We start from the raw sequence: 51,423 nt of genomic DNA on the forward strand, positions 1-51,423 counted from the left end.
GTGGCCGAGTGGGCTTGAATATCCTTACTCCTTATTGGATGAAACCACAACTTTCTAACAAATAAAATCACTCGTGACTCGTGGCAGCAAAACCACACCTGGGCAGACCAGGCTTGAGTTTCCTTGTTCATGATTGGATGAAACCACAACTTTCAATTACTCGTGATTGGTTCGCAGATCTGTCGCTATTGGTCACCCGCCTCATTTTATTTATATATATTTATACATTCACACACATTTGTGTGAATGTGAGTGTGAATGGTTGTGTGTCTCTGTGTTGCCCTGCGATTGGCTGGCGACCAATCCAGGGTGTACCCTGTCTATCGCCCGAAGTTAGCTGGGATGGACTCCAGCCCCCCCGCGACCCTGTGTGCAGGATAAGCGGTCTGACAATGGATGGATGGATGGATGGATATTTATACATTCATATTATGCTGTATATTCATTTCATGGGTATCCTAGGTAGACTACTACACTATTATTAGGATACCATCCAGGACATCAATGAATTTATAGAGAAAATGAACATTTGCCACATGTTTATGCAAAGAAAGAGCTTTATTAACAACATACAAACAACAACTACATACAAAGTGAGGATCTGCCCGCACTTAAAGGCGGTTTAAAAAACTACAGCTCAGTAAACTGTCCGTTTGCCTCCTCGGGGTTGTAGACCGTCACTGGCGCCGTGTTTTCCGAGGCAGGTCTGTTGTGCAGGTGGGTAGTGCGTGTGGCTCTGTATTTTGGAGTCGCCTCTAACCTGGACTGCACTCAGAAATGGCAGCGACCGTACAATCCACCCCGAGACCCCGCCAACAACTCCATCCTCTCCGTCCGACGTGAGCTCTACGGTGGCGGATTTCCAGAGTTCCACCTCGTCATCAGCCAGCACACTTTGTCTCGATTCCAGCAGCTGTAAAAACAACAATGAATCAGTACTGTGCGATGCGATGCGTATGGACACAACACATCTATCAATGCACCTGAAAAAAAGTCAGCAAATAAACTCTGACCCGCTTTTTCTCGCTCGACTCCGCGCTGAATCCTTCGCAGCTTCCGCCCGCAATGAGTGTTCCGGCTGGGAAAACCTGAAGCTCCTGCGTACCGTCTCAAAATACGTCTTACAGGCGGCTGGAAAACAATTAAATGAGTGTGGTATGAGTAAAAAAAAAATTTACGCAAGTCACAGTAACATTTAACAAGGAAGGATAAACAGTGTCACTTACACACAATGACGTTGTCTAAATCTGGACTTTTCCCTGAGCAAATACGAGGTCACCGCCTCATTATGAGGCAAGATTAGTCTGTGAAAACAAAATGTACAGTTATGATCGGTATCCATACTATGGTATCTATACGTATATATTTCCTTATACCGCAGAATGAAAGCATATTCTCTAAATCTTACCCTTGCTCCAGTTCGTAGCGCCTGTAATTCGTCTCGGAGTTGTGAAGACGGCGCACCGCTTCCTGTAAACAACACGGCAACGAAAACACACTTTAATAAAGCTGTTTCTGCTCACTTGTAAGGCTACTAGGCTACTCTTAGCTTTCGTTTTAGGCTACGCTACTTTTAGCTTAGCTTGCAGTCATCGAACGTATTCTTACCGCTATCTTGGGATTGTGCGCCCGTCTCCTCTTCTTTGAGTCAGTTCCTCCAGAGCCGCCAACCTCTAGTCCAGGGGTCGGGAACCTTTTTGACTAAGAGAGCCATGAAAGCAAAAAATTTGGAAATTTATTTCAGTGAGAGCCATATAATAGCCAATGACGTTCAAATGCACCCAAGAAGACACACCTCAGGAGTTTTCACATGACCAAAGCTGGGAAAGGACTGTTACAATTCTCCTGCAGCCGCTTTGATAAGTCACTTTGGACTTGGTCAGAGAATTCTCTATTTCGCGAAATATTTCACTGTTCGCATTGTATTTCACTTTATAACTGTATTCCTTATCACTTTGTTTCACTGCATGAAAAGTGAGATTTTCGTCCCCGTAAACGTCCGGAAATCTCCCTAATTTCCGACTGTTTCCGACAATTTGCAACCCGCGCACGTCGCGTTTGTCTGTGCCACAAATTGTCGGAAACGAACCATAACGTATGTGGAGAGCTGGTGGAGGTGCGAATGGCCCTAATTAGCATATGAATGCAGCGAAACCGCGGGTGGCCGAGTGGGCTTGAATATCCTTACTCCTTATTGGATGAAACCACAACTTTCTAACAAATAAAATCACTCGTGATTGGCAGCAAAACCACACCTGGGCAGACCAGGCTTGAGTTTCCTTGTTCGTGATTGGATGAAACCACTTTCAATCACTCGTGATTGGTTGGCAGATCTGTCGCTATTGGTCACCCGCCTCATTTTATTTATATATATTTATATATTCATATTATGCTGTATATTCATTTCATGGTTATCCTATGTAGGCTACTACACTATTATTAGGATACCATCCAGGACATCAATGAATTTATAGAGAAAATGAACATTTGCCACATGTTTATGCAAAGAAAGAGCTTTATTAACAACATACAAACAACAACTACATACAAAGTGAGGATCTGCCCACACTTAAAGGCGGTGTAAAAAACTACAGCTCAGTAAACTGTCCGTCCAAATATTACCCAGAATAACCCGGTGCTTCATTACTACGGAAACAGAGTAAGCCCAAAATACACAACATCTCTTCCCCTCTTACAAAGAACATACTTTTGTGAAATAACCATCAACTATATAATATTGCAGATGTCTGACACATCAAACATTAAACAGTTTTGAAATAACGTAAAAATGTATAACACAGGTCAGCATTCTCTACAAAGCTACCTAGGGGTGAGGGTGGACTCCCTCAGTCCCCTGACTGTGCCCATGGGAATTATTCTGTACCCGTAACTTGGGTCAGTCACTAACTAAATCTCAATAAATCCAGGCGGACAGGAGGCCGCCGCTCTCTGGTAGGGTATCTCCTCTCCGAAGACACATTACTCTCATGGTCTTCCAAAGGTGAACTTGATGCAGGTGCTACTGTAAGGGGCGGTCTCTCCGCGTCTGCTACAGCCGCATCCTCCACTGGAACAGTTGGGTCCTGCACTTGTGAGGGTAGATAAACCGGTGTAGTGACAGGCACATCTAGAAAATTCCCCCGTGGTGGCATCGCCAGCACTGACGGAGTCTGCAGGACTTGATCAACGTGTCTTCGCTAAACACCATCAGCTGTCTGGACCGTGTAGGACACTGGACCAGTTTGTGCAATAACAGTGGCGGGAATCCATTTAGGTTCGCCACAGTAGTTTCTTACCAGCACAGGTTCTCCTGCAGTGAAAACTCTTCCTTTGCCCTTCTGTTCCCTGTACCCAACCTGTTTCTCTTGTTGACTTTGGACAACGTCCTTCACTGATGAGGGTTTTAAGAGGTCAAAGGTGGTGCGCAGGTCTCTCTTTAACATTAGGCTAGCAGGAGAAGCCTTGGTGGTTGCATGTGCACTGTTGCTGTAGGTCAGCAGGAAGATATGCAGCCTCTGATGTAGTGTTCCTTGTCCCTGTGATGATTTCAAAGCATGCTTCATGGTTTGGACAAACCGCTCAGCGAGACCATTTGTTGTGGGGTGGTAAGGAGATGACTTAATGTGTTGAACTCCATTAGCTTGTAGAAACCCGGCCACTTCTTGGGAGATAAATTGGGGTCCATTGTCAGAGACGAGCTTTGCAGGTGATCCAAACCGACTAAACATTTCCCCCAACTTCTCAATAGTCTTCCCTGCCGTGGTTGATCTCATGATAGCCACCTCCGGCCATTTGCTGTGTGCATCAACAGCAATAAGAAACATTCTGTCCTCAAATGGTCCCGCAAAATCAATATGCACATGCTGCCATGGTCCTTGTGGAAACTCCAAGGGGTGAAGAGGTGCGGGTGGAGGGTTGTTTCTGACCATTTGGCATGATGAACAGCTTTTGGCAAGCTCCTCAATTTGGTTATCCATCTTAGGCCACCAAAAGTAGCTTCTTGCTATTTCCTTCATGCCACTGTGTCCCGAATGTAGCTGCTGCAGCACTTTTGTGCGAAGTGACAAGGGAATGACGACCCTCCTCCCCCACATCAAACACCCAGACTGGACCGATAGCTCCAACCTCCTTCCGTGGAAGGGTTTTAAGTTTGCGTCATCACCAGCAGGTCGGCCCTTGACAATGATGTCCAGCATAGCAGACAACACTGGGTCATTTCGTGTCTCCTTCTTAACCTGTACAGCAGGTGCTTTTTCTACCTCCCTGAAGTAGAATATGTCCACTGTGTTAGACTCCGGCTTCGTGACAGGTAGCGGAAGCCTAGATAACCCATCCGCATTGCAGTGGGAGTCTGACTTCCATAATTTGATGTCATATGTATGTGCTGACAACAAAGCCCACTGCTGCAGTCGGGAAGCGGCGAGCAATGGGATACCTGTGTGTGGACCGAGGATGGTTGTGAGGGGTCTGTGGTCAGTTAGGAGTGTAAACCGTCTCCCATATAAGTACTGATGAAACTTCCGTACTCCAAACACAATGCTCAGTGCCTCCCGTTCTAGCTGAGCATAGTTAGACTCTGCCTTGTTAAATGTTCTTGATGCAAAAGCAATTGGCTTTTCCTCACCACTTGGTAAAATATGAGAAGAACAGCCCACAACACTGAATATGAGACATTTGCGCAGAGACGGACAGAAGAACAGCAGCAGATTATGTCAGGTGCTCAGGCAAGGCGTCTCTGGCGGAGTCCTTCAGTGCTGCAGGCAGACATTATCCAGGCATAGGGAGAGAAAACGCGGATCTCTAAGCTTCGCGAAGCACAGTTGCTGTTGGAGTTGTAATAAATATGGTTATGAGATATGTAACAAAAATGAATGCATGCTTCAACAAATAGCTGCATGAGTTCAGCTTGGAGTAATAACCTAATATGTGTATCACTGAGATAATCTCAACTAGACAAGGTTGCTGCAGTAGTGACAGACAATGGTGCAAACATGGTTGCTGCAGTGCACAAGGCTGGATGGAGGCACCACCCATGTTTTGCGCATACACTGAATTTGATTGTAAAGGACAGTTTAAAACTGTCCCGGAAGTGGTAAAAGTGCTGGAAAAATGCAGTGCGATCATGTCCGTTTTTCACCACAGCACACAAGCCGCCGAGAAGCACTGGGCTATTGTTAAGGGTTCGGAAAGCCCTCGAAAAAGGCCTGACTTCTTTGTTCTCGTCCCGGGCCGGAAACGATGAACACAAAGAGTCAACTTGCTCAAATTCAAAAATCAAAAAGTATTTAATAACTAAACTAAAGTGGGATTTTCGGCATTATGCGGCACTGTAGATTGTCGTGGAATTTCAGGTTTACGGCTGTTCACGGCAATTTGTGGGCAACGCCGAAAACTGCCGTAAATTGTCAAAAATTGATGTGGGCCTCCCTTGGCAGTTGTCCCCCCATGACCCCCCTCCTCCTAATTCTAGGGGAGGCTTTGACATGTAAATGAAAATGCTGTGAGCTATACAAATGCAAATCAGGGTCGCAGAGGGAGTTTTAGCCCAGGTGACATTTTTTTAAAAGGTAAGAAAATCTCTGGTACAAATAGATCAGGCTCAGTAGCCTAATTATAGTCTTACATTTTAGCTTGAATTGATTCATTTTATTCAAATATGCTAGATTCTAGATTACTGTGTACGCCATTAGCAATGGCGAATGTTATGTAAAAAAGATACACAAAATAACTTCTTTAAAAAATGAGTTTTAATCAAGGTAAAATGAGCATTCCATGCAAACAACATTTGAATCAGAATGAGGGGTCTGCAGAGATCACAGTCTCCTAGACCTCAACTACAGTGCATAGTGGCAGGAGTACAGTGACCTTTTCTTTGGTCTTACTTAAATGCACAGAGGATGTATTAACCACACATCTTATAGCAATGCGCTCAACTGGCAGAAATGATGCTGGGTATGACATATCGGTTCCCTGCCAGCCCCAAACTTCTATTGGCTTTCCATAAAAATGTCTGTCCGGGTGGGGATGAAGCCAGGAAACTTGTGCAAGAACATGTTTAAATGCCGTACCCTTTGACACAACATTAACAACTACAAACTGCTTTATAATGGCTGGTCGTAGTTCTGCTAGAGGGTCAAGGACGGGTTCCTCAAAACTGTTAGTGTTTCCACACCACTTAGCATAAACATATGCTGACCTTTATGCTCTGCATCTATCGATTGAGTAAGTTACATTCATATGTTACCCGTTTACATGTCATGGCAAAACGTTCAACCTCAGTGACACAAGGGTACATCTGATGATACTGTTAAGGTTTCGGAAGCTCTCGAGGGAGGACTCAATCCTCTGTTCTCGTCCCGGCCGGAAACGAGGACACGAATGAGTCAATTCGTTTAAATTCAAAAATCAAAAGTTATTTAATAACTGAACAACGTAATAGGGATTACAATTACAAAGTGAAATACTAAGCGAACAGTGGAATATTTCGCGAAATAGAGAATCCTCTGAGCAAGTCTGAAGTGACTTATCAACGCGGCTGCAGGAGAAGTTCTCCCAGTCTTTTCCCCGCCATGGTCCTTTGAAACCTCTTGAGGTGTGTCTTCTTTGGTGCATTTGAATGTCATTGGCCTCTTCTCCAAAGGGTCACCTCCTCCATTGTCCCCTTCACGTCGAGGTGTGAAGCTGCAGCTGTAACCTGAAACCTCTCTGTCCTAGCTGTCCCTCACATTCCAATGCACTCAATGTAGATACAGTTGGCTTTATGCCTCAATGAGTGAATTTAACAAAGCATACATCGTTTAAGTCTTCATCTTATAACTAGTACACTTTAATTACAACAACCCATCACTAATGATCACCGTTCATCACACTTCATCATAAGATCTAAAACAGTTCATGTGGTTCAATTCTCAAGACATTTGCCTCAGTCGGCTGCCTTACATTAAGTTGTTCATTTATTACCTGACAGGAGAAAAAACTCCCAAAAAACCCTTTTTGGGGATAAAATTGGGAGAAATCCATAAAGAACGGCAATTGGCATCCGTCCCCAGGTTTTAACATCACATTGTGACAGAATGTAAATGTGTACAGTGTTTATATGATTTAAATGACTATGAATTGTGTTTGATTGAAATTGCATTCACTTCATCTAACATGTTAATGTAATAACTAATATCTAATAACACACAAAATATAATTCTATCACTAAACATTATTACACGTACTACAAATTCCCTGACTAGGGGTGCACTTCTGGCTTAAATCCCTAACAATTCCCTCCTTGCTCACAGTTCACTGTGAGCATCTCTCAAAGACAGAAAAATTATCATACAGTCACATCCGTCAACAGTGATTGTCCCTCATCATCTACTCGCTACCGATTTCCCTGTATACTAGTCTCACTAAACACAATATCGATCAATCCCTGCAGGAATCCAAGGATGCAGGAGATGCAGCTTCATCCGTAGTGGACTAGATCATGACTGTAACACAAGAAGGGTTAACGCAGACAGGAATGCACTTTTCCGTTGTGCTATAATACTGACAAACCCGTTGGTGAGAGGATTGTCGTCGCCTTAGTTGTCTGCCAGCTGCTGGTTCGAGCTGTCAGTGGGGCTTGTGCTCTGGTCCCCAAGCCACCAGGAGCTGTGTTATTGGGAATGAAAGTACAACAGGCAGATCCAAACATTCTACAGACTCCTCCCTTCTCTGCCAAGATCATGTCCAGTGCCATTCTATTTTGACATGCCATCAAACTAGTCTTATCCAACTGCTCGTGGAGCCCTGTTATGGCATCCCGGGTGAAATTTATGAATCGCTGCTGGTTGTAGTATATGTAATTAATCCAGTCTACAATTTTTTGATTGTCACCCACCAGAAGAAAAGGATTCTATGCCGCTCGCAATTTGATTCCTGGCTTTAAACTCATCAGGCACCCCTCTGGGCACCCCAATGGCATCTAAGTGCACATGACTATCAAATGAGCCCGCAGGACTAGTGGATCTCTTCGCTCTCCTGGCGACGTGAGGATGTGGTGAAATCAAGTCTTGAAATGTGGTCTCCTTCACTGGAAAGACATAGAATGGCATGATAAGCTGCACTAATGCACAAGTACCCGTCCAATTAGCTGGCAGCGTTGGATAAATAACCTTAGTTCCACACCACCACCAGAGGTCGGCTCTGGAAATCGTCTGATTCAACACACTTGAATATCGAGTGACATTAGCAAACTGAACTGTGGTACGGATTACTCATGCAATGTCACCTACTTTTATCCCTCCCGTTATCTCTGTTACTATGCAATCAAATGTACCATCTGGAACCATAAATTGAGGTGGCGTGCTCAAGGTAGCTGGCGGGTAATCCCATTGGAACTCTAAACAAGTATGGTGGACAGGCTGAGTCTGCAGGACAAAGAGCTCCAGTATACATTTGAATATAGGGCTTATTGGTCTGAATCTGGAACGTACAGGAGTGGGCATAGGCCTAGGTTGAGAACACACTATACAATCTGTACTGTGCATGTTTGTGGCAGTATACTGTACCCATTGGAGCCATAGATTAGACTCCGAGAATCCAGTTTCCCGTCTTACCACACCCTCCCAAGAAGTGTCAGCTTCAGCTCCAACCTGATCAGCAGTGGATTCCTGTTTGTTAGCAGAGGGTTTAGCAACAATCTTAAACAACCCTTGTGGGCTTTCAATATCGTATGTCCCTCCTTTCAACACGTATAGTCCACTGTCCCCCAATTCTGGATTTTTCAATGTGATTATTAGTGGATTGCACAACCCTCCCCCACATTTAGCCAAATCTGGATATCGGTTTTTCCGCATCGTTAAACGGGTTTGCAGCCCAGGTTTAGGACCAGTTTTAGATGACTTCCATCTACCAGTGTGTGCGAACTTCCATTCTGCCTCCTCGCAGTCACAGCCGTACTGCTCCACTGGCTTACCAACCCTGACTCCTGGTCCACATCGGTTGGTGGTGGAACACAAGTATTGGTCCGACCTCCAAAACCTGAGGTCTTGGACTCCGCAGGCTGCAATATCACAATAATCAAATTGAACAGATGCAGTTATATTTTCCTTGAATGTCAACGTGAGAGCAATTGCTGCTTGGATGTTAGGTGGTAAGGAAACATCTTGTCGACTGGGATGGGATAGATCACTTACAGACGTCATGTCATCGTCACCTGTGTGAACAGCTGCACCTCCCCGAGCTGAACTTGAACCCCCTACTACCAACTGATACTTACGCTGTGGGCGAGACATTTTCTGCTTCTTTGTCCCCTCCTGTGTCTTTTGGCTCTGAATGAACTTGCCTGGTATTTAATCGGGTCTCCGCAAGGGTCTGGCTTGGTGCCTTAGCAGGTGCACAATGTGTGAGATGATGCCAAGTGGCTCCCGCTTTACCTTTCACCTTTACCGAGTGTGACGTTGCCAATACTACCTCCCAAGGACCGGTCCACCTTGGATCACTCCACTTGCGTTTATGGGCCTTAATCCACACCCAGCTTCCTGGCGGTATGACTGGAACCTGCTTCCCTTGGCTGGCGGCTGTCTCTGCGTTCGTCACCTTCGTCTCCTTCCTAGCTACTTCTGCACAGTCATGACCACCCTCAGTAGGTGGCAATCCAGATGTCATATTCACACCTTCTGATGTGAAAGAGAGATGGGGCTGGGTCAATATACCAGATATCCTAGCCCCTCTCATAGCTGTCAGAGTGAAAGCTTGTGTGTCTAGATAAGCTACAACACCGTGGTCTGTGTGGACCTTCAAAGGATGACACATTACCAAGTATGCAGTCTTCTGTACCGCTCGAGCTATTGCGGCCAAATGTCTGGTGCAGCCTACTTGTCCTAGTTCTATGGGATCTAATTTAGAACTGTGATAAGCCAAAACCGCTCTCCCCTCCTTCTGTCCAAACGTTCCCCCGTGAATGTGTCTAATGCTGCTTAGTTTTATCTTGGTGATGCTTGGTCATTGCAACCGAATAGCCGCTCTGAATTCAAAATCCTCAAGTTCTGTTACTGTAATATCGTTGGCGTATGTTTGCATCCTGAACATTCTTATCATATGTGTTCATCAAGTGTCCCAGCAGTTCCCGTTCCTTCTCTAATCTGGAAATGGTGTGTCACATTAGCTCAGTGTTTGTGGATTCCTTCGTTGTATGTGTGTGCCTATACTTCTCCTCCTTGATGTTCCTCTGCTGGAACATCTGTTGTTGTCAGCGGTTTGGTCAGATGACACGTAGCTGTCATCCTAGACGTGTGATTAAGCTTCACGCTCCCTCCTTGGACCTCGGATCACCTCAGTTCCTGTGAGCAGACTACTCTGCTAACCGGAGGTCCCATTAGGACAAGATTCCCCAATCGGACATTCGTTCCAGGAAGAAAAGTTCAGGTTGGATCTTCCTGCGTTGGCCATCGTCTGCTGTTATCCCAAAAATGCCACTTGAGTAGCTAAACTCTAACATCTAGTGTTTTCCTAAAAACATTCTAATCAATTTGTGAGTTGTTTCATTGATAGAAAGACTGTATGTTCTTCTTAACACCTTAAATCAATGTCATCTACACAACTCCGTTGTTTAGAATCTTATGATGTGTTTTTCACTGCATGCAATAATGTTCCCAAATCGGCAGATACTCTAGTTATATTCTGTTCTCCCCCAGTCCCTCATGTTGAGGTAGGTGTAAAAGCATCCCTTCACATAGCCTTTGGTGATGCTAATCAACCCCAGGCCACCTCCTGGCTTATCTAACAATGTCGTAAAACCCCCACAACGCTGTTTCTACTGGGTGTCGTTGCCGATCTGGACCGTCTCGCATTGGAGTCGCCTGCTCCTACTGAAAAGCAAAACATAGTTAACAATTGCCATGCACATGTATTCGAGGAAAAATGTGTCAGTAAATTTATCATAGTGAAATAATTCCCCCATACCAACCGTGTGTGATTCTTAAACCTGAGATGACATACAACCTGTGGATGGATTTTATGGCTCCGACACTTCCCCAGGATTCCTCCTCTTATCAGTCGTTGGTTTAGGGAGGTCTGCTCACTCCCTCCTCGACCATGAGTCGCCATCCCCTTTCAACCTCTGCATCTCCTCTGAAATCTATCCTCGTCCCCAATTCACTCCCATCTCAGCATCTGCCTATTGTTTCTTTTACTGGGAGCTAAACTCCCAACAAAGTCATCATTTGTCCTGACTCCTGATGTTCACGAATGTTGCTTCCTTAGAAGGAGAAATCTCTTCTTTGTTCTTGCTGTTCTGGTTCTGTTCCCTCTTGTTCAAATTCACTTCCTGCAAGTCACTTTGGATTAGAGCCTCAGCTGAATGAAGAATGTGATGCGTTGACGTAAAGAATGCCTCTGCATATCTTTATCTGCTCCTAGAGTATTTACACATTGTTTTGGAAAATTGCCTTTCTCAAACGGCCTTGTTTCCAACCGATTTGAGGAGCCATTCATTTATAGAAATTTGGAATCTTCGACATAACTGATTATTGACCCCCATAGTCAACTCATGAAAAATTAACACCAACATTGCCTTTGTGTCCCCGTTCAATGATCCCTTTGAGTTTTTGCTTGTAGGTCTCACCCTCATGGTGTATGACTGTTCCATGTCTTCATGAACTAATTGACCAACCAAGTTCTCTTTGTTCAGTCTAACCTCAAAGCAATCTGCTCATACCAAGTTTACACAAAAATGTTACCTCTCATTCTCACCTTCACAGTCAATTTCTTCTCCTTTTACCTTCAGCCTGTTTGCTCTGTCATGATGAGTCATCACCTTTGAAAACCTATGCATTACTGCATAGCTCTTCAACCTGTTTTTCCCATTTTTGCTTACTTCCCCATTAAAATAAACCATTCGACGGCCTCACTGAAGGCCTCCATCATTACAGTCAATTTGCTGACCTTTGTGACCACTTTCACAAGTGGTCGAGCATTTGCAGTATCAGTCTCTAAAACTTCAATCAATGTATCAGAATGTGAACCTCAAACCCCGGTGATATCAACAAAGGTTCTCCAAACCCTTCAGGGTCATAAAACAACAATGAAGATTGTGAGTCCCTTGATCCCAAACAGTACCAGGAGATAATAAATCAACTTAGCATCAGACCCATCTGTTCCAGACCCCCCTCCGGTGTTAATCTCCACTTTTATTGCTCTTCAGCCCAAAAGCAAAGCAGAGGGTGGGAGACGTGTCTGTTACCTGCAAACACAAACTCAGCTCATGCTCAGCTTGATCCAATCCATTCATTCATTTCTGATAGATCACCAACCTCTCATGGTTAGCGTATCCAAATGTAAGGGTGTACTACTTTCTGAACATTACAGGATGACCGTCTGTAACAAATTTCCATATTTCGTGTACTGGTGCTATAAATGTTCCTTTGATCAGACATTTGCTTCAATCATCAAGATACTGTATCAAGTGTATCGTGCACTATACACTCAATAGCAGCACTCAACAATTTACCGCCCATCTCTGAATTCAGGAGAAAACTCAAAAAACTACAAACATTATTCCAAAAAATCGACAATATATACAACAACTCTCCTAATTCCTTATCACCTTCATTCCTCATTTAAATCTTACACAACCTTATCTCTTAATTTTCAATGACTGATTTCCTTTTTTTTTTAATCAATCTTCCCTACGGGTTTAAGTCTAGTTTCAGCTGACACTCTCAGCAGTGTATAATCTCTAGTCTCCTCTTCCTGGAATGTGAGTCGTAAACCGTAGAGACTGAGGGTGCTTATCTGAGCTGTTGGAAAGCAGCGGGGGTCGGTGTGTCACCAGTTAGTTGTTTAGGGCCTCGTCAGAACTCTGTCTCCATCAAAGCAAGTGGCATCTGTTGCTGTGGTCACCACATATGGGGAGGTGGAGGCTGGGGTGTGCCCAACCTCTGGTTCTGCCTGGGCTGCATTTGACGGGAAGACCGTGGAGGAGCTGCACTGAACTGCATGTTCGTTGGACATATTCTTGACCAATGACCCGTCTGTCCGCATAAGTAGCATTCATCTCCTCTTCCCCTATTATTTCCACGTCCTCTGCCTCTGCGCTGAGGTGGTGGTTGCTGGTCAACCATTGAACGGTCTCTGACTGCTGGGGCTGGATATTGGGCCTCTGGAGGAACGGGGTATTGAGGTTGTTCATCTCTCACCGACAGTTGTTTCCTGACTCTCTGTTTTTTCGTTGCTTCTGCATCTGCTGCTGCCAGTTGGATCTTCAGGAGTCGATGCGTCATCGTCCCCAGTTCTTCTTGCCTCCTTGTCTCCGCAGCTCTCTGTATTTTGTAGAAGTGGGTTAGATGGTCTCTCCATGTGCTTTCATCCATGTCGTCCAGTCCCACTACTCCCTCCAATGCTGTTTGAACAGCCTGGGGCAAGCCTTGCTGCACAGTGTGTCGCCAGGTTACTGCAGTAGATTTGTTATTGTTGTGTCTTTCTCCTGTGGACAAATGCCATTCTGTTTCTGCTCTCCTCAGATATTGAGACATGTCTTCCCCTTGTTTCATACTCAGACCCATCAGGATGGACATACTTGGCTTTGTAGGCCAGATGTTTCGCATTGTGGCCCAAAATACTCCTCTGACCTTATCAAATGGAGCCTCATCCTCTTGGTTGGTGGTTCCCGCTCTTGCCTCTTAGGCTCTTAGGTTGACTGTTCCCTCTAGACGGGCTATTAAGGCTCTCATATCTCCAAGACCCAACTTATCTGCCGTCGTGTATTTTTCAAAGAGCAGGATCCATGGGTTAGCTCCTTCTCCCAATGGCGGCAGTGCCTTCTCCAGCGCTTCCATGTCCCGATGACTCCAGGGCACAAACTCGCTCTGACCGTTGGCTTTTCTCAGTAGTGGGCACTGTGGGACAGGGGAGGCTGCAGGTGGCTCATTTCTTATAGGGAGAATGTAGTCTGCATAGTGGTTTGGAGCCTTCTTCACCAGGATACAATGTCTATTGTGATGACATCCTCCATCAGCAACCTCTTCTTCTTTGTCGTTGTTTGGATGGGTCCTCTGCACGTGTATTTTGATAGACAGGAGTCCTGAAGTAATATACAGCTCCTCTGCGGCCTCCTGGTATTCACTTGGTGTTTTACGGCCATGTTCACAGCTACCTGCTTCCTCCTCTCTGGCCCTGACAAGCAGTTCCTGAGTCGTAAGCGCAGCCATCATGCAACCTGGAATACTCTAAACAACCGCTAAGCTGTCCCTTCTGTCCTAGGTGTTACTCTGTCACTAACAGCAGGAAAAACCAAACCAAGTCACCTCCAACAGCTGTCCGAGGAAATGTCAAATTGAACCATCGACTAGAATCGACACAGTAAAAACAAATAACCAAATCTAAAAAGTAAGGAGGGCAATTTACAACATCAAATCAGTCCAATAACTGCCGTGTAATTTACTAAAGTATCTTGTTAGACCACTAGGTTAAATCAACTTATCAGTACCTCTAACCTCAAAATCGAATCAATCACGGAACTGTAAAAATTAGTATAATCAATGATCAATGCCAAAGACTATGATTACAATTAAACAGAGGAAAAAGAGAAAGAATTAACTATATCTCAAATCAAAACTCAATCTTCATTCAAAATTCAAAAGTCTAAAAATTAAACTTCAATAAAGTTAATCTTGATGTCTAAAAATGAATTACTCCAAATGATTAATCAAGGTTACAAAATTAATCAAAGTTATGATGATACAGTCAAACTGCCGGCAATATTAATCAGGAAGTATAGCAGAAGCACTCCCCCACAAATGTCGCCCGAGAATATACCACAATATAAACAATGATCCACCCCCAACCCAGAGACAATGCAATGACAGTCAATCTGGTTTCAGCTAAACATTGGAGATCGAAATCAAACAATTCATAACAGCTTCTCAAAAGCACCACATCAAAATTAAATCAACCTCCAATTCCAATCCAAAATCGATGCAGAACTATAGTACAAACCAAATTCAACGTGACATTACAGCACTTTAATGTTTCAAATAAACGTCAACACCAATCCAGATATCCGTCAAGTTGTCTTATCGATCTTTACACTATCCTAGTTAGTAAAGGCAAATGTGCATCAAAGTCAACGTCCGAACACGGAGCAAGTGAGGAAATTGAACTCCCCCTCTTGTAATTCCCTCTACATCCACCACATGGCACACTCAGGGGCTTCCCCTCACGATGTGCACTTACTCCAACCACATGTGGCGCTGTTCAGCCGATAGCTGAAGATCGAACACAGAACTACCAAAGAGGAAATGCCTCGACGCTTCCGGTCATGGATCGTAAAACGCCGTGTGCCGGCGTAGCAAAGAACAATGGGCTCAAGCTAACTGCTAACCCACAACGTGGTCAAGCTATCAGCACCCCGCAAGCCCCGCTATTACCCCAATGGAATCACCAATGAGACCCCGTTAGCCGCTAGCTAGGCAGCCCACGTGGTCCGGGTTGGACTACTCACCAACACCTTAATATGCTACGGTTTTACAACCCGACGCCGGAGATGATCAGTCTCCAGTTCGGATTCTATACATATATATACACTGTTAAACAATCACATACACGTATTAAAACATAATTTGGAACATCCATACATCAATCAAGCACATGCACCCCGCAACTCCAACACTCACGCACCACGTACTAACACTCACTCACACTCACACCACATGCAGATGTATATACACTATCATTTACACTAAAGCGCATATCCGCCACCCACCCCCTTCTAGACAACCTATATACCTAATTCATAGGATTTCTAGAGGGTGGAAAATGTTAAGCAGATCTTACCAGTCGCCGCTGGATTTCTCCTTTACTATAACCTCCACCAGTCGCCGCTGGATTACCTTAACCAGTCGCCGCTGGATTACCTTAACCAGTCGCCGCTGGATTACCTTTAACCATAAACTCAACCAGTCGCCGCTGGATTTCTCGTAAGCCAATCCCGTAGAGCAAGCTCCCCCCCCCCAATCTATTAAATCCTGCAATACCTAATTGTGAAGGACTTTATGCACAGAGAGGGGAAATGAAGAGAAGAGTCTTCTCTAAAGACGCCGTAATTATTGTGGGAAACCTAGTGGACAACATGCGCATCGTCACACCTCATGCGAACCCCCTAACCAATCCCATACGGGTCTACTTGTATGATTTTATCCTGCTGGTCTTTATGTCTCAGCAGACCAGTTCGCCGCCTGGATTTTTCTAACGCTCTAAGTGTGTACCTGAACGCACCAAACGCGCGTGTTTGGAATTTCTAAAAGCCGGCTCCCATTCGCATTCACTTTGCAAAAGTATGTCCCCACTGTTATTCAATATCAGCGTATTATATTCACCCAAGTCATTAATGTACTAGCCTTTAGTCTTTAGCATCTAAGGCCTTGCCTCATGGCCGACTGCCAGCACCACTCTAAATCTTCCTAAACCTACCTATCACAGAATTCATGAAAAAGTTTGTTTTACCTTGTTTGTACCCGTGGTACTTGCAGTCAAACCTCTCAGCAACGCCTTCCCCCAACGAGAGCCCCACGTTGGGCGCCAACTGTTAAGGTTTCGGAAGCTCTCGAGGGAGGACTCAATCCTCTGTTCTCGTCCCGGCCGGAAACGAGGACACGAATGAGTCAATTCGTTTAAATTCAAAAATCAAAAGTTATTTAATAACTGAACAACGTAATAGGGATTACAATTACAAAGTGAAATACTAAGCGAACAGTGGAATATTTCGCGAAATAGAGAATCCTCTGAGCAAGTCTGAAGTGACTTATCAACGCGGCTGCAGGAGAAGTTCTCCCAGTCTTTTCCCCGCCATGGTCCTTTGAAACCTCTTGAGGTGTGTCTTCTTTGGTGCATTTGAATGTCATTGGCCTCTTCTCCAAAGGGTCACCTCCTCCATTGTCCCCTTCACGTCGAGGTGTGAAGCTGCAGCTGTAACCTGAAACCTCTCTGTCCTAGCTGTCCCTCACATTCCAATGCACTCAATGTAGATACAGTTGGCTTTATGCCTCAATGAGTGAATTTAACAAAGCATACATCGTTTAAGTCTTCATCTTATAACTAGTACACTTTAATTACAACAACCCATCACTAATGATCACCGTTCATCACACTTCATCATAAGATCTAAAACAGTTCATGTGGTTCAATTCTCAAGACATTTGCCTCAGTCGGCTGCCTTACATTAAGTTGTTCATTTATTACCTGACAGGAGAAAAAACTCCCAAAAAACCCTTTTTGGGGATAAAATTGGGAGAAATCCATAAAGAACGGCAATTGGCATCCGTCCCCAGGTTTTAACATCACATTGTGACAGAATGTAAATGTGTACAGTGTTTATATGATTTAAATGACTATGAATTGTGTTTGATTGAAATTGCATTCACTTCATCTAACATGTTAATGTAATAACTAATATCTAATAACACACAAAATATAATTCTATCACTAAACATTATTACACGTACTACAAATTCCCTGACTAGGGGTGCACTTCTGGCTTAAATCCCTAACAATACATTGTCAACATTGCATGTCTGTCAGACTCAAGATTGTCTGGTGGAATGGAGAAAGAGCCACTGTACAGTTTTCTAGGGAAAGTCGTTCTGCTGACACCAAAACACTGCTTTACATAAAGCATATCAGCTGTTTCATGGCTGTCCCAACCATTTGTCTTCCTAAAATACTGGTCCTTCCGTATAACAATAACATCGTATGTGATTGGAGGACCCTTAGACTCCTCGTCCAATCACGTGTGAGGTCATAGGCATGACTCAGACAGCAGTACTTGCAAGACGAGCATACAAACAGACTATATTCAGAAGAACTGTATCTCCAGTTCCTTTGTTTGTTTTTTGCTGGTTCGTGAATAATGGCTGGACAACGTCTCGCGTTCAACTCGCCTTCAACTCCTCTCCGCGGTCAGCAACTTTCGGCCAGTCCGCAGACAGACGAGAAGAAACTGCTGAATGCTCTCAGTGGATTGTCTCGTCAACTCCAACATAAAACTGCCGATATCAACGAGCGGTTCGCTCCACTGGAGCGTTCGGGACTCTCCAGGTTGCTGTCCATAGACTAGAGCAGGGGTCGGGAACCTATGGCTCGCGAGCCAGATGTGGCTCTTTTGATGATTGCATATGGCTCGCAGATAAAACAAAATATTCTCACTTGTTTTAATCCATCGATTTTTCACTGCGCATGTCCTGTTCAGGGCTGCAGGAGCAATTGTCCGTTATTTTAATTGGATGATACTGGCCTACGTTTGCCGTTGCTGGGTAAAACAGGTAAACGCCCCCTTTTGAATCAGTCTGAGACTGCGTCTGCTCGGTCATTAGCTCAAAGCTAACCCTTCGACGAAGAAGATGGCGAAAAGAAAAAAAGACGTCGAGTATCGTACATTTCAGGACGAATGGGCCGAAGAATTTGCCTTTGTGGAGAGAGCGGGTTCTGCGGTCGAATGTAAAGCGGCACTTCGACACGCGCCACGCTACCTTCGCATCAAAATACCCTGCAGGAGACAGCAGAAAGAAAGCGTGCCAAGAGCTTCTGAGCAGGGTGCAAGCTAGCCAGCAGCAACTCCGCGTATGGACCTGGCAAGGTGACTATAATTCGGCTAGCTTTGCTGGTTCTTTAGCAATAGTGAGGAACGGAAAACCATTCACAGATGGCGAGTATGCTAAAACGTTCATGCTGGATGTAGCCAATGAACTTTTTGATGATCTTCCGAACAAAGACAAGATAATCAAACGGATACAAGATATGCCTCTGTCGGCAAGAACTGTTCATGATCGTACCATCGTGATGGCAAACAAAGTGGAGGAAACGCAAGTGAAGGACATAAATGCAGCGCCGTTCTTTTCTCTGGCTTTGGATGAGTCAACAGACGTGAGCCATTTGTCGCAGTTCAGCGTGATTGCAAGATATGCTGTTGTTGACACACTGCGTGAAGAAAGTCTTGCTGTTCTGCCATTAAAAGGGTCCACAAGAGGTGAGGATTTATTCAAGTCTTTCATGGAGTTTGCTCAAGAAAAAAGTCTACCTATGGATAAACTTCTCTCAGTGTGTACTGATGGTGCTCCGTGTATGGTGGGGAAAAACAAAGGATTTGTGGCGCTTCTCCGTGAACATGAAAATAGACCCATCCTAAGTTTCCATTGCATTATACACCAGGAGGCACTTTGTGCTCAGATGTGTGACAGGCAGTTTGGCGAAGTGATGTCGCTGGTCATTCGTGTGATCAACTCTATTGTTGCCCGAGCCTTAAATGATCGCCAGTTTAAAACACAGCTGGATGAAGTTGTAAATAACTATCCTGGTCTGCTTTTGCACAGCAATGTGCGTTGGTTGTCAAGAGGGAAGGTGCTTAGCAGTTTTGCGGCTTGCCTGAACGAAATCCGGACTTTCCTTGAAATGAGGCGTCGGGCATCCTGAGCTAGCCGACACCGAGTGGCTCCTCAAGTTTTACTATCTCGTAGATCTGACTGAACATCTGAACCAGCTCAACGTGAAAATGCAAGGCATTGGAAATACAGTGTTATCCCTTCAACAAGCTGTATTTGCTTTTGAAAACAAGCTGGAGCTTTTCATCACGGATCTTGAAACAGGTCGTTTACTACATTTTGAAAAACTGAGCCAATTTAAAGATGCATGCACAGCAAGTGAGCCCATTCAAAACCTTGATCTCCACCAGCTAGCTGGCTGCACATCCAGTCTCCTACAGTCCTTCAAAGCACGCTTTGGAGAATTTCGTGAGCACACTCGTCTTTTTAAGTTCATCACCCATCCAAACGAGTGTTCACTGAACACAGCCGACCTGAATTACATCCCTGGTGTCTCCGTCAGAGATTTTGAAGCAGAAGTGGCTGACCTGAAGGCCTCAGACATGTGGGTGAATAAGTTCAAGTCACTGAATGAAGATTTGGAAAGAATCACACGACAGAAAGCGGAGTTCGCGAGCAAGCACATGTGGACAGAAATGAAAAAACTCCAACCCGAAGACCAGCTGATTCTCAAAACTTGGAACGCGCTTCCTGTCACATACCACACACTGCAGCGTGTGAGTATTGCTGTATTGACCATGTTTGGATCTACGTATGCATGTGAGCAGTCATTCTCACATCTTAAAAACATCAAGTCCAACCTACGATCACGTTTAACGGATGAAAGCCTCAACGCTTGCATGAAGCTTAACCTCACCAAGTACCAACCCGACTACAAAGACATCAGCAAATCCATGCAGCACCAGAAGTCGCATTAATGGTGAGTGTTATAGCAACATTATTTAAAAGAATAAATTCAGAGGCTTATTATACTGACATTTAGTTGAATTCACTTTTAAAATATATTATATGGCTCTCACTGAAATAAATTTCCAAATTTTTTGCTTTCATGGCTCTCTTAGTCAAAAAGGTTCCCGACCCCTGGACTAGAGGTTGGCGGCTCCGGAGGAACTGACTCAAAGAAGAGGAGACGGGCGCACAATCCCAAGATAGCGGTAAGAATACGTTCGATGACTGCAAGCTAAGCTAAAAGTAGCGTAGCCTAAAACGAAAGCTAAGAGTAGCCTAGTAGCCTTACAAGTGAGCAGAAACAGCTTTATTAAAGTGTATTTTCGTTGCCGTGTCGTTTACAGGAAGCGGTGCGCCGTCTTCACAACTCCGAGACGAATTACAGGCGCTACGAACTGGAGCAAGGGTAAGATTTAGAGAATATGCTTTCATTCTGCGGTATAAGGAAATATATACGTATAGATACCATAGTATGGATACCGATCATAACTGTACATTTTGTTTTCACAGACTAATCTTGCCTCATAATGAGGCGGTGACCTCGTATTTGCTCAGGGAAAAGTCCAGATTTAGACAACGTCATTGTGTGTAAGTGACACTGTTTATCCTTCCTTGTTAAATGTTACTGTGACTTGCGTAATTTTTTTTTTTACTCATACCACACTCATTTAATTGTTTTCCAGCCGCCTGTAAGACGTATTTTGAGACGGTACGCAGGAGCTTCAGGTTTTCCCAGCCGGAACACTCATTGCGGGCGGAAGCTGCGAAGGATTCAGCGCGGAGTCGAGCGAGAAAAAGCGGGTCAGAGTTTATTTGCTGACTTTTTTTCAGGTGCATTGATAGATGTGTTGTGTCCATACGCATCGCATCGCACAGTACTGATTCATTGTTGTTTTTACAGCTGCTGGAATCGAGACAAAGTGTGCTGGCTGATGACGAGGTGGAACTCTGGAAATCCGCCACCGTAGAGCTCACGTCGGACGGAGAGGATGGAGTTGTTGGCGGGGTCTCGGGGTGGATTGTACGGTCGCCGCCATTTCTGAGTGCAGTCCAGGTTAGAGGCGACTCCAAAATACAGAGCCACACGCACTACCCACCTGCACAACAGACCTGCCTCGGAAAACACGGCGCCAGTGACGGTCTACAACCCCGAGGAGGCAAACGGACAGTTTACTGAGCTGTAGTTTTTTAAACCGCCTTTAAGTGCGGGCAGATCCTCACTTTGTATGTAGTTGTTGTTTGTATGTTGTTAATAAAGCTCTTTCTTTGCATAAACATGTGGCAAATGTTCATTTTCTCTATAAATTCATTGATGTCCTGGTTGGTATCCTAATAATAGTGAAGTAGCCTACATAGGATAACCATGAAATGAATATACAGCATAATATGAATATATAAATAAAATGAGGCGGGTGACCAATAGCGACAGATCTGCGAACCAATCACGAGTAATTGAAAGTTGTGGTTTCATCCAATCATGAACAAGGAAACTCAAGCCTGGTCTGCCCAGGTGTGGTTTTGCTGCCACGAGTCACGAGTGATTTTATTTGTTAGAAATTTGTGGTTTCATCCAATAAGGAGTAAGGATATTCAAGCCCACTCGGCCACCCGCGGTTCTGCTGCATTCATATGCTAATTAGGGCCATTCGCACCTCCGCCAGCTCTCCACATACGTCATGGTTCGTTTCCGACAATTTGTGGCACAGACAAACGGGACGTGCGCGGGTTGCAAATTGTCGGAAACTGTCGGAAATTAGGGAGATTTCCGGGCGTTTACGGGGACGAAAATCTCACTTTTCATGCAGTGAAACAAAGTGATAAGGAATACAGTTATAAAGTGAAATACAATGCGAACAGTGAAATATTTCGCAAAATAGAGAATTCTCTGACCAAGTCCAAAGTGACTTATCAAAGCGGCTGCAGGAGAATTGTAACAGTCCTACTTTGGTCATGTGAAAACTCCTGAGGTGTGTCTTCTTGGGTGCATTTGAACGTCATTGGCTTCTCCTTCAAACGTGTCTCCTCATGGATTGTCCCCTTCACATCGAGGTGTAAAGCTGCAGCTGTAACCTGAGCCTATCTGTCTAATTACAACACATCATTAATGACCACAGTTCATCACACTGCATCATAAGATCTGATACAGTTTATGTGGTCCAACACTCAAGACATTTGCCTCTATCGGCTGTCTTCAGTTGCTACTACCTGACAGGAGAAAAAACTCCCCAAAAAAAGAAAGAGTTGTGTATTTTGGGCTTACTCTGTTTCCGTAGTAATGAAGCATCGGGTTATTCTGGGTAATATTCGTGCGGGAACTCTCTCTCTCGTTTGGCTACCTCTGTAACGTAACGTGATGTCTGAATAAACTGTTAAAGCAAAGTCGTTGACTGTGCTATGTGGGTTAGACAAGCACCCGCGATAAAGTAAGGACATAACAAAAAGAAAGAGAAAATTGGGAGAGATCCATAAAGGACGGCAATTAGCATCCGTCCCCAGGTTTTAACATACAGTGTTTATATGATTTACATGACTATACGTTGTCTTTGATTCATACTGCATTCACTTCATCTAACATGCTAATGTAATAACTAATAACACACAAACTACAATTCTAGACTAAACATTATTACACATATTATAAATTCCACCACTAGGGGTGCACTTCTTGCTTAAATCACTACTCAGCAATAGTTGAAAGTGGCAGAGCACAAGCTAATCCAGTCAGTAGCTACTCGCTGGAATTCAGTTTTTACATGCTGGAGAGGCTCTGTGAGCAAAAGCAAGCTGTGACCACAGCTCTCTGCCTTTTAGGGAGGAACACATTGTGCTTAGATGAGGGAGAATTATCCCTCATCAAGCAAACAGATGATGCACTACGGCCATTTGAAGAAGTGACGCGGGAAGTTTCATCTGAAAAGTATGTTTCAGTCTCCAAAGTGATTCCGCTTGTGTCACTTATTCACAGGGCTGTAGCAGCCTGTGAACGTCGAGGCAGCTCCCTTGCCACACAACTGGCACAGCAATGTCAGCGCAGATTCAGGTGTATTGAGAGCATTGACTGTCTAGCTGCCAGTACATTTCTGGATGTTAGGTTTAGACATCTTAGTTTTCGAGACAAAGACAATGTGGCGGTAATGAAAAAGCGTCTTCTTTCTGAAATACAGGAAGTCTGTCAGACAGGACAGGCAGCTCCCAGTTTAGCCCCAAGCTCAACATCTACTGTTGGCTCTACCTCATGGGCTTCTACCACAGAGCCAAACCAGAGTCCTGCCACCTCAGGTTCAGGTGTGTCAAAAGGAGGCATATGGACTGATCTTGACATGCAGGTTTTGTCAGGACAACATCACCGGTCAGCTACCAGTGATGTGCTCATTGAAGTATGTCGGTACTCGAAGAAAAAGTGATCAATGTTGCATGCTTTTGTTGAAGTGTTTTAACATCTTCATATAACGTGAATTAAGATGCAAGCTTTCATTCTCATAGTTCTTATTGTTCTCATATTTATTTTAATGTTTTTATTATTTTACTTATGAACTTTTTTTAGGGATGGAAACACTTTTTCTGTTGTTGTAATAGCTCGATATATTGTGAATGAGGCAGTTACCTCAGTATACTTCTGAGCTTACAATAGCTAAATAAGGGACTCTTTTAAAAGCGGTGACGCTTGGCGCCTCCTTTGCCGTGCGCAGTTTTTCCACATTTAGCATTATCATATTGTAAGAATACGTGTTCAAGATTTGGAGCCTGGTCGGGGTTATCAAAAATTCAGCCGAACGACTTCTCTCGTTCTGGGAAATTTATTTGTCAGATCACAGGTCAAGTATCAGCGCTGCGTTTGCAAAGGCAGGAGCAGTTCAGGCAATACGCAGGCTGGAAGAACAACTAACTAACATCAGCAAGAACATCATGTTTTATAACCCTTTTAAAGACAGAGAAGGAAAGATTTCTATTGGCCCTAAACTGGCGAAGAGGAGGACCTTCCACCTCCCGCATCTAAAGATCCGGTCACATCCAATGTCCAGACTCCTGACTTAACGTAAACATCAGTGAACAGAGTGTGTATGTTGAATAGTGTTGGTGTGTCTCTAACCCCCTTTGGCTGGTAAATCTTCTAGTTGACCCGCAGACCTTGCATTCCTCAGCCAGGACATAAACTGACTCCCCATCCTGTCAGACTCGTGTCTGCCTGCTTGGCAGATCCTGCTTCCCCCCTTACCTAACTCTTAAATCAAGACAAGACAGCGAACCCCCAACTAACCCCATGAAAAGAACTTTTGATTATCAATATGAACAAAAAAGCACGACAATATTCACATGTCACTTTTTCAAACATTTACAGAGAAATTCATGTAAATTCATGCAATAACTTTTCCAAGGATAATGTTTGGCAGTAACAAAGTTGTTAAATAATATAAATGTTAAATCTAAATCTAAATCTAAATGTTAAATGTAAATGTAAATTGACCAGACCCCTTGACAGGACCATCGCCGACGATTTGGCCGCGACGGTGAAGGCAGGGGGGGGGGGGGGGGGGGCACGGGCGCGGATGCTCGCGGTTAACGAGGGGGGGGGGGGGGGGGGGGGCTGCGGTGAAATCCTCGGCGCAACGTTCCGCGCCCGTGAACCCCCCTCTCCCCCCGCATGATTTCAACGTGGACAGTATGTGGCCCCCTTCCTAAAATAAATTTGACACCCCTGCTCTATAACAAGCTAATTCATCCGGAATTGCCAGCTTGTGAATTACCGTAATTATTGTATGTTCAGTCGTCAAGTCTTAAATGTTAAATGTAGAGCTAAATGTAGACTCTACATTTAACATTTACATTTAGATTTAACATTTATATTATTTAACAACTTTGTTACTGCCAAACATTATCCTTGGAAAAGTTATTGCATGAATGTACATGAATTTCTCTCTAAATGTTTGAAAAAGTGACATGTGAATATTGTCGTGCTTTTTTGTTCATATGATAATGCTAAATGTGGAAAAACTGTGCAGGATTTTGGAACGTGCAACATTTTACAAACAGCGCCCCATAGTTCACAGATATTTAAACCCAGCCGGAAGACGTGATAGGAGTCAGAGGCGGAGCTTGATCTTATTCTCATAGCGCCCCCTGCTGAACTAGACCATTAATAATGAACATTCGTTACCTCTGTCATTGTGCCTCAGATACCTAAACATTGTCCAAAGTACAGCAATATAAAAGACAATGATGTTGGGGCTTACAAAGACAAATCAGCAGATATTGTGATGCAATCTGAGGGAGGATGAGACAACCATCTGATGGATATACTGTGTTACACAGGAGTGAAAACTCCAGTTAAACTGTGTCAACCGCCATCTAGCTGCAAGGAAAACCAAAGCAGACAAATAACTTTTATCAATTTCCGCTTTTTCTGAAAAAAATGTTTTATTTAAAAAAATGACTTCTTTTCGCCGCGCACCAGAGGGGGAGCTAAATAAGGGACTCTGATGTCTTTTGTGTCTGTGGAAAAATCCACTGCCAGGCACCTTCCTCCTCATCTTTGCCATTTCTGTGGCTCTGTCTTCCATCCTCCTCCCAAAGGATCCTAGAATTATTTTCTTCATTCGGAGACAAATATCCTCCAGGAGCATCTTATCCTGCCTCAGCACAATCTTTTCTTCCTCCAGAACCACCTTTTCCTGGCACAGGACCATTTATTCTCCCTCCAAAACCCTTTTTCCTGGCCCAGGAGCATCTCTGCCTCATCAAGAACCATGTTTTCTTCCGCTAGAACCCTATTTTTCTGTTCCAGGATCTTCTTATCTTCCTCCAGCTGCTTTGTCTTGGCCTGCTCAGCGTGGAGGGCAATAAGCAGGTTCTTGTGTTCTCCCATGAGAATCTCGTACTCTTCCCTACATTTTGTCTGGTCCTGGAAGAGTTTGGCTGTCTTGCGAAGTGGTCCTCAAGCTCCCTACTAACCAGAAGTGGAATGTTTGCCTCATGATATTTAAACATTTTCTTGAGACTCTCCTTCAGACCAGAGATTTCTGACCCCTGACTCTTGATGGTCTTTTCAGCCATGGCCATCTGCTGCTGCTCAGATATGGCGATTTCTTTCTGTTTATCCATGGCAATATCTTCCTGCAGACAGTGGCGGATTTAAGAAATTTGAGGCCCAAGGCAAAGGCAGGCATGGGGCCCTCTGAAATGAGAAGATAGCCGTGTGTCTCTGGAGTTTCTGCGATAGGTTGCGCCAAGCATCCATGTTTGCAATGTGCTCAGCAGACTTTTCATGCTGTCTCAGGTGGGCTGAAATATTTTTCCAATCATTAAACCCATCCTCACTCAGCTGATTGCTCCTTTCTCTGTTTCCAAATAGACGGCAGCAAAAACAAATAACACGGTCCTTCTTTTCACTGTAGACAAGCCATGATCTGTATCTTAGAGGCAAACACTGTACTATAAACTCCACTACAGTACATTAAATGAAATGGCTGGTTATATATTTCAAACCTTTCCTGCCTCGTGAAAACCATGTACCCTCCAAATTATGATTTAATGCTAATATTTGTGATAAACTGAAAAGAGTCTTCCTTTATGGGGTGACTTTTAAAGCAAAAACTCAGTACATGAATTCATTCAAAAGTAGCTCAATCTTAAATATCTACAGCAGTAAATGATAACACGCATTAAAACTATATTAATATGAAGTTATAACACTGACTGATAGTTTTTAATAACTTACATAGTTTCTTATGTTTTTAATGCATAACTTTACACATTCAGGACTAAATCACCCTTGGACAGTTGATACTCACTTGTTAATTTGCACACGACGGAGCCTCCTCAACAGGTGTCGACGTCGGTTGAGCAGGTGGTGGGTTGCTGCTGCTGGCCCCTGCCGCAGGAGCAGAGAAGAAACTTGTCACTTTCTGCAACTTTGACGTAAATGTTTTGTTTTCTTCCTTCTTCCTCCTCTTTTCAGCGCCGCTGGGGTAGCTTCGATTCATCCATGTGATACTCTCCTCTTACTCTCTTTCGCCATTCCGCGCAGTTAGGTTTTCGGTTTTCCCGTTTCTTGGATCCGTTCTGCACATGCGCAGTAAAGATGGACTGATCCAATGTAGTGGACACAGAAGGGGGGGCCGACACACACATAATACGATACGCATTCTGCTGGCATTTTAGCGAGAGAATTTTAATAAAAAATATAATTAATATGCGCAAATAAGTAATAACTTATTATTAACCATAAGTGTATGAGGATTTTTACGGGGCCCCTCAGGAACTTGGGGCCCTAGGCAACCGCCTAGTTTCGCCTAATGGTAAGTCCGCCCCTGCCTGCAGACTTCTCACCCTTGGCTTGGAAGGTCCTGGCTCAACATCCTTTTTGTCGGAATGAGGCTTCTTCCAAAAACCCATTGCTCTGGAAAATGCTCTCCCAGTAGAAGTCTGGGGCATTTCTATAGTCCTTTTCTCCAGTTTCACCATTGTATTTCAAATTAGTCTTAAGCTGGTTCAGGTCATATCTACAAGACAGGAACTATTTTGTTTCCATTGGTAACTTCGTATCAGAAACAACCGACGTAACGTGTGGAGTCCCCCAAGGTTCGATCTTAGGGCCGACTTTATTCAACATCTACATGCTCCCACTAGGACAAATCATGCAGAAATAAAATTGACCACCATTGCTACGCTGATGACACCCAAATCTATGTAGCGCTATCACCAAACGACTATCGCCCCATAGATCTTCTGTGCCAGTGCATTGAGCAAATCAAAGACTGGATGTGTCAAAATTTCCTACAACTAAATGAAGACAAAACTGGGATCATTGTATTTGGTGCTAAAAAAGAAAGGTTTAAAGTAACCCAACACCTTCACTCTCTGTCCCTGAAAACATCAAATAAAGCCAGAAATCTGGGGGTTATTATGGATTCAGATTTACACTTGGAGAGTCACATCAAATCAGTAACAAAATCGGCCTACTACCACCTCAAAAATGTAGCACGACTTAGAGGGCTCATGTCAGCTCAAGACTTAGAAACACTTGTACATGCCTTTATAACTAGTAGGCTAGACTATTGTAATGGTCTCCTTGAAAGTCTTCCAAAAAAAACTGTCAGGCAGCTCCAGGTTGTTCAGAACGCTGCTGCTAGAGTTCTAACAAAGACCAAAAAATGTGAGCACATTACACCAATTCTTAAATCCTTACATTGGCTCCCAGTATGTCAGAGAATTAATTTCAAAATCCTACTGCTCACATATAAATCACTACATGGTTTAGGGCCAAAGTATATCACTGATATGCTTCCACTACATAAGCCTTCAAGATCACTAAGATCTTCTGACACCAATATGTTAGTGATTCCCAGAGTAAATACAAATCATGGGAAAGCATCATTTAGTTACTACGCAACAAACAGCTGGAATAAACTTCCTGAAGATTTAAGACTTGCCCCAACTCTGACCACGTTTAAAACAAGACTGAAAACTTTTATGTTCAGCTTCGCCTTCTGCTAAATTTTACCTACATTGCACTTTTAACCTCTGCCTTTAATTAAACAATTTAAATAAGATTTTAATTTATAATTTTATTTTCTGTTTTTAATTGTCTTTTAATTCCTGCATTTTATTTCACTTCATTGTATGAAATGTTATAATGTGAAGCAATTTGAGTCTGCCTTGTGTATGAAAAGTGCTATACAAATAAAATTGCCTTGCCTTGCCTTGCCTATGACTATTACAATGCAATAGAGAATAATGCCAAACAGGGGTCAGTTGGCAAATCTACTATATAGTGGACTAGTCAAACATGTTAGGCACAACATATACTTACTCTATACTTGTGTATTAAATGAACACCCAAATGTGTTTAGAACTGTAATCATTACAACAAATCTCTCCAAACCTTGAAGAATTGTAAGCCAAACAATGAGGATACCCTAAACATCACCAATATTTTTGTGTGCATAAATGCGAACAAAATATTTTACGCAGTGTTGTGACCATGAATGTATTTTCATTCATTTATTTGCAATTATTTGAAATAGTTTTGGAAGGATTATGCTATCATGCAGATAGAGTCTTGTAGTCAGATGCTAATAAAACATTGTATTTTGTCATTTATTTTGATGGATTTTTTCATTCCATGAAATGCTTTCACATATGATTACAGGTTGATCTGCAGCTGTATTCAAGTCATATACTTTGGTGGCACGGACGACTCTGCGTCAGCAGTCTTTTTTCTGCGGCTATAGACCGGTGTGGCTTATATATGTACACACAATACAAACTTGTGAAGTTGCTCAGAAAAACAGTAGGTATCTCTCACAAAGTCTACAACAAGACTGTAAGCCACAGCCAAGGTTCATTTATCAGAGAACTGGTAATAAAAAGACCATGGACATAGTCAAAATGTTCTTAAGTCGAGATGACAAAAGTTTCATTACGATTCAAGATTCAAAAAGAAGAAACAAAAGCGGTTTCTCTCTGACACGATGCTGAATCAGAAGTTATTGCTGGAGAGGCCTCATCTCAAGCGGCCCTATTCGCTTTTCTGTAGGACAGAACCTTTTTGCATTGTTGCCCCAAACATCAACAACAGGGAGACATGTTCCTGCAAACTGCATTACAATGCCCAAATGGAAGCAGACAGGTTCAAGCACCTCGACATTATTAACTCACCGAGTTTGAGCAAAGTCGCAGCGGAGTTGTGCTGTGACACTCATGCTAAAGCTTGCATGTACAGGGAAAGTCTCTCATGAAAGAACGTTTCTCACACACACCGCAAGTACTGGTACATCAGGAACAGAAATCACATGGTGGTACCAGTGGCTAAGAAATAAGGCTGGACAAAGAGAGACGATCACAGTAGTTTCAATGTTTCTGGATGAACAGTTATGTTTTCAAAAAAAAAAATCTATTGACCACAAAACATTTTTGTTTGTAATATTCCCAACCGAAGGTATGTTATGAGTTGAGATTAAGTAATAAGGTTGAGGAAATATTATGCAGTCTTGTCTAGTGCTGTCACTACCGAAACACTGGATGTTTTGTAAAAAATAAAGTATATTGAATTATCAATTAATATGGTATCATACTGATTGGTTTGATCTATGTTCACTTTTATCAATCATGAACTCTGTAATCAATATAATTGTAATGAGGGGTCGGAAGCATGTGATCCATTTGCAGACTTATTGGGCAAGAGTCAGGGCAGGCATAAAAGCAGTCGAAGCTCCCGAGAGCGAGATCAAAAAGGCAGGCGGCAGAGAATCAAACGTAGTCTAACAATCCAAGACCATACACGGAAGGGTCACAGAATAGCAGGGCAAACGCTTAGAACTGACGGCCGGGGTAAAATAAGACTTTGCAATGAGTATGAGTATGAGTGTGAGTGTGAATGCTGTTTAAGTAGAGCAGGTAAAGGTAAACACCTGTGCCTGTGATTGGTCTCTGTACGGTGTACATGAGAAATGGAGTCCAGAAAGTTAATACCGGTGGCCATCAGGGAGAGCCACACAGGTCTAGTTCATGACAATAATCAGTATTATGCTTTATACAAACAAATATTGGATTGAGATTCTGAAGAATTGTATAAATTGAAATTAGAAATTTTGTAAAACTTCAAAAATAATTTGTAATAGTAATCTTCACGGAATGGAAGGAAACACAACCTTAACACGTTTACGATAATATCTTTTTACTATAGTTTATTACTATGTTTCAGTAGTGACAATTTTTGAAAGAGGAAAAATATTCCAATACAGTCTGAAAATACAATATAACAATTGATGGTTCATCAAACTTATGGTACAATATATATACGTTTAATACGTTTTTGGAATAAAACATACTGTCACGGTGTAGTTTTATTTCCTGTCTTATTTTGTAGTTTTCTGCTTGTCTCCCTGGGTAACTTCACTTCCTGCCTTGTACTGTCATCGTCTGTGATTGTCTGATTGTTTCCACCTGTCCAATCACCTGCACCTCCCTAGTGTATTTAAGCTGTGTGTGTCTCCGGTCACTGGCCGCGTCATCGTCTATCGTCCTGGATGTCTCTGGTTCCTGCCTGCCTTTTCCCCCCTGGTACTTGTATGCGTTTTTGCCCCTTGGCCTTTTGTTTTGTTGCCTTTTGGACTATTAAAGTCTTTTTGTGTTCGAACTCTGCATTTGAGTCCTGCCTCCCACGCACCCCCTGACAGAATGACGCGACCAAAATAGGACTCCGCAGAGTTTTTTTCCCCGGGACCAGTTCCGGGAACCCGTCTGGTTTCGGAGGGCCACGCAGCATGCAGCTTGCTGCTCGTAATGGTGGGAATGCTCTCCCTGGATTCCCTGCTGGCTTCCTGGGCTTCTCCGCCGAATCTCCCAGATCCCCAGAAGGCGCTCGGGTCGCTGCATTCGCCATCCGCCGCCCACCACGCCGCCTCCAGAGGAGGAGGCCTTCTCGTGGTCAATCGGAGACCGAGCTCACTGGGATCGAGTGATGGACCTCGCGGCCAAGCTCCAGGCCACCTACTCCCTCCACGTTGGGCTGCAGCGCACCGCTTTCCGCGCTGGGTCGCAGCGCTCTCCCGTTCCCGCTGGGCCGCCCATGACACATACAACATTTTAAAATATTTCCAACCTGACTTTGAACCAATTCGGTAAAATGCCCCATACATAACACTAGCTTTATAATTGTGCTTTTATACCCTAACCCAAGAATCAAGACAAAACTGGGATATTAATAAATCATTTTGTCCAGCATGTCTATTTTTTTGCTGTGGAACAGGTAAAGACTACTAAGTGGCATGTGTAGCAATTTTCTTTTAAAGGTAGTATTTTGAGTTTAAATTGCTTATGACCCACTTGTGCCCAATCGCCATTATAGTATATGGTTGTATTAGAATGGTTTATCTTAGCAATACAAAATATTTAGATCCCTTTGATCATTTAAATCTCAGAAAAATAGAAAAAACAATTAATTATTCGAGCGAGTGCTGCTGCCTGCAGTGACGATGGGACCAAAAAGTGGAAGCGGGTGTAGCAATCTCAGAGAATGGCTGGATTTGAATTGTCAAATTTGGTAAGGAAGGAACCCTTACTGTAAGCGAAACACTTCTCCACTTAGCTTCTTTAGCATAGTATCCACTAGACCATCCTTAACGAAAGGTAGGGAGAGAATTCTGTCCACACGACGGCAATTTTTAAATATTGATGTATCATTCGCCCTTTACGAGAATTAACAATCATGACAGAGAAACGTAGAAAGATCATGTGACTAACCGTTAGCATAAACCAGTTACACTGCGGATTAGCGAAGTGGAGTCGGATTCCCTAAATGCAGCTGTTGCCTTTTCCTAACATGAATTCTCCTAATCATCTTTCTTGGCCCCATAACGTTTTCCACAGTGGTCAAGGAATAGTGGTTAGGAATAGACATTAGTATGTAACTTCTTGACGATTCGAATCCAGTCTATTTCTCACATTTCCTTTTTCATAGAACAATTAAAATTAAGAATGTTTACGAGAGAACGGATCAGATTGAAGAGCTTTTGTCGGAAGAGAGGAACCACTTATACAAGCCATCATTGGCGGACTATAAGGACGTGCGGATGGCTTCTGATTCATGAAGGGAGATCTCTGCAAACGTTGGTTTTCCGGTTGAGGGGAACAAAGTTGTGGAGGAAAATACGGGACAAATGTTTCCGCGATGAAAAGCAGCAGTGGCGATGCACGGGGCAATAAAGTCTATGATAAATAAATAAACAAACCAACAACTTCCACACACAAAGACGTGACTCTCTAGGTCGTCTTCAAAAAAACATTACTCCAGCTATTGTTCTGGGGTGAATTGCTCTGCAACACACGCAAGACTTTTAGAACCATGAACTGAAACGAGTGCGTCGATGCAGCGGGTGCCAGCCTTAAGGCATGCGCTTACTCATACAGTGCAAACCCCAGTGGGTTAATTAATGATGCTGTGAAAATGAAAGTTAGAAAGGGAGATTATGCTTTTTAAGAAAATTCAGATTACCATACACTAATCTAATACGACAGAGAATATGAAAATGCAGTTCTTCAGAGAAATAACTACTAACAAATGACTTACAAACAGGTTCAGTTTAATTGTCTGTATTATGGTACCACCTTGTGGTAGCAATGGAAGATGTATCTTTGTCATCGACAGGTTTTATCAGCAGAACTTAGTTGACAAGCACTTGATATGTTATTCATGACATTGTAAGATTGTTGATGATGAAATGTAAGCAGCATCTTTTTAAATTTCTACTGCATGAGTCAAACAGTTAAAGATGTAAAGTATAACTTGACCCTTCAAGCAGCTGGAAAAATGATATGAACATCAAAACATTTCACTGAATCTTTGGTTCTGTAAACTGTGTCCTTCTTTGTCCGTGCTGTATTGTTAGGGATTTAAGCCAGAAGTGCACCCCTAGTCAGGAAATTATAGTACGTGTAATAATGTTTAGTGTTAGAATTATAGTTTGTGTGATGTTAGATATTAGTTATTACATTAACATGTTAGATGAAGTGAATGCAATTTCAATCAAACACAATTCATAGTCATTTAAATCATATAAACACTGTACACATTAACATTCTGTCACGATGTGATGTTAAAACCTGGGGACGGATGCCAATTGCCGTTCTTTATGGATTTCTCCCAATTTTATCCCCAAAGAGGGTTTTTTGGGAGTTTTTTCTCCTGTCAGGTAATAAATGAACAACTTCATGTAAGGCAGCCGACTGAGGCAAATGTCTTGAGAATTGGACCACGTGAACTGTCTTAGATCTTAAGATGAAGTGTGATGAACGGTGATCATTAATGATGGGTTGTTGTAATTAAAGTGTACTAGTTATAAGATGAAGACTTAAACGATGTATGCTTTGTTAAATTCACTCATTGAGGCATAAAGCCACTGTATCTACATTGAGTGCATTGGAATGTGAGGGACAGCTAGGACAGAGAGGTTTCAGGTTACAGCTGCAGATTCACACCTCGACGTGGAAGGGACAATGGAGGAGGAGACCCTTTGGAGAAGAGGCCAATGACATTCAAATGCACCAAAGAAGACACACCTCAAGAGTTTTCAAAGGACCATGGCGGGGGAAAGACTGTTAGAATTTCTCCTGCAGCCGCGTTGATAAGTCATTTTAGACTTGCTCAGAGGATTCTCTATTTCGCGAAATATTCCACTGTTCGCTTAGTATTTCACTTTGTAATTGTAATCCCTATTACGTTGTTCAGTTATTAAATAACTTTTGATTTTTGAATTTAAACGAATTGACTCATTCGTGTCCTCGTTTCCGGCCGGGACGAGAACAAAGGATTGAGTCCTCCCTCGAGAGCCTTCCGAAACCTTAACAGTTCATCTTTCAATTGTATCCAATTACAGCTGTTGTTCTTGAAAAGCATTATTCAAAGCCACTGGAGTTGGTGTCCAACAGGGGAGTTTTATGTATGTGAACTAAACAAAAAGCCTTTAAAACTTCTATAATGTCATTTTGTTGGCATTAAAAAAACATTCCTGTTCAATATGTCACTCAACTTAAGCATCATATACAGCTTTAAAAAAGTGTTGCAACAGGCACGTAGTTTCTATGCAGGACTGTTACGTGCCTCGGCCTGCTTGGGGGAGGGGGTGTGTGTGTGTGTTTTGATTTGTGTTCCCACAGGGGTTCTGACACACCCACCATGCAGTAATCTCCACTGCCCGCTCCCACCTGCAGCCACTAATCACCCTCACCCACAGCCAATCAACTGCAGGATGCCATGACTTAAAAGGAGGTCGGGAGGGAGAGACTGGGGAGGCAGAGCTGGTGGAGAGAGCGGAAGGACTGTTGCGAAAAATAACTTTTTGAAGGAACTATTGTTTTGAGCGGAGCTGGGTTCAAGTGACAGTTCTTGTGTTTTGTTTACATATGTATTTGGGTCATTTGAACTGGTGACGGTTAAGTTATTGTTGTTATTCTGTCTGTGGTTATCACGTTGTTTGTACTATTCATTTTTTGGTTTCTTCAGTTGTCCCAGGGAAAAGGGGACCGCACAATGGGAGTGTGTAGGTAAGAGACCCTGGGGTTTACATACTACCCGTAGATAAACCTCTGTCTATATACACTAGGTAAGACCTGGGCGGACCACCCCCTGTATTTATCAGAGAGTTTAGCAGATTGTGTTTGGACTAGATAGGTTAGGGGTCATTTTCATTGGTTGATTTCTTTGCTTTGGTTCCGCTCAGCCCCTTTTCCCCCAATACCGTATTATAGGTGAAATAAAAAAATACTTGAAAAGAGGATGAGAGGGGTGCCTCAGGAGAGGAGTCTGATGGATCCTCTGATGTAAAAACAGAGGATGGTGTAGAGGAAGAGGTTGCTCGTACTCCTGTTACGTTGCCCCGGTTTGACCCTTTGTCTCCTCCTTCAGGTCATTCTAATGGTGCTGCTAAGCTCAAAATGAGCCTGGCCAGGTTGGAGATGGAGCTAAGGGAAAAAGAGAATATTCGACAAAGAGAGTTCGAGTTAGAAATTCGGAAATTGGAAATAGATAAGGAAATTAGAATTCGACAACTGGAGCTAGAGGCTGGCTCCCGTGTGAGTCCGTCTTCTGCTCCGCCTCAGGCTCACTTTGATGTGAGTAAGCATATTGCTTTAGTACCGCCATTTAGGGAATCAGAAGTTGATTGTTATTTTTCTGCTTTTGAGCGTGTGGCAGCTGCGCTGCACTGGCCACTCGAGGTTTGGTCACTTCTCTTAAAGTGTAAACTGTCCGGGAAGACCCAAGAAGTTGTTGCTGCTCTCTCCCTGGAAGATAGTTTCGAATACAACGTTGTAAAAGCTACCGTTCTTCGCGCGTATGAACTGGTTGCCGAGGCATATAGGCAGAGATTTAGGAACCACAAAAAGGCTTTGAATCAAGCCAGAGACAAAGAGTCTTTGTTTGATCACTGGTGTTCAGCCAGCAAAGTTACAGATTTTGCTGGTATCCGAGAGTTAATTTTGTTGGAAGATTTTAAAAACACTCTACCTGAGCGTCAGGTGGTTCATTTGTGTGAACAAAAGGTGGCAACGTTGGCTCAGGCCGCAGTGTTGGTCGATGTGAGCCAGATGCGGGAAAGATTGCATGACGCATGTGCAGTAGCCCAAGAGACCATGTCTAACTCTCAACAAAGAATGAAACTCCAATATGACCGGAAAGCAGTTAGCCGTGACTGGAAACCAGGGGATCAGGTTTTAGTTCTGTTGGGCGTAACAAGGACACTATGAGTGTGTTCCATTAAAACGCAGAGTATTTACTGCGTGGCCTGAGTTCAGGGCCGGCCTTTTGCTGCGTGTCATCCCGCATCTATCCTAAATATAAGCATTCCGCAACGTTCATCTGCCTGAAAGCCTTTTCCACATATTTTTGTTATGTCACAAGTCTTGCAAAAAAGAAAAGCTGTAACAGTGCATATTTTAACACTAAATGTAGCACAACAGTTTGGCAAATACACTGCAGTGTGAAATGAAAATTGCAAAACCCCATGCACACTACAGCAGATGAACCCATTATCACATTCATAAACATCAGCAAATGTTAGATTGCAGACAATATGTGGGTGTTTTAACCTGCATGCTCTCGTATGTGTCTCGGAGAAGCTCTGGCTCATATGGCTCTGCTGAGGACGTTCAAGTTTGTGTTGCCTGAGGATGCAGCAGAGCTGGATAACAAGCTTATTTTTGGGACGATTTAATATTTTATTTTGAAATACGGTCAAGATTTAATCCAAACTCCATTCCTGATTCAGTATTGATTCCTCATTCATTAGGCCTACGTTGGGGGGCTAATAAAGGCAGTGGGGCCAAATATAATATTATGGGAGTTTTCCCTAATTATGTCAATAATGTTAACAAAGAAAAGGCTGAAAAGTTAACATTGATTTATTTTAAAACTGCTTAAATATTATAGTATTTTATTTAATAAAAATGATGCCTGTTGTATTACTACGACTAGCAGACTTTTCATTCCCATTTCAAATATTTATTGTACACAAAATAACACTGTTGAACTGGTATGGTTAAATCATGAACATTGTGTCCAAGCATTATGTCCATGGCGACATGTTATAATTGTAAAATTAGAAGAAATAAAAGTAGATTTTTAAAGATGACTATTTACATCAATGAATAAGTTAATCTGCCGCTTAGATTTTGGAAAATTAACTTGTGTACAAGGACATTTGAACCGGTGGGTAGCAGGAGAGGTGACACACTGCAAGTCAACAGAATATAAACCTGAACTACAACGTGGGTGGCTTCCTGAAGAGTGCAGAGCTGTGATCAAGTGACTGCACAGACCTCAGCTTTTATCAAGTGGATCACTTCTCAGCAGTGAGGATGTGGACAGACGTCCCGTCATGTCGGTCACAGTGGGACATTTGATCAACTTGATTCATTATTTTCAAGCCTACTTTGCTATGGAGGAGAAATCTGCACACCTGGATCGGAGCAGTTGCTGGGGCTGCTTTATGAATATGTGTAGGGGACGCTATCAAGCCAAAATGCTCTTTGGAAGCATTGACATCATATGAAGTAACTACATCTGTTGAGTTGGGTTACTCGCATTCTTGCAGCTAACGTTGCATTCGGAGGAAAAGAGCGGACGATTCAGATGAGCCATCTTTAGCCGTCTTCGGCATATTTATTTTACGAGCTGCCGCTGACACATCAGTCTCACGGTCAGACAGCCTTCATTACTTCTTATAAAAAACGGCAAAACATTTGGGACAAACAAAACAGCAATGCAAATGAGTGCCCCCTTGTGGCTCATGCACAACACAGATTAGCACTGTACTACACCATCATCACAACTGAGGACATAATGAACATATCCCAACAACATCTTTAACTGTGAAGATGGCATTGAGCCAATAGTGATTCCCTAAAACTTGCATGAGAATTGGATCCAGCATCTGGGAGGAATTCGCAAAAAGTTTTTTTTTTTACAAAATTCAAAATGGCGGAATATCTAGTTGGGTGCATTTGTATACCATGATTGACTTTTTTTGTAGTTAATTGGTGAAACTAGGCAAAAATCTCCTCAGAGGGAGCACTTCCAGGGGGCATTAGAGAGACATTTTTTCATACCCATATGCACAACCCCCAAAAATATATAGATATACATTTTTTGCACTTAAGGCGCACATGATACGCATGCCAAAATTCAAGAGTTTTGGAAACACAATAGGGCTTAGGCCCTGATTAAACTACCCCTCATCGACGGGCAAAATAACACCTAAAGTGGGCTGGTACATTTGCTCTGCTGCACAAGCCTCACAGTAGGATATATTGAGTTCACAACAAGGCGAAGACATTGTGAATGAATGACAGAAATGATAAGGGAGGCATTCTGGTATAAAGGTGCTCTGAATCCTACACTATTCAGTAGCCTTCTGATGATTGGACAGTGGTGTATTTTTGGAGCTTTTGTGTGGATGCTGTATTGTTTTGCTAGGTGGTCTCTTGGTTGTCAGCGGGAGGCCCGGGGGTAACTATGGGGGGCATGAATGGTTTGTGTATGTGTGTGTGCTGACATGGACCTTCCATGATGACCTTATGTCAGATGACTGGGGTGCCAGGGAGAACCGAGAAAGAGAGCGGCAGGATTAAATGAGAACATATTGAACAGTAAAAGAGAAATTGAAAACAAAAAGACAAGGTGAGTTTGTGTTGACAAGGACAGCTAAAGAGACGGTTTGACCAAATGAAATGGAATCAAAGAGACTGAGACAAACTTGGGATTATCAGTAATGGATCATCAGAAGTGGAGTTCCTCAAGCATGGACTAGCTTGGGTGTCTGCGTACACACACATACTCTTTCTACAAACACACACTTTGGTTTCCTGTTGTTAGCCGTCTCGGTGGTGGACAGGACAGTATGCAGGAGTCTCCAGGTGCCGTGGGTGTAGATGGCAGCTACGCCAGCAACGTTCCAGCCTTTCTCACCAAGCTGTGGACCCTAGTGGAGGATCCAGATACCAACCTCCTCATCTGCTGGAGCGCTGTGAGTCCATCTGCACACCACATCACATCATAGTTACTCTGTGAGGAATTTCATTTCTGTTCACAAACCATCTCCTCGTAATCAACCATTTTATAATATTCCCATTTGAATATAGCAATAAAATATAATGTAAATCAACATAAGTCACAAAAGGCGTGACTCAGCGGCTGCTTGGTGGTCTCATGCTGCCTTCTAGACAAATATGAGTTTTCCCAGAGGAAATTTCCATCTTCCAAACTTTAACTCTTCCAGGTGCACAGCGCCAAACAGAAACAAAAAGCATGGGCGACTGTGAACATGAACCAATGTTTCTTTGTCAAGCATACACATAATTGAGCTCTAAGCAGTGTAGCCCCCTTTGCATTATTAATGTTTTCCCATAGAACCTTTGTGCAGAGAAGATATATTTCTGTTGTTCTCTACGGTAACCAGCTACCCAACAATATTGCAGCATATTTAAATTATCTACTAGCATGCAAAAAAGTTTTTGCTATTTAATATTGTCATTAAATGCAGGCAAATTAACTTTACACCATATTGTTTACTTCCAAATGTATATAAAGTGAAGTAACTATAGAAATCTGACACATCATTTTGTCATGTCATTGTCACAGATGCATTCAATTGTACTGTTATTGTGGAGCTAGGTGAGTTACTTTATGTTCAGTAGTATGGTCCCAAACAATTATTTTAAATAAAACCATTTTAGCAACTTGGATGGTACATCACTGTTTATATACCATGAAGGTGCTTTGTTAGGTTTTCTCCCTTCAGTTAAGTGAGGAGTTTCTTTCAGTAGTTTGTGTTCTTTGATGTTAAAAGTACATTGTGATTATCTCACTTTTGAATTTTACCATAAAAAAGCACATTTGACCTTGAACCCACAGATGAGCAGCAACATGTCTAGTTCGGGGAGGGAATAGAGGTGCTTTGTTATTCAATGCTTTTAAAACTATACAATTTCTATAGTTAGATTTAACAACGTTGTCTAGATGAACCCCAAGTGGGTTTGTTGTACAGGAAGTGAGTTTTGCAGGATTGATGTGTGTACTTCACTGAACAGGAAGAGGACAGCTTCTCTTTTCTTCTTGCTAGGGACTCAAACACGCAGAAGGAAGCTCTCCAGTCCCATGACATGCGTAGCTAGACTGTGCACCATCAGCAGCTGCATTGTCAGTCTATTAGAAGAGAAATGACAATTTATATATGGTAACAGCTAGGTCTTAGAAATTAGAAATGTTTAAACTTCTTGAATTTCTCAATGGTTTGGCTTTTCCTCAATGTAAGTGTTTTTAACTTTGTAGCTTTTTTTTTACATTAAAGCAATTCTACAGTTGCATAGAAAGATTGCAATGTTGCGAGAGACCATGACTAATCACACAAAGTGGGAGAGATTGTTTGTTTGATTGGCTGACTAAGCTGATTTAGGCTTCTAATGAATATAATATATAATGACTTCATGCAGAAAAACATAATAATTAAAAAGTTCAACATGTCTGTATATCCAGATGCCTAAATATCTATATGCTCAGTATTAGTATGGATTTTATGAGTGTTGAGCCTGATGAGCCTGATTTTCTAAACCAGTATTTATGATAACCAAATGCATCATTTAGTGAGAGGTTTTGGCATCTAAGTTACACTTTTTGTCACACTAAGCAACTGCCAGCAGTAACCAGATAAGTTAAGTCATTTGATTATTGTGAAGTAAAAACAATGATCAGAATGAAAATAGTAAAAAATATTTGACCAGGCTCTGTCATGTCTGTTTTGACTATAGATTGAGCTTCCCTGACTTTTCTCTATTTCAGTCTGGGACCAGTTTTCATGTGTTTGACCAGGGACGCTTTGCCAAGGAAGTCCTTCCAAAGTACTTTAAACACAACAATATGGCCAGCTTTGTTCGACAGCTCAACATGTGTGAGTAACCTACACGTCTCTCCTTGTCTTGTCTCTTCTAATTTAAGGCAGGCACTGATACTCTGTGTGTTGCCTTGTGTGTGTGCAGATGGATTCCGTAAGGTGGTCAACATTGAGCAAAGCGGCCTGGTGAAGCCCGAGAGAGACGACACAGAGTTTCAACATCTTTACTTCCTCCAGGGACACGAACACATGTTGGAACACATCAAGAGGAAGGTATGGACACACCTACAGTAAAATAAGATACTAATACGAGAAATACATTATGTACTAGAAGTCAAATATTGGACAGAAAACATAAAAGCGTACGAAGCTATGAGATATTTGCCATTGACCCTGTGTAGTCACACCTCACTGTCAAAAGCTCTTAGTTGTCACTCCCTTGCGGCAAGCCGCATTGGTTCTGATTTAGTGGTGATGTATGCAAGTGAAATGAAATCTCTGGAGCAAGAGTTTGCGGTTTTTACTTTCCTGTCATTCTTAAGTCACAGCTTATTCTAATGAGAGCACTAAAGACATTTAGCCTCTGCTTGTACAAACTGGACTGGATTTCGTTGAAATGTTTACATTTTGTAGATTGTCATCTTAATAACATAGGAAGACTTTATTTTCGACATAAGACACATAGATGTTTGGCAAAGGCAGGTAGAATGGGAAATATTATTGATGCCGAGATGGTAGCTTGTAAGATGCTAGGAGTGTAACTAATGTTTACAGTTTGCCATATTAGTTGTGCTTGCTAACATTAGTTTATTTGCAATAAACAGAAATGATGCGTGACGTTGAAGGGAAACATTAGTTTTAGTTTTTTAAAAATGTTGCTCCAATGATGAAAACGTAGATGAAAAGGTAGGGAATCACCAAGGTTACTATAATTTGTTGCAAGGGGGACATACATGTACCAAAATCCTTACAGTCTGTCCTCTACCATTCAATGGCATTGCACTCAAAACCACCATTTTTAAACTTATGGTGGAGAAGTCATGGGCTTCTTCACCTGGGGACAACAGATGTCTGAAAAAAACGTTGTTAACCCACCCAATAGTTGTTGACTATTAAATGGACCAACTGGAGTCACGCTGCTGCATTCACTTTCTCAGTTGCTCACTGCAGGTGCTGCATCTGAGCAACTTAACAAATCAGGCTGTGCTTTGTGTTCAGGTGTCCATAGTAAAAAGCGAGGAGACCAAAGTCCGTCAGGAGGACCTCAGTAAACTGCTCTATGAAGTCCAGCTTCTCCGAACACAACAAGACAACATGGAGTGTCAGATGCAGGACATGAAACAGTGAGTATAAAGATTTTGGGGCTGTGCCATAACCCACAGGACATTTCCATTGCAATGAAGGCAACTGTCCCAGGGCCAAAAATGTCATGTGAAATTTGTATTTCACTTTGTGTATTGATTAAATAACTGCTATTTTGTTTGGAAGTTAGCATGTTGTACCAAGTTTTAAGGTGATTATTCAGGTTAATATTCTATTCAAATTTCAAGTTCACAGGTCAGGCTAATGTGACACAGCGATGTCTATGTCAGAGGGAAAAGGGGGAAGAGCAGTTGACCGGTTTCTTATTCCTTTTGCTAAATTGGAACAAATCATCCAGTAGATGAACTGACTTTTTCTCTAGAGGCTATTGTGTCTATTGTGAGGTAGAGCTGCTTTGTGATGGTTATTGTTTGCTAACGTGAGGAGAGAATGTTCAGCTGACCAGCGCACATCAATAAAGACATTCTTAGAAAGGATGAGCAGATCAAAGGCCAGGGATCTGGTTTGGAGAACGCTCTCTCAAAATATTACACCACAGACATCAGTATTTAGTGCCCGCACTAAACTTATTCTCAATTTTCTAAAAAAGAACGTATTGAGCGGCTTGACTCTGAAAGTTCACTCACTTTGCATTACATTTAGAGGGATGGACTGCACTTCCAAAAACACATTGACCTGCCCCTCCCAATGTCCCAGCATGGGACTGTCAATTCTCTTGAGAAGCCAACTGGGTGACCAGGGGGCGCAATACGCAGCTGAGTGATGTGGTACCAACACACAGTAAAGAAAAGACAGAGATACAAATACAAATATAAAGTTTGTGTGACCACTTTTATTTTAAGAGAACAGCAATGCTGATTCACACCTCAGCACACATGCATATCACGCACAGCGTTCTACATGAATTCCATACATCTATCAAAAACAAGCACCTCAAAAACAAAAAAGGGGCCAGAGTCAAGCCGCAGACAGTGAGTGAGCAATCAAAGTGGAGAAAGCAGCCACAGCACATTGTGGCCCTTCTTTAAAGTCACCAAAGTTACCATAGTTAGTGTTCTGTGCGCACGCATCACAAAAAGTCATGTGTGTTCCCTTTGTATGCAGTAAACAATGCATCAATAACTCTTTTCTGGGTCAAAACACAGCAATTTACATTACATGTTGATTTCATTAATCTAAACACACCTGAATCTCTTACCAAACAGTTTGGGGAGTTAGGTAATGTACCTAGGTGCCATGTTTGTGCCATCAAAAATAGAATGGAGTATGTGAAATTGAGCCAACCACATCTCTTGCTCTGCATCAGTTTTGAGATGTCTAGAAAGGTCCAACTTGGGCCCAACAGTTTTTTTTAAGTGTACAACGCTAAATCAATTCAGTGATCTTCTTGGTTTCCAGTGCAGGTTCCAGAGCGACATCTATATTTATTTTTTTACATAAACTCAAGGCCAGCATTTTTAAGAGCAAACTATTTGGAGGCATCAAACTGTTTTTGGTTGGAGGGGCGTATCCATTGTATAGACCTAATTCCTGGTTTAGTGTCAGTTGAGTGAACAAACAACTTTGAGTTTGCTTCATATGTTTCACCAAGTAATAATGAAAAAAAGCTAAATCGGATTTAGTTTGTCTTATTGCTCCCTCCTCTTCCTCCCCCCTCCTCTTCCTCCTCGGGTCTGCAGGCAGAATGAAGTGCTGTGGAGAGAGGTGGTCTCACTGAGACAGAACCACACACAGCAACAGAAAGTCATGAACAAGGTCAGTCTAAATGCGTGTGTGTCTCTGTGTGTGTGTGTGTGCCCTGAGGGGGATACTCTCACATTAACAACAACTCTTTATTGTGGTACAGCTACTCTGCAATTAGAGGAATAAGACACACTAAAGTTACATTTCAGGAAAACTATTGTGTAAGATAGAATCCAAAATATGTGATGTGTGAATGTCAAATTACATTTTTGGACATGATGAAAGAGGGTAAGTGACAAGCAGGAATTAATGTGTTAATTAATGTGTGTGTGTATGTGTGTGCTTGTGTGTGTGTTTTTGTGTGTGTGTGTGTGTGGGGGGGGGGGGGGGGGGGTGGTTATGTGAGGATGCTGATTCATGCTGTGCTTTTTCTCTCATTGCCAGCTGATTCAGTTTCTGTTCAGCCAGATGCAGTCCAACACACCCAGCACTGTAGGCTTAAAGAGAAAGCTGTGAGTATACGCATGCGTGAGTACGTGCACACACACAAACATGGACATACACAGTGGAGAAATCAACAAAAGTGAGACGTGAGACAAACAGGGCCTGTGCTGCATAGGGAAGGGCTGGCTCAGCTGACAAACTGGACAATCTAACTCAACAAATGCTGTGAATGGTAACAATTGCTGAATCAGTCAGACACACACACACACACACACACACACACGCACACACCTGTGTGTGTAAAGCGCTGGATCAGCGTTGCTACTGAGTGTGAACAAGGCCGGCATGAGAAGTGAAAGGCACGCTGAAAAACAAAAGTGCTTTAGAAACGTGTATTTCAGGATCAGAGTGAACAATGCCCCGTGCTTTAATCTACACATCTACACATGAACTATCTAAAAAAAACAATAACTAAACCTGTAGTTGGTCGAGACCAACGGAAAAATATGATACCTCAGCTCAAACGAACTGCATTAACAGGGACAACTGAGGGAGTTCCTCGAGTTCACTCTGACTCTGAACTCAAATGAAACTCTCAGAGAGTCTACAACCACGTTAGTGACTGTGGGAGGCTTAAGCGGCTCAAACCACATGCTTATGTTGATGTTGAGAAAGTATAATGTTTTCCATGATCACCATCTTTGTTTTATAAATCGTGTTATCTTAAGAATACCTGTGTGATGTTTTTGGCCAATCGTGTGTGGTGTGCTTCCGTAAACCGGTGGCCAATTCGGTCACACTTTTGTTTACATGTTCACATTGATAACGTAGCAGCTTTTTACTCATAAATATTTGAATGGCACTTGTGTGACTCCATGCGTCTGTACAGCTGGAGGAGCTTCGCCTGACAGGGAAAGAGCAGATCCAAATCCAGCGTGATAATAAATGACATCGACAAGTTAAAGGGAACTCATTAACGCCCTGGCGTTGTCAGGGCTTATCGATACTCCAGCAATGTAGCACTGTAGTCAGATAACACATAATGCAAAGCCAGTGTCCGCTGTAGAAACATGGCAGTTCAAGACGGCTGACTCCGTGGAAGAAAATCTCCTCAAGACTACAACTGGCTGTGATTCTTAGTTTTAGGTGATAGAACACTGTTTAAAAATAGTTAAGAATATTGTATACAATTGCTGCCAATTAATCCCCTTAAGCGTAAAACACAGTTCCTTTAACTAAATACAACGTGGCTGACATTTCTTTACTTTCACTTGAAGTGTAATATTACCACTAAAGAGTTGATGGCCTTTCTTAAATGTTTTGATAATGACATTCAGCATTAGTAATTATGAATAAGAGTAAAGTGAGGCTGTGATATGCACTAAACAAAATCTAACATGTGTACCATTCAGCTACTTTATCAGATCCAAGGTATTTACCTAATAAATCTTTCTTTGCAACAGCTTATGTCCATTGGTTGGAACTCTAATGATGATGCCCTAATCCAGGGGTCACCAAACTTTTTTCTCTGGGGTCCACTTTATCGTTCCTGACTGTGATGCGGGGCCGGGGGCCGGGTCAGCTATATAAAATAGAATTGTATGACCCAGATCAAAATGACCACCAGCAGGCCTCATTGTGTAGTAGAGATTACTACGTTCTTTCAGTTAAACTTGCAGCTCTTTAACTTTAACGTTAAATGCCGGTCACATCGTCTCTAAACAGTCCGCTCACAGTGAAGTCCTGCGCGGAAGTTTAAAAAAAAAAAAGAATTCACCAACACCGCGAAACATTTCGGCACAGAGGGACAAAAGGTCCGCAAGTGAGTACAATTACATTTTGGAAGTAACTTGCCCAACACTGTCAGCACCGACTTCGCCTCAGGCAACATCGCAACCAGCGAGTGAATCGGAAGTGAACTGAACGTTATGCCATGACGACTTTTGGGGATTGCCTCATTGGGCCGGTTCAAGTAGTGGGGGGCAGAGGGGCTGGGGGGCCAGTCAAAGGGGGGTGGTGGGCCTGAGTCGGCCCCCGGGCCTTAGTTTGGTGACCAATGCCCTAATCTCACAGAGTGTTATGAGTCAAGATTCGTAACTGATTGAAAACAAATGTTCCCTCCAGGCCCTTGATGTTGGACGATGGTTCTCCCGGCGATCCGGGCTCCAAGTTCAGCCATAGTCACCCGACGGAGCCCATGCATGAGCTTTTCTACATCCAGTCGGTGAGAAAATATGAAAGCTATGCACCTTATTCTTCTACTACATTCTTAGTAGTGCAAGTCCAGTGAACAACCATATATATATATATATATATTTTTTTTTTTTTGTTAAATTATCTTTTTTCTTAAATTCATTAGAATAAAAAATAAATCTCCCAATGAATTATTAGTGCACTGCCATCTTGTTATTATTTTTGTTGCAGAGAAAAATGAAACATAGGAAACATATTGCCCCACAGAAAGAGACAGAGCAGTAACCATACAGTGGCTCTTCTCTATGTCGTAGCTTTTGCTTCAGCTGTAGTTCTTTCTCAGAGTGCAGTAAGTGTTGATGGCGGGTTTTATAGCCCAGATGTTACAGGCTACAATGATTGCTTCCTGGACCGCTTTACAATACCAGGATGCAGGTACTGCGGTTTACCTCGGTATATAACTTCATTTTGTAGTTATGGCCCGTTTTGATGTCATGGAATTACATTTCTGCGCCGTTTTGTTTTCATATGGTGAAACCCATGTTTATTGATTCTGGCTCTTGTCGACCAGCTATGTGCGTAAGTGTTTCGCAGTGCAGTACAGGTCTGTAAATCTGTAATGTCACTTTACAAACAACGTAGAAATTCTAAATGAACAACACAGTGGGCCAAAGACTGAGAAAGCGCAAAAAATAGTTAAGAAAACGAAAACCAGCAGACATTTCCTCTTCTTGCTCCGCAGCCATCCAGTGATACTGCCTCTTGCTCTACCAGTGGGCTGAGAGGAGGACCGATAATATCCGATGTAACTGACATGTCTCAGCCCAGTATGCAGCCTGATGAGACGAGGTGAGCGAGGAAATGTAGCATCCCTATTTCCCATTATAACCTGTACAAATACAGAACCCGGCATAAAACCCTTGTGGGAAATATGTTGTGTAAAACAGCATTATCAATATGTTCTGATAGAGCATTTTACTGCGGCAACAGGGAAAAGTGCATGATGCTTATCAAAGAGGAGCCTGTGAGTCCAGGGGTGCGAGGAGGAAGGAAAGGAGACAATGCAGGGGGAGAAGATGCCGTAGCGTTGGCGTCCTCCTGTGAGGTGTGCTCCTCAGAACCTCCTGTGCTCCCCGTCGCGATGGTCCAGTCTGTTCTGGAGGGAAGGGGCTCCCTGGCCTCTATGGTGGAGAGGAGAAGTAAGAGACCTGCCCTGGACAGGTGAGCTCACACCGGATTCCATTGAGACATGTGTATGCAAGGTGTCGAGGTACACACAGATGTTTGCACGGACACAGAAGCGATGCCCAATCGACTTTGTGTGTCTGTGTTTGTTTGTGCGCTCAGAGTGGAGGTTTCCGATGCGGTGGAGAACGTGGACATGAGCCTGGAGGAGCTGCAGCAGCTGCTGCTCAGGAGCCATCAGCAGAGCACTGTGGACGCTGGGACCAGTTCTGTTCTGGATGTCAGTTGACCTGCGCTAATCACAAACAAACGTACAACTTGTTTAACTGCACATACATTCCGTCATGTCTAAAGTGGTATCCGTCTCTGCCTCTCAAAGACCACAATGGCCTTGATTCCATAACATACTGATCTACTAAACGTCTGCTCACTCCTGTTTCTCTTTCACTCACTTTCTCTCTGCAGCCTTTCAGTTTAAGTCTTCCTCTGACTGAGTGGAACTTCACAGAGATTGAGTCCAACCTGAAATCAGTAAGTCATATAGTGTGGAAATTGTATGGACAGACCTTAGAGATTGTTTTCTACTCCAGAGTGAAAGGACTTTCTCCCTTTAACCATTTTATTGCAGCTTTGCTACTTAACTGCTTTGTTGTCTCACCAAAGGCTCTGCATAATTATTCCTTACTTATTACACAACTCATTTTTGACTCTCCTGTTTTGTCTGCCGTGAGGTTTTCACAAAAGCCTCCTTTAGTAGTCTATCCGTACTCTATCAATGTGAAACTTTATATGTGTACTGTCCACAAACTGGCCTATCACATGGATGTGGTTTGGACCGTATATCTCCTATAGGGCTGTTTTCTTTTTTGAACTTTTTGTTGTGAAATATTGCTGTATTTTCTTGCCAATACATACTTAATGTATTATTATGTGTTATGCCAATAAGGAGTTAAGGGTATTAAATATGTACATGTTCACAGTACATGTTCCAGAACCAGGAAGCCGAGGCTTTTCCAGCGTCTGGCTGTGAAGAGCAGTGATCCATCTGCGCTGTGGACGGTTTTCAAAAAGGAAGGTAATGATTCTGTGATGATTCAATTTTTTATTGAAGTGGACCGTTTTGCAACACTCTGATAATACAATTTACTAAGCTCAGTGCCAGGCAAGGTGAAAAACAGAAGGGTTCTCGTGTCACCTTGATTGACACTTGAGACCAAATCAGTGCGTTAAAGCAAAGTTTAAACATGAACAAATACTTTTCTTGAAAAATGAAATATAACAATTTCCCCTAAACAGCAAGGCATTGTTGTTTTCTTTGTTGTTTCTTCCCCAAATGTGAGTGAAAAAAACATTTTTGGGGACTTTTTTATCTGTGGATTAATACATATTTGGTAAAGAAATGACTTTTTCCACCATTAGAAAAGTGTTCGTGGGATTGAATAATAAAAAATGCTATTTGTTGATGTTAAGAAAAATGTAGGTTCTTCTTTAAAACAGGATTACCAAATAGCACACATTTATAAGTATAAGTATAATCAATACTCACATGGCATATATATACTGATTGAGTCCGGCAAAAATAACCATTCCCTCAATATATTTTGTCCCTTAGTGTAAAACTAACTAACAAAATCCAACACAGCTGAAGATAAAATTTTAAAACAAATCGGTGTGGTATCTTTCAACTTGAATCTTTTTACTGAGAAATCCCCCCCTTGTGTTTCTCTGGACAGGGTTCCTTGTAGAACCACAAATTAATAAATTCTCGAAGTGACATGTAGATATTTTATCCAGGACAAAGGCCCCCACAAGCCACATATCAGAACTACCCGACCCAGTTGAATAAGGGAGAACCGTCACGTGGTGTTGTGTGGTCTTCATTAAACCAAACAAGTAAACAAACAAATTATTCACAGCGAGTTAGTGACCCCTGGTGCTGAAAACTGAAGCCCATGTGGAAGAACCAAACTGGCAGGTCCCCAATAGTCAACATGTTTACAACCTAGTTAATGAAAACAGTTTCTACATCTGATGTCCCGTTAATGACACCTGTACAGGGAGTTTGCAGTCCTATAGAACTCATACGTTTCAATTGTACAAAAAGGCTTGAAGTTTTAGACTCTCCATGCAGCTTTATCTGTTACAACTCTTTTTAGCCCCTTCATTCACTTTCTGGTTACCTTTCGATAGTGCCGAGTTCTACTTTTTAGCTTATTTGACTGATACATTAAAATATGTGAGATTTAATCACAACATATCTGGGGGACATTTAGACGTAGGGATTTGCTTTTGCTAGGAACTTGGGCTGTAGATTTTCAGTATTTAGAGGATGAATGAATACAGCAACAAGTAACTGAACATGAAACGGCATTAGAGTGTAGACGGACCTGAAAAAAAATGTAATTCCTGAAGGTGCTGTGCATGCCCGTCGACCGAATCTGCTTTTCCTCCTCAGGCCACAGAAGCGGATGTTCTCCTCATTATTCCGCTCCGCATGGATTTGATCCCACGGCTCTGCCAGGCTGCTTCTTACATGTGGTTTTCTTTGCTCCCCTCCTTCTTTCTTTATTTCCATTAACACACCTACAAAATGCCTGAATCAATATATTTCCATCAGCCAGCAGCTCTATATGCTTGATTCTTGAACGAGAAAAGAACTTCTTTAAAGTTTTCTGAAGTCACCCAAACAAACAAGCGTGTTCTGACAGTTATACCTGAATTCCACTATTGAGCCACCTGGATGCAGGCAGTGCATTCTTGGCTGCGGCACTTTACTCTTTGTGCAAGAGGGAGTTCTTGCTTGTGGAAGTGACTTTTTCTTCCTCTACTGTATAAACATCTATATGTATCTATTAAGGAAGCAAAAAAGAATATTTTTAATATTTAATCCGTATTAATTTTTTAAAATTTGTATTCAAGAGAATGGTTGAAAAGTCACTCTGAAAATAAATCTTGGAGTGTAATGTAGCATACTGTATATTAAAAGTCCTTTTTTCAGTCGGCTTAAGGATGTTGAAAATGTAAGGACTAATCCAATATTTCATGCATTTCTAATCATGATAAATGAGTTGAGGTGGAGGAGAGGGGATTCAGCCTTTCATGATATCAAAGCTTCTTGTCCGAAAATCTGTATTCAAGCCACTAAAATCTGGCTCTCTTTTAATAATATCATGATAGGAGGTTTAACACACTGACGCGCCCATCTAATGTATCTTTGCACAGGCCCGACATGTAACTAGAGACTTGGTTACTTCTCTTCTGTCCATTTAAATGGGAAGTTTAATGAAATATTTAAAAAGAGACTTCTCATTTAACTAAACCATGAACACAACTGCATTTTTGCACAATCTGTATCACTAGTTATATATAGTCATGACAACAGATCAGTTATTTTGTTTTTGTAGACGATCAACACTTTG

The 51,423-nt window shown here is 42.6% G+C and overlaps 1 protein-coding gene and 3 long non-coding RNA genes across 4 annotated transcripts; 2 read left to right on the forward strand and 2 right to left on the reverse strand.

Moving 5' to 3' along the window:
- Window positions 1-536: 536 nt before the first annotated feature.
- On the reverse strand, window positions 537-27,345 carry LOC144391014 (uncharacterized). Its single transcript, XR_013454873.1, has 6 exons — window positions 27,083-27,345; window positions 1,609-1,701; window positions 1,409-1,470; window positions 1,227-1,304; window positions 1,014-1,131; window positions 537-913 (listed from the first exon to the last, which is right to left on the reverse strand). It is a non-coding gene; the product is annotated as an uncharacterized LOC144391014 (long non-coding RNA).
- LOC120812752 (uncharacterized) lies at window positions 6,392-16,470 on the reverse strand. Its single transcript, XR_013454872.1, has 2 exons — window positions 9,793-16,470; window positions 6,392-9,653 (listed from the first exon to the last, which is right to left on the reverse strand). It is a non-coding gene; the product is annotated as an uncharacterized LOC120812752 (long non-coding RNA).
- On the forward strand, window positions 17,528-21,569 carry LOC144391015 (uncharacterized). Its single transcript, XR_013454874.1, has 5 exons — window positions 17,528-20,500; window positions 20,639-20,700; window positions 20,805-20,882; window positions 20,978-21,095; window positions 21,196-21,569. It is a non-coding gene; the product is annotated as an uncharacterized LOC144391015 (long non-coding RNA).
- An 11,432-nt stretch (window positions 27,346-38,777) lies between the features above and the next one.
- LOC120812689 (heat shock factor protein 4-like) lies at window positions 38,778-48,315 on the forward strand. Its single transcript, XM_078097975.1, has 11 exons — window positions 38,778-38,967; window positions 39,163-39,313; window positions 41,125-41,233; window positions 41,322-41,449; window positions 42,395-42,519; window positions 44,179-44,254; window positions 44,627-44,694; window positions 46,751-46,850; window positions 47,562-47,668; window positions 47,810-48,040; window positions 48,167-48,315. The coding sequence occupies exons 2-11, from the start codon at window positions 39,188-39,190 to the stop codon at window positions 48,291-48,293; spliced, it is 1,197 nt and encodes a 398-aa protein (XP_077954101.1). The 5' UTR covers window positions 38,778-38,967; window positions 39,163-39,187; the 3' UTR covers window positions 48,294-48,315.
- Window positions 48,316-51,423: the final 3,108 nt, after the last annotated feature.

Source organism: Gasterosteus aculeatus, chromosome Y, assembly GCF_964276395.1.
Source record: "Gasterosteus aculeatus chromosome Y, fGasAcu3.hap1.1, whole genome shotgun sequence".
Taxonomy (NCBI): Eukaryota; Metazoa; Chordata; class Actinopteri; order Perciformes; family Gasterosteidae; genus Gasterosteus; species Gasterosteus aculeatus.

Coding starts and splice junctions, on each gene's coding strand:
- LOC120812689 (XM_078097975.1), top strand. CDS start 39,188: ATGCAGGAGTCTCCAGGTGCCGTGGGTGTAGATGGCAGCTACGCCAGC. Junction 47,669..47,809: donor ATGCAGCCTGATGAGACGAG/GTGAGCGAGGAA, acceptor CTGCGGCAACAG/GGAAAAGTGCATGATGCTTA. Junction 48,041..48,166: donor AAGAGACCTGCCCTGGACAG/GTGAGCTCACAC, acceptor TTGTGCGCTCAG/AGTGGAGGTTTCCGATGCGG.